This window comes from Bufo bufo, chromosome 3 (genome assembly GCF_905171765.1).
Source record: "Bufo bufo chromosome 3, aBufBuf1.1, whole genome shotgun sequence".
In the NCBI taxonomy this organism is placed as follows: Eukaryota; Metazoa; Chordata; class Amphibia; order Anura; family Bufonidae; genus Bufo; species Bufo bufo.
In genome coordinates this window covers 463,100,755-463,172,843 of record NC_053391.1, presented here as the reverse complement: position 1 = coordinate 463,172,843, position 72,089 = coordinate 463,100,755, and positions in this window count along the sequence as shown.

Here is a 72,089-nt window from a genome sequence, read left to right as displayed (position 1 = left end):
CTGCGCCGCCCGGCAAACTGGGACATGAAGCTTGGTATCGTGGATGAGTGTGTTTATTGAGCTCTGGCAGCAGGCACAGTTTCACCACGCCCAGGGCCACGGCCTCTGCGTGCACCATCAGCATCACAGCCACTGCCCCGTCCCTTACTGCTTGCCTTCTTCATATTATATGTTATATATGCTTAAAAGTCTGTCACACGTACAGTAGTGTAGGATTTTGAAGTGTATGCGCAAACAAATTTAAAAAGGTATTTGGGATATGGAACTTTACACAGGAGATATCCCGCACATAATGTCAATGCTGTCACGGCATGTCAGCGGCTAATAAAAAATTACAGGGAATGTCGCAGGTATTTGGGATGAGGAAACGTTATACAGGAGAGGTACCACTGGTAATGTCACTGTCCGCAGCGTCTACGAAAAAAGTACACTGTATGTCACAGATAAATTTTTTCAGCGCACACTTCACACTGCAGATGTGATGCAGCTAATGTCACTGTCAGAAGCGGAGACCATCTATTGAAAAAGTACACTGTATGTCACAGATTAATTTTTGGATGCGCAGACTTTACACTGCAGATGTGGCCCTGGTAAGGTCACTGTCAGAAGCAGACACCGTCTATGAAATAAGTACACTGTATGTCACAGATACATTTTTGAAGCACACACGTTACACTGCACATGTGGCACTGTTATGTCACTGTCAGAAGTGGACACCGTCTATTGAAAAAGTACACTGGATGTCACAGATATTTTTTGGATGCGCACACTTTACACAGGAGATGTGGCGCAGCTAATGTCGCTATTTTCAGCGGCCTAACTATTGCACACTATTTAGCGCAGGATGCGCTAAAAATAGATATTGCTGCCACACACAACAGTCCTTAACCCCTTCAGGACCGGGCTCATTTTCACCTTAAGGACCAGGCCATTTTTTGCAAATCTGACCAGTGTCACTTTAAGTGCTAATAACTTTAAAACGCTTTGACTTATCCAGGCCATTCTGAGATTGTTTTTTCGTCACATATTGTACTTCATGACACTGGTAAAATGAAGTCAAAAAAATTATTTTTTTTGCACAAAAAAATACCTAATTTACCAAAAATTTGGAAAAATTTGCAAATTTCAAAGTTTCAGTTTCTCTACTTCTGTAATACATAGTAATACCCCAAAAAATTGTGATGACTTTACATTCCCCATATGTCTACTTCATGCTTGAATTATTTTGGGAATGATATTTTATTTTTTGGGGATGTTATAAGGCTTAGAAGTTTAGAAGCAAATCTTGAAATTTTTCCGAAATTTACAAAAACTCAATTTTTAGGGACCAGTTCAGGTCTGAAGTCACTTTGCGAGGCTTACATAATAGAAACCACCCAAAAATGACCCCATCTAAGAAACTACACCCCTCAAGGTATTCAAAACTGATTTTGCATACATTGTTAACCCTTTAGGTGTTGCACAAGAGTTATTGGCAAATGGGGAGGAAATTTGAGAATTTCATTTTTTTGTCTAATTTTTCATTTAAACCCATTTTTTCCACTAACAAAGCAAGGGTTAACAGCCAAACAAGACTGTATCTTTATTGCCCTGACTCTTCCGTTTACAGAAACACCCAATATGTGGCCGTAAACTACTGTACGGCCACACAGCGGGGCGTAGAGTGAAAGGTGCGCCGTTTGGTTTTTGGAAGGCTGATTTTTATGGACTGGTTTATTTACACCATGTCCCATTTGAAGCCCCCTGATGCACCCCTAGAGTAGAAACTCCCTAAAAGTGACCCCATCTAAGAAACTACACCCCTCAAGGTATTCAAAACTGATTTTACATACGTCATTAACTCTTTAGGTGTTGCACAAGAGTTATTGGCAAATTGAGATGAAATTTGAGAATTTCATTTTTTTGCCTAATTTTCAATTTTAACCCATTTTTTCCACTAACAAAGCAAGGGTTAACAGCCAAACAAGACTGTATCTTTATTGCCCTGACTCTGCCGTTTACAGAAACACCCCATATGTGGCCGTAAACTACTGTATGGCCACACAGCGGGGCGTAGAGTGAAAGGTGCGCCGTTTGGTTTCTGGAGGGCTAATTTTGCTGGACTGTTTTTTTTACACCATGTCCCATTTGAAGCCCCCCTGATGCACCCCTAGAGTAGAAACTCCATAAAAGTGACGCCATCTAAGAAACTACACCCCTCAAGGTATTCAAAACTGATTTTACAAACGTTGTTTACCCTTTAGGTGTTCCACAAGAATAAATGGAAAATAGAGATTAAATTTCAAAATTTCACTTTTTTGGCAGATTTTCCATTTTTATATTTTTTTTCCAGTAACAAAGCAAGGGTTAACAGCCAAACAAAACTCTTTATTTATGGCCCTGATTCTGTAGTTTACAGAAACACCCCATATGTGGTCGTAAACTGCTGTACGGGCACACGGCAGGGCGCAGAAGGAAAGGAACACCATATAGTTTCTGGAAGGCAGATTTTGCTGGATTGTTTTTAGACACCATGTCCCATTTAAAGCCCCCTGATGCACCCCTAGGTTAGAAACTCCAAAAAAGTGGCCCCATTTTGGAAACTACGGGATAAGGTGGCAGTTTTGTTGGTACTATTTTAGGGTACATATGATTTTTGGTTGCTCTATATTACACTTTTTTGTTAGGCAAAGTAACAAAAAATAGAAATTCAGAAATTTCATCTCCATTTGCCATTAACTCTTGTGGAACACTTAAAGGGTTAACAAAGTTTGTAAAATCAGTTTTGAATACCTTGAGGGGTGTAGTTTCCAAAATGGGGTCATTTTTTGGAGTTTATACTCTAGGGGTGCATCGGGGGGGGGGGGGGGCTTCAAATGGGACATGGTGTCAAAAAACCAGTCCAGCAAAAACTGCCTTCCAAAAACAATATGGCGCTCCTTTCCTTCTGCGCCCTGCCGTGTGGCCATACAGCAGTTTACGACCACATATGGGGCATTTCTATAAACTAAGGAATCAGGGCAATAAATATTGAGTATTGTTTGGCTGTTAAACCTTGCTTTGTTATGGGAAAAAATGAATTAAAATGGAAAATTTGCCAAAAAATAGCTGTTTTTGCACAGTTTTTATTTTTTATTATTTACAACGTTCATCTGACAGGTTAGATCATGTGCTATTTTTATAGAGCAGGTTCTTACGGACGTGACGATACCTAATATGTATACTTTTTTATTTATTTAGGTTTTACACAATAATATCATTTTTGACACAAAAAAAAACATGTTTTAGTGTCTCCATAGTCTGAGAGCCATAGTTTTTTCAGTTTTTTGGCGATTGTCTCAGGTTGGGTATCATTTTTGCGGGATGAGATGACGGTTAGATTGGTACTATTTTGGGGTGCACATGACTTTTTGATCACTTGCTATTACACTTTTTGTGATGTAAGGTAACAAAAAAATAGCTTAATTTTTTTTACAGTGTTCACCTGAGGGGTTAGGTCATGTGGTATTTTTATAGATCAGTTTCTTACGGACATGGCAATACCTAATATGTCTACCTTTTTATAATTTATCAGGGTTTTACACAATAATATTTTTGAAACAAAAAAAAATCATGTTTTAGTATCTCCATAGTCTGAGACCCATAATTTTTTTATTTTTTGGGCCATTGTCTCATGTAAGGGCTCATTTTTTGCAGGATGAGGTGACAGTTTGATTGGTACTTTTTTGGCGTACATGCGACTTTTTTGATCACTTTTATTACCTTTTTTGGGAAGTAAGGTGGGCAAAATTTCAATTTCCTCATAGTTTTTATTTTTTTATTTTTATGGCGTTCACCGTGCGGGGAAAGTAACATGACCGTTTTATAGATCAGGTCGTTACGGACGCGGCGATACCTAATATGTGTAGTGTATTTTATTTATTTATTTTTTATTCAGTGATAAATGTGTTTTTTTGAAACTTTACTTTTTTCACTTTTTTTCACTTTTTTTTTGACCCAGACCCACTTGGTTCTTGAAGATCCAGTGGGTCTGATGTCTGTATAATACAGTACAGAACAATATATATTGTTCTGTACTGTATTTTACACTTGTCTGAACAGATCTATGCCTTTTAGCATAGATCTGTTCAGCACCATGGACAGCAGGACGCCTGAGAGGCGTCCTGTTGCCATGGGAACCTTCCCCGTCTGCTCAGTACTGGTCAGAACTGCGCAGACGGGGAAGGGTAAGTACAGGACTGAGGGGGGCTCTCTGGGGGCTCTCTCCCTCTCCCATCGGGGGCTGCAAAGGCACAGCAGCCCCCCGATGGGAGAGGGAGGGAGCTCCCTGCGCTGTTAACCTTTTCCATACAGCGGTCCGTACGGACCGCTGTATGGAAAGGGTTAAACGGCTGACATCGCATCGCAGATTTCAGCCGTTTATACCAGGGTGCCAGCAATGTGCTGGCACCCTGGTATACCCACTGTACACCAACGATCATTGAAGGGGAGGCGCACCTTACCGCACCTCCCCACTGCCTGCGACACCCCCCCTGCACCACCCGCCCACATAACATCATTCAGGGGTGCAGGGGGGGTGAAACATCTTTATTTTGGGCATACTAAAGTTTCTGATCTCCGCGGTCAGGGACCGCGGGGATCAGAAACTGCAGAAAGCGCTACAAACCGCAGGTCTGAATTGACCTGCGGTTTGCAGCGATCGCCGACATGGGGGGGTCACAGGACCCCCCTCGGCATTGACCCAAGGTGCCCGGCTGTGTGTGACAGCCGGGATCTCAGCGCTGTCACCATGTCTGCAGACATGGTGACAGTTTATGCCATGACGTGTATACTCATCATGGCGTGCTAAGTAGCAGTGCGCCATGACGAGTATACTCGTCATGGGTTGGGAAGATTTTCACACTTTCTCCTTCTCTGATCGCTTCCCTGACAGGAATTGGGGCGATCAGAGAAGGAGAAGCACATGGTCCCTCCCTAACCCCCCCTTACCTGCCCCGATGCGCTGCGATTGGTCCCTCTGCAGTAATGGACCAATCACAGCGATCGTGGGCGGGTCAGAGCTCCAATACAGCTCCTGCCGGCTTCTCTGGTTGCCTAGCAACCCCAGCACGCCGGCTTCACTGAAGCTTCAGCGCTTCGCTCCCTGCGCTGACAGTGAAACCCGATCACGTACATGCACGTGGGGATGCGGTGAGGCACCACATTCACCCACGTACATGTACGTGATGTTGCGTGAAGGGGTTAAAAGGACTTTTAGGTCTGTTAAGTGTTATTAATTTAGCGCAGGTTGCGCTAAAAATATATATTGCTTCTGCCACACACAACAATAGTCCTTTAAAGGACTTTTGGGTCTTTTTAAAAAAAAATTCCTATATCACTCCCTACACTGTCTGTCCCTTCCTCAGCACAGCTCTCCCTGACTAAGGGCTCATGCACACGACCGTTGTTGTTTTGCGGTCCATTTTTCACTGATCCTTTGTTCCATATCTGAGGTTTTTTTTTCTTTGATTTAAGTCCTCCTCCGTTCCGTTATTCCATGTATGGTTTCCGTATGCGATCCATTTTTTTGCAGATCGGAAACGGAAACAGTAACTTATTAATCATCAAACACATGAGCAATATGGGCTGGGCATAGCATTTCTACAGTATGGATCCACAAAATACGGATGAAATACGGATGTCATACGGATGTGTTCTGTATTTTTTGTGGACCCATTGACTTGAATGGTGCCTCGGACCGTGATTTGCAGAAAATAATAGGACATGCACTACTTTTTTGTGGAACGGAAATACGGAAGCAGAATGTACACGGAGTACCTTCCGTTGTTTTTGTGGACCCAGCTCTAGCATTGCGCCCGAGCACATGCAGTATTCGGCTGAATACCGCCATGTGCCGAGCATCGAGATGCTCAAGCCGAACTGGTGTTCGGCCGAGCATGCTCGATCAACACTAAAAGGTATGCTTATACTCAGCAGAGTTAGCCCTGCCAGGCACTATGCCTGTTTTAATAAGGTGGATTCCACTGTCAGATGCTTTTTCAAGTATACAAATTGTGTGACTAAGATTCAAGTTATTTCAAAAACTAAAGGTTGTTTTTCACTCTGTCTGATTTTCATCCTCTTTTCTGGGATAGGTTGTACTTTCTAATGGCACCATTTGTTGCACACGATGTAAAATCTGGAAAAAACTCCAAATAGGGTGAAATTGAATAAAATTAAATCCTGCCAGTTTTATGGGTTTTATTTTTACAGTGTTCCCTATGCAGTAAAACTGACCTGTTAGCTTCATTCTCGGGATCACTATAGTTACGATGCAAAATTTTTATAGTTTTTGCTGTTTCATAGCATAGTTTGACCTTAAAACTTTAAAAGCATTATTTTTTTCCTTTGTATCACCATATTCTGACCCCCATAACTTTTTTTAGATTTATGTCTACAGAGCTGTGGAGGGCTCATTTTTGATGGGGTGATCTGCAGTTCTTATTGATACCATTGGAATGTATATGATTTTTTGATCACTTTTTATAAATTGTTTTTGGGAGTTGAAGCAACAAAAAAACTGTGAATCAAGCTATTATTATTTTTTTTCCATTACACTGTTCACCGTATGAGATAAATATTTTATATTTATATTTTAATAATCCAGGTGACAGCAATGCTAAAGATCATATTTTTATTGTTTATTTTTATTTATTTATTTTGAATATGAGGAAAGGGAGTGATATGAATTTTGATTTTTTATATATTTTTAAAAACTTTTTCTACATGATAAATGCCACTTGCTTAGGTGAGACAACCCCTTTAAGGCCCCACACAGTAATACTCAGCTAAACTACCCACTTTAGACCCCACAAACATTGTGTTCTCCACAGATTAATAATGCCCCATTTTATACCACCCCAAATACAGAACGCCCTAAACAGGAAAGAATACCTCTATAAAGGCGCCATCTTTTGTTTAATAGACGTGCTTAATTTGAATTTTGCATTGTACCTATGGGTGTGTGGCTGCCTCCAAATTTGTCTTCACCCCTAGCGACCCATCTATCCAAAGCTGTTTATAATTAGAGCAGAATACAGATGGATTCTACTTTCTCTGGGTTCGTTTGGAGACCTACTGTAGGCCTAAAGGGAGGTGAGTCATTTTCGTGTAGGGTCCCATCTGTAAGTAGTCACCTTGTCATGGTAAGCTTATTTATTTGGCTAAGTATTTCATATGTCTTTCTGTAGTGAATGGAATACTATTACAATGTATAATCCATATATTCAGTGTTTGCAGAGTGCTGTTGCATTGTGTGTTTGTTTTTGTATTGCAGCCGTGGAGTATGCGCACCTTCACGTTTAATTTGTTTTATAGGATATTTTAACTTTGTTTTTGCATTCAAAGCTTCCTCTGTCTAATGTAACAAATAGATGACTAGGTTTTCACTGCAGGAAGACAGAGGCACTAGAAGTTATAGATATGACTTTTTTTATTGATAACAACTTTGATGTTAACATTCTATAATAAAGTCGTCCTATAGATAACACTTGAGTATGTGTTGTGTCTATCCCAGCTGTAATAGCAGTGTAGAATATGTGAATTGGGCTATGCTCATATCTTGTCTGTGATGTGCCCTTAGTGGATATCTCAGTGTGCAATGTATAGGCAGATGTGCTCACTGGCTTCCTTATCCAAACAAAAGGCAAAATTATGTCCTTTTGGCATACGTTTGATCAGTATAGCACAACTTTTTTAATTACTTCGAGAAGTATAGTTAATTGTTCAATGTAATGGGTTAAAAAAAAAAAAAAATTCCCTTCAATGATAGCAGTCATTGGCAGGTGTATGGAACTGTATGCAGTTAATTAAAGATTCAAATATGCACTTCAAAAGTAATTCCAGGACACAATGTGGACAAAGTAATACAGATAGTTTTATTAGTTACCGTGGAGGCATACCACACAACTGGTATGTGGCCCATGGGGACCCACCTTGAGATTCTTCTGTTTCTGACATAAATCCACAATATTTTCAAGCAGCAACCACTAGGGGGAGCTCAGTGCATAGATATTTTTAAAGCTTCTATTAAAGGGATTATCCCATGATTAATGTCAAAAATGAAAATCAGACATCATATATGTAACGCCCCAGAGTGGCATTACCACTTCTTCACCCCGCTACTGTCTCTAATGGGCTAATATAATGTCATCTTATGCATTTATTTCCGGGTCCTCCACAATGTGCATTCCTAATCTGTTTTGCAACTATGTTCAAATGCCTGGTTCACCAGCAGGTGGCAGCAAACATGGCAGAGCTATAGTTAGGTAGAATGGAGCTTTCCATTCCATTCTAACCCCCCTCTGTGGAGGAGTGGGCGAGTCCCACTTCCTGCAGGAAGGGTTGGGACCAGTGAGTGTTAGTCTAGCTTAGCCCCTGCGAGGGGAAGAAGGGTGTGCTGGGCACATTTTTGCTGGACGTTCGCAGGCCAAGCCAAGCCAGTCAGAGCACCTTCAGCTCTGCTAGAAGTAGAGGCCACAGCTTAAAGCCTCAGGAGCCAGGAGGAGAGTTCCCTGGCATAATTAAGACACAGACTACAAAAAGAGAAGTTGCAGCATAAAGAAGAAGCTAAGTTATACAGCAAGCCTGTCAGCACAGCAGTGCCAGAGAGCAACAGATGTAGCAGAGTTGAGTTTGCCTGCCAGAGTTTTAATGCTAAAGCTTGCTGGGACCAAGACAAAGTTTGAAGATTGTGTCTGCTGAAAGTTTATCAAAGTAAGGCTACATTCACACGTCAGTATTTTTCTATATCCCGATTTTCGGTCCGTTTTTTGCAGATCCGTTGTTCCTGAAAATGTTTCCGTATGTCATCCGTATGTCATCCGTTTTTTGCGGATCCGCAAAAAACGGAAACATGTATAAATTTCAATAAGCAAATAAAGTTGTTTGGATTTCTTTGAAAAAAAAAATAAAAAAAATAAAAAAATTAAAATGTAATTTCCAGGAACGGAATCCGCATAAAACGGATGACATACGTAATGACATCCGAATGTCTTTCGTTTTTTGCGGATCCATTGACTTTGTATTGTACCAGGATCCGAATTTTGCGGAAAAGAATAGGACATGTTTTATATTTAAACGGACATGCGGAACGGAACAACAGAAACGGACAGCACACATTGTGCTGTCCGTTTTTTTCCAGGACCCATTGAAAATGAATGGGTCCAGATCTGGTCCAGATCTGTTCCGCAAAAAACGGAACAGATCAGGAAAGAAAAAACGGAAGTGTGAATGGACCCTAAAGCTGCTATTCAACTTCATCACAAGGTCTGGACTCAATTATTTCTTCAAATACTTCAACTATTTTCCCCTATTTGCCTGCTTTAGAACCAACGCATGGGTTCCAACCGTATCCAGGAAGGAGCACCGTGACACTCACACTAGTAGGGACATTTTAGGCCACCCTATACAACTCGGCATTTCCTACACCTGGGTACCGCCACCATTACAAAAGGGGCTCTGGCCGTTGCCGCTGCTTGGCATATAGTATATGACAATGTCTTTCTAACAAAACTAGAACTTGCTCTGCTTCACACATGGGCCCAGAGATCTCCCCATTTATAACTCTGCTAAGATTTATGACAAGCTGACAGTTAAGGGGAGTGTCTTTTCTGCTTCAGCTAAGGGGGCGTGTCCATGCTCCCCCTATCAAAACTCAGGAGACAGTTGAAGGGAAACTCAGCATGTGCAGCCATCTCAGTGAGCAGGATAAAAAAACTGAAGAAAAAAAAACAGCAGGTGGCGCTATACAGAAACATTTTATTGAATGACTCAGTGGCTATGCTTAATTTTTAATTAAATGCAATTACAAAATAATTCAGATCCAGGTGCTAGTTTGAAAACCGTAGAATATTTTTTTTATTGGACAATCCCTTAATGTTCAATGTTAACTGTATAAATCCCTATGCACTCCCTCTAGAGGTGGCTGCAAGCAGTTTTATCATGCAGTGTGTATAGGGAAGTATGGATTTACAGCTGTATAGGGGAGATTTAGCAATGCATTTATACCATTTGCCTGGTGTACATTTAATGAGTAATATGGTGTTCACAAAGGGCACCATATTTAGAAGCACCTGTTCCAATTTTCCTGACATAGAGGTCAGGTAAAGTGGGTGAGGTGGAGAGTGACTTTTGTATTAGTTAAATATTTCTTCCACTTGAAGTACAAAAATTGTACTTGACATGAACCACATTCGAGGGGGGAATTAACATTTAAAATTGGGCCATATGACATCTGTATAAGTAGGGTGGTTCTGTGTATACATTATTGATTTGTATTTTTGGTAGAATAGCAGGTGTTTACTTATGCGGCATGCTGCATGACCTTTGTTTCAACGCTTTTGAAAGCAGACCTTCTTGTAGATGTTTGTGGTATATGAATTTTTTCATATTTTGAGCTTCTTGTGACTAAACCTCTGCTTGGATGTGATTTTTAGGCCTCTATGTAATATTAAGGCTCCTCATATTACGGGGCGGAGCCTGACTAAGCTAGATTGCAATATATATAATAATATTATATTACGATTGGGGTGGGAACCCTATACACAGCAGAAGCCCGGTGTGAACAAATTTGTTCTATATAAGCTAGATTGCAGACATGTGAGCCTTAGTCTCCCACACCTAGACGCCAAAAATTGCTTTGTAATAGCTGATTCAACACTATAGTCAAGATACAGCCTAAAGACAAGACCACAGACACAGCTGTGACTCCTAAAGTGGGTCACTCCCACTCTGAGATGTACAGATTCATTATAAAAGGTCAGCTCTCTCTGGCGCGTGCTGGCAAGCTGGCACACGCACATGGAGTTGAGGGCACCAGGTCGGAAGACTCCAGCTATGAGAGCGGTGCAGACCAGGCCGCCTGCTCTAAATCTCCCGCCACTTTCAGAGAGTTCCTGAAACGAGCTCTATCTCGCTCCTTGGCACTCATAGCATTGGAGCTCAGTGAGATCAAAGCTGATGTCTGACATAAAGGAGACTAGTCGAGTTCCTAGAACAAGGCCATAAAGATCTGCTTGCTTTCTCTCAGGATGGCAGTACAGTGCAATCTGTTAAACTAAGCCCATCTCCTCCTGGAAGACCAGGAGAATCGCATCAGACAGAAGAATGTGCACATCTGAGTCCTTCCCAAGGCCTCCAGCACTGAAGATATCCCCACCACTGTCCGAGAGACTCTTGCTGTACTTCTTGGCTCTCAAAGAGTGGAACAAATTGTTATTAGACATACCCAAAGGGCATTAAAGCCAAAGCCCCCTCCTGGGGAACCACCACGCAACATGTGTGACATAATCAGTTATGTAGACACTATGGTGATTTTGTTAGCTGCAAAAGAAAATCACGAGTTCACCTATGAAGGGGCCTGTTTGTCCACCAGATACACTGCAAAGGAGGAGAAAACTGTCACCCTTAACAAATGCCCTTCGGGCGAAGCATATTCCTTACCGCTATCTTTCTCATTTCCGGAGCAAGCAAGAAAATAGTCATCAGATCTCCTTGCAGCATGGAAACTCCAGTTAAAGTTAAGCATAAACATTATGCACATGGGTAGAAAGGTGGCAAGATCATGACCTCCTTTGTTTAGAAGGCTAGGCAGTGCACCTGTGTTCCAATCACCCTAAAGTCAGCTTTTGACCTCCATGGAAGATATAGTTTCCCAGTTCTCATAGTCTTATTCGCAACATGAAACCTCAACTGACCGGTCCATCTAAAAGCCTTTTTGGAGTCCTTACATTTCCCAAGTTTATCCAATGAGGAGGTGAAGATACTCACTGCCCCAGTCTTGGTAACTAAAATTCAGAGAATTTTGGCCCCTATCCCAACAGGGAACATCCAGGACCTGGCAGCTACCCTATACGTTCTTCCCAGTTCTGGCTACCCCACTTACCGCCTATTTTAATTGACACTTTACTGGAGCACTTTCAGCTCCTCAATCCCAGGAAGCTCATATTAAAACCCTACATAGGGAGCGAAAAGACCCATCTCACTTCTCAACACTGACATCAAGATGTGTGCCAAATTGCTTGCTAAAAGATTGACTGCTCTCTTACCAAAAAGAGTAACGCCTAAACAGTCTGGTTTTGTTTGGCGGCAGGGAGGGCAGAGATAACCCATTTAGGGTCATCCAGGCTATACACTACTCTCACCATGTCAAGGCCCGAATGGTCCTTTTCAGCACTGATGCCGAAAAGGCCTTTGATAGAGTTGATTGGTTATATATGAGACCAGCTCTAACAAAATTTGGTATCCCTTCTATATTCTTAGTGCTTATTTTTGCCTTATATTCTGCCCAGCAGCTAAAATTAGAGTTAATGGCCTCTTGTTGGCACCCTTTATCATTGGTAATGGCACCAGACAGGGAAGCCCACTATCACCCACCCAGCTCATTCTCACTCTGGAGCACCTTATTCAAGCAATACACCAAAACCCCCAGATTAAAGGTTTATCTGTACATAAAGTAGATCACCAAGTTGCTGCTTACGCAGCTTATATACTTCTATTTATCTCTAATCCCTCTCAGGCTTTCTCTACTGTTAAGATGCAGCCGAGCGAAACTTGATGGTTAACGCATTAAGTAAAGAATGGCAATCAGAGTCAATTTTAGCTCGGCTACATCTGTATCTCACTATTTGACAGGTTTGGATTCTTATCCAACTTTAAGATCAATATGTAGAAAGTTGCGGTCTTGGGTGTCCACATCGCACACGGCAGAGATTACAGATGACAGAGATTACAGATCCTATACTCCTGCATGGATTTATCACTGTATCACCTATTTAGGCATCAAACTCTTAGCCAATCCCTCTGAGATTTATAAACCTAATTACATCCTTTTACTTAAAAAGATCTCCTTCCAGTTACACTCTTTGGATATCCCTATGATGTCCTGGATTAGAAGGAAACGCCTATTACCGTATAAACCTTTATTCTTCCATATCTACTCTATGACATCCAGACAGCATCTATTAATGTCCTTTAGTCCTTTTTTCGTAAAATCTGACAGATTTTCTCCTTTTTTTATGGAAAGCGTCTAAGCCACAACTTGTCACTTTATGTGGTAATAGCTTTGGAACACTTTTACTTATCCAAGCCATTCTGAGATTGTTTTCTCGTGACACATTGTACTTCATGATAGTCATAAACTTGAGTCAATATATTACCTTTTTTTTGTTGAAAAAATCCCAAATGTACCAAAAATGTAGAAAAATTCCCAAATGTTCAAATTTCTATTTCTCTTACTTTTATAATAGATAGTGATACCTCATATAATAGTTATTAATTTACATTTCCCATATGTCTACTTCATGTTTGGATCATTTTGAAAAATACATTTTATTTTTTGGGGACGTTAGAAGGCTTAGAAGTTTGGAAGCAAATCTTGAAATTTTTCGGAAAATTTCCAAAACCCACTTTTTAAGGACCAGTTCAGGTCTGAAGTCACTTTGTGAGGCTTACATAATAGAAACCACCCAAAAATGACTCCATTTTAGAAACTACACCCCCGCAAGGGATACAAAACAGATTTTACCAACTTTGTTAACCCTTTAGGTGTTCCACAAGAATTAATGGCAATGGAGATAACATTTCAGAATTTCCCTTTTTTGGCCTTTATATTTTAATCATTTTTTTCCAGTAGCAAAGCAAGGGTTAACAGCCAAATAAAACTCAATATTTATTACCCTGATTCTGCGGTTTACAGAAGCGCCCCACATGTGATCGTAAACTGCTGTACAGGCACACGGCAGGGCGCAGTAGGAAATGAACGCCATATGGTTTTTGGAAGGCAGATTTAGCTGAACTGGTTCTTAGATGCCATGTCCCATTTGAAGCCCCCCTGTTGGACCCCTACAGTAGAAACGCAAAAAAGTGACAACATTTTGGAAACTACGGGATAAGGTGCCAGTTTTATTGGTACTATTTTGAGGTACATATGATTTTTAATTGCTCTTTTATTACGTTTTTTGTGAGGCAAGGTAACCAAAAAATCTATGTTTTGGCACGGTTTTTATTTTTTATTTTTAACAACATTCATCTGACAGGTTAGATCATGCGCTATTTTTATAGAGCAGGTTGTTATGGACGCAATGATATAAAATGTCTACTTTCTATGATGTTTGTTTCAGTTTTACATAATAAAGCATTTTTGAAAACAAAAATTAGGTTTTTGTATCTTCATTTTCTGAACGCCCTATTTTTATTTATTTTTTCTGCCGATCGTCTTGTGCAGGGGCTAGTTTTTTGCAGGAAGAGTTGAAGTTTTTATTGGTACCATTTTTGGGTACATATGATTTTTTGATCATTCATTATTACACTTTATGGGGCAAGGTGACCAAAAAGTTGGTTGTTTTGGCGCAGTTTTTATTTATTTATTTTTACAGCGTTTACTTGAGGGATTAGGTCATGTGTCTTTTTTATAGAGCAGATTGTTACAGACGTGGCAATACCTAATATGTCTACTTTTTCTTATTTATTCAAGTTTTACACAATAATAGCATTTTTGAAACCAAAATAATGATATTTTAGTGTATCCATAGTCTGAGAGCCATAGCTTTTTTATTTTTTGACCGATTCTCTTAGGTAGGGTCTAATTTTTTGCAGGATGAGGTGACAGTCTGATTGGTACTATTTTGGGTTGCATACGCCTTTTTGATCACTTGCTGTTGCAATTTTTGTGATGTAACGTGACAAAAAGAGCTTTTTTTTTTTACACAGTTTTTTTTTATGGTGTTCACCTGAGGGGTTAGGTCATGTGATATTCTTATAGAGCTGGTTGTTACGGATGTGGCTATACTTAATATGTATATATTTTTTTATGTAGTTCACTTTAGCACAATAATAGCAGTTTAGAACCAAAAAAATTATGTTTTAGTGTCTCCATGTTCTGAGAGCTATAGTTATTTATTTTTTTTGGGTGATTGTCTTAGGTAGGAGCTAATTTTTTGCGGGATGAGGTGACGGTTTTATTGATAGTATTTTTTGAGACATATGCCTTTTTGATCGCTTGGTGTTGCACTTTTTGTGATGTAAGGTGCCAAAAATTGCTTTTTTTACACCTTTTTTAATTTATTTTTATGGTGTTTATCGGACAGGGTGGATCATGTGATATATTTATAGAGCTGGTCAATACGGAAGCGGCGATGCCTAATATGTGTGTTTTTTTTCTGTTTTTTATTATAAAATAAGGGGTAAGGGGTGTTTTTTTTTCTTTTTTTCTTTATTAATTGTATTACTCTTATAACACATTTTTTTTTACTTTTTTTCTTTACTTTATTTCTGATGTTCACTTTTGGGGGTCTGATCCCCTCTGCAATGCATTACAATACATCTGTATTGTAATGCATTGCTTGTTCGTGTACTACAGTGAGTAGTACACGAACATGTTGCCTAGGAGACCCAGCCTGAGGCTGGATCTCCTCGGCACCCCCCGTAGAAGGCAGGTCCCGATGCCGTGCAAGGCATTGGGAAGCCTCTGCATGGCATTGTCACGCAACGGGTTCCCACCACAGCAGCACGGGGACTCGATGTGCTCACTCACCCGACACAAACCCCTTCTATGTCGCGGTCAGCGCGGACCGCGGCATAGAAGGGGTTAATCCGCCGGCATCGGCTTTTACAGCAATGCCAGCAGATATAGCAGGGGCCCAGCTACCAGGGACTACCGGGCCCCTGCAGTGATCGCGCGTGCACCGCTCCGGTGCCCGCTCGACCACCATGACGTACTATTACGCAGAGGTTTCCATGACGTAGTAGTACGTCATAGGTCAGGAAGGGGTTAAAATAAGACAGAAAGACAAATATACTACCTAATTAATAAAAACACCAGGAGCAAAGCAAAATGCTGATGTGACCTACATTTCATATTTCCCATAGAGCTAACACAGGATATACCACGAAAGTCTAATATATGCAGGTCCTACTTTTGGAGCCCTAGAATGGGGTCCTCCAATCCCATCTCTATTTTCCCAGTCCCGCTGGCAGGCTGATGGATAGGTTTATGGAAACAGCCGAGATAACTGTGCTATGCTATTGTGCAACTCCCATAGAAGTGAATGGGAGCTGTGAAAACAGCATAACACAGCGAGCTACCTTCTTTCCATAACTTGGAAGTAACTTGTATCCTACTCTCTTTCCATAACTGCATTCACTTCTATGTTGGTTATGGAAAAAAATAGTGCAGCACAGAGCTCAGCAGTTTCCATAAACTCAGCCATCTCTCACAGCCTGGATGTTGTGCACAGCAAGACAGGATGAGGAGGGATGGGGTCAGGTAGGACCCACATCTATCTGACATTTCATACCCTGTTAAAATGGTAGAAAGTTGCCTGTGTCTGTAACGAGCTGAGTGGCATTTTGACAATGTACCTGGTATCTACTTTCAGAAAATGTTTGGATGTTTGGGTATGGAGGTTTAGCTTGAATGTTCTATTTCATAATTTAGATTTTATTTTTAAAGGTCAAAAGCATGAAAACCGCCCCAGCTAACAGAGTTGCAAAACGCCTCAACACCCTGGCAGCAAAGGTTTTAAAAGACATTTCCTTTATTATTTTTTTTGTAAAACACATGCCAAACAATTCAATGAAATAATGCACATATGCATTCCATCTGACTGTCACTTACAGTAGATGTTGACCCACAGCATAATACACCTGTGGATATGAGCGCTTGAGCAGAAACTTGTGCTGAGAACTTGTGCAATTATTGAAAAAAAATTGTTTCCGAAGTATGAAAATGTGTTAGGTGAGAAACGTATTGGAATGTGTTGGGAATTGTTTTTTTCTATGGCTTGTCATTAAAGTATTTTTTTTTTTATTATGGTCAAGGTAATATAGGTGATAGCTGGGAAAGCATGCTATGTTTGTGGCAGAAATGTTTGCCATGCATATATTATGTAATAAACAGACTAGGCATCTATATTACATTAGGTTTCTGCTGTGATTTTCAAGTAAGCCACTGAAATGTTGTATTTACTATGTTGTTAATTACATTTGCTATGTTGCTGTATTGTTTAGTTACATCTATTTTATCTGCCTTTGCAATAGAAACAGAATTAAAGGGAACCTGTCACCATGAAATGCAGGAGCTGAGCACAGTGATTTATAGTTTTGTGGGGAATGATTCAGTAAATCGTGTACTTTATTATTTTAAACCTCTGGTCTTTTTATGCTTAGGAGTCATGTGTGCTGTTCTTAGAGATTGACAACCTTCCCTGTATTCTCAGTCATGCAGATTCGGCTGTCAATCACTGAGTGCCACCACCCACATGACTCCTAAGCATAAAAGAGCAGAGATCTAAATGTATAAACAACAAGTTTTACTGATTCTCTTCTTACAAACTATATATCAATCTGCTAAACTCTTCTTTCTGTATAACATGCTGCCTGCAGGTTGTACTGAATTCTTATGGTGACAGGTTCACTTAAGTCTACATGCACACGACTGTATGTGTTTCGCAGTCCGCAAATTGCAGATCCGCAAAAAAAAAACTGATGACATCCGTATGCCATCTGTTTTTTTTTTTGCGGATACATTGTAACAATGCCTAAGACAGACAAGAATAGGACATGTTATATTTTTTTGCGGGGCTACGGAACGGACATAGGGATGTGGATAGCACATGGTGTGCAGACCGCATTTGTGGATCCGTAATACACGGGCACTGTTCCGTGTGCATTCCGCATCACGAATGCGGACCCATTTACTTCAATGATATAAGAGACAAATATAACTGTTCATATGGTATTTAAAACATGGTAAAGAAGGATCATACACATTTCAGCAAAATTAGCCCAAATCACCATTGTCCAGTCTGTCATTATTTGTAGATGCTGATGGAATTGTTTACAGCAACCAGTGGAAAATGTAACAAAGATCTTAACATCTAAGTGGGAAAGTTGAACTCATATATAGGCACTGTTGTCATACTTCAAGGATCTACTACAGTACTTATTCTTTCAGGTCTCACTGCCCTGTAAGTCCATTAGTCCTGATTCAAGTGACCATCCAGTTCAAGAAAAAAAATCACAATAAAGTGGTTAACTAGGAATTTGATATTGATGGCCTATCCTCATTATCAGGTTATCATTATCAGAGGGTGCTAGGCCAGTGATGTCACAATACATTGGTCACCTGGCCTATTTGCAGGTTAGTCTCATTGAAGTGAAAAAGCATGGGCTGCAATACCAAATACAGCCACTGTAATATGTACGGCACTGTGCTCGGTAAGTTATGAAGAGACTGCGGTGCTTACTGGAACTCCTGTTAGTGCAGCAGCCTCTTCAAACAGCTGATCGGCAGGGTTACTGGGAGTCGCACCTCCGCCAATCTCATATTGATGACCTATCCTGAGGATAGGCCATCATTTTAAAATTCCTCGATAACCCCTTTAACCTGGTGAACTCTTTTGATCTTTTAGATGCAGATCACCTAATTCATGGGCTCCTCATCTGCCATCTACGATAGCCACAATACCTCTCAGAGTTAGATTGGGTATAGGTAGCCCAAGACACTTCCTAATTGTCGAGCCCCACTCTTGGATTGGACAGCACTGTTCACATTAGCAGATCTAGCCAATCCAAGGGCAGCAGGAAGTGTCTTGGGCTACCAACTGCACAGAGGGCATCAGGAAGCCTGAGAAGTGGTGCGATTATCTCGGATGGTAGAAGAGGAGGTGGGAATTCACATGTAAGTGTTCTGCTTGTTCCCCAATTACTATGAATTTATTTTGATGACCTGGAGGGTCAGTTTAAGGCTCCATTCACACGTCCGCAAAATGGGTCCGCATCCTTTCCGCAATTTTGCGGAATGGGTGCGGACCCATTCATTCTCTATGGGGACGGAATGGATGCGGACAGCACACAGTGTGCTGTCTGCAGCCGCAATTGCGGAGCGCGGCCCCGATTTTGGGTCCGCAGCTCCGCAAAAAGATAGAGCATGTCCTATTCTTGTCCGGACAAGAATAGGCATTTCTATGGGGGTGCCGGGCTGGTGTGTTGCGGACCCGCAAATTGCGGGTCCGCAACACACCACGGACGTGTGAATGCAGCCTAAGGCTACATGCACACGATCTGCAAAAAAAACGGATGATGCGGTCTGCAAAAAAAACAGATGATGCTCCGTATGGCATCCGTTTTTTTTGCGGATCCGTTTTTTTTGCGGATCCATTGTAATAATGCCTATCCTTGTCCGCAAACTAGAAAAAAATAGGACATGCACTATTTTTTTTGCGGAGCAACGGAACGGACATACTGATGCGGACAGTACACGGTGTGCTGTAAACGTTTTTTGCGGACCCATTGAAATGAATGGGTCCGTAACCTATCCGCAAAAAAAACGGATCGGACACGGAAACAAAGTACGGTTGTGTGCATGAGGCCTAAAACACATGAACAGATTTACAATCCTTTACTTTAGATGGTGTAAAATTAGGTTGTTAGGCCTGCACCAGATTTATCACAGAGGCTCAGGCTGGAGGATACATCTGGTGCAGTGACACATTTTGTCTCTCTGTACCAACTATTGGTTGGCCTACTTTGTGACAGAATTTTATGCCATAATGGTCATGCAACTTTTGGCAAAAATCCACACATTTTTATCTATGCCCCCTTTTAATGTGAAACAACCCCCTTTACAAGTTAGCCACAAACAATTTATGCCAAAATCTAAGTGCACTTATATTAGTTAATGTGGACCACAGTGATTAGCAGCATTTTCTGTGACATTTCTGCAGTGTTTTTTTTTTGCCAAATTGATATTATAGAGGACCTGTCACCATTCCTGATAAGTCTGTTTTAGTAACAACAGTGGTTCCTCAAGTTACAATAGCCTCAAGGTACATTTTTATCAATATGCAGTGGTATTTCATCATAACTTGAAAGCATACTTAAGGCTACTTACACACTGGCGTTTTGGCTTTCCGTTTGTGAGATCCGTTCAGGGCTCTCACAAGCGATCCAAAACGGATCAGTTTTGCCCTAATGCATTCTGAATGGAAAAGGATCCGCCCAGAATGCATCAGTTTGCATCAGTTCAGTCTCCATTCCGCTTTGGAGGGGGACACCAAAACGCTGCCTGCAGGGTTTTGGTGTCCGTCTGGCGAAACTGAGCCAAACAGATCCGTCCTGGCACACAATGTAAGTCAATAGGAACGGATGCATTTTCAGTGACACAATCTGGCACAATAAAAAACGGATCCGTCTCCCATTGACTTTCAATGGAGTTTATCGCTGACACGTCTTGGCTATGTTACAGATAATACAAACAGATCTGTTCATGACGGATGCATGCGGTTGTATTATTGTAACGGATCCGTTTTTGCAGATCCATGACGGATCCACAGAAAAACACGAGTGTGAAAGTAGCCTAACGTGCAACGTCACAGTCACTGCTGACCTGTGGCAAGTATGACTGGATGATCTAACCAATCAATGTGGCCATTTCACTGGTATTGTTCTACCTATGTTGGTGGTTTAGTAGTGCCTTTATACGGTACTGTGCAGAACTACATGTTCTGTTCTGCACTCTGTACTTCTCCTTTAGACACCAGGTGAAGATGGGTCCACATTATTTTCCTGGTACATACATACTGTACAGGATCCTTAAGAAGCTCCTATCTTCAGCATAGAAAGTGATTTGCAGCTAGGGATGGACGAACATCGGCCGGGACGATTTGCGAACGCAATCGCGCGAACGCGATCAAATGTTCATGAACCACAAGATTGCGGCGGGCCCTATTCACTTTAATGGCAGGCGAACCTGAAAAACCTTCAGGTCACATTTGCAGCCACCAAATACTTACTAGAAGTGCACAAAAATTAAAAACATGGCTAACGAAATCCCCCCTCTTGAATAAACCCCAAATGATAATAGGTGAAACTCGAAAACACGTGGTCGTCACAGGTGTTGAAATCCTCCGAGGCCCCAACAATTAGGCATTCACCATACAGAAAAGATCAAGTGATTATGTGGCTGGAGGTATATTAGACAGTCAATGGATATCAATTTTACTGCAGGCCAGTGGACTACAGGCCCCAAAAATTATTAATTCACTGTACAGAAAAGAACAAGTGATTATGTGGCTGGAGGTATATTAGAGGGTCAATAGATATCAATTTTACAGAAGGCCAGTGGACTACAGGCCCCAAAAATTATTCATTCACCCTACAGAAAAGAACAATTGATAATGTGGCTGGAGGTACATTAGGTAGTTTTACTGTTGGCCAGTTAGATTACAGGCCCCAAAAATTATGCATTCGAAAGTAGAGAAAAGAACAAGTGATTATGTGGCTGGAGGTACATTAGGCAGTCACCGTATAACAATTTTACTGATGGCCAGTTAGATTACAGGCCCCAAAAATTATGCATTCACCGTACAGAAAAGAACAAGTGATTATGTGGCTTGAGGTATATTAGACGGTCATTGGATATCAATTTTACTGCAGGCCAGTGGAGTACAGGCCCCAAACATTAGGCATTCATCGGACAGAAAACATCAAGTGACTATGTGGCTGGAGGTACATTAGGCGGTTACCGTATAATAATTTTACTGTTGGCCAGATACATTAAAGGCCCCTAAAATTATGCATTGAACGTATAGAAAAGATCAAGTCATTATGTTGCTGGAGGTACATTAGCCGGTAACCGTGTAACAATTTTACTGTTGGCCAGTTAGATTACAGGCCCTAAAAATTATGCATTCACCGTACAGAAAAGATCAAGTCATTATGTGGCTTGAGGTATATTAGACGGTCAATGGATATCAATTTTACTGCAGGCCAGTACAAACACATATGTTTAAAAGAACTAAAAATATAAAATTGGATTTCAAAACGTGGCTAATGAAATCCCCCCTCTTGAAAAAAACCTCAATGGTAATAGGTGAAATTGAATTAAATGTGGTCGTCACAGGTGTTAAATTCCTCCAAGATCCATACCTCATTAATTTTTAGAAATGTGAGGTAGTCCACACTGTTGTGAGCTAGGCGAGTGCGCTTATTGGTCACGATCCCCCCTGCTGCGCTGAACGTCCTTTCGGACAGGACACTCGACGAGAGGCAAGCCAAGAGATCCATGGCAAATTGTGCCAGGTCTGGCCACAGGTCAAGCCTGCACAACCAGTAGTCAAGGGGTTAACCCGATGTAGTCGGACACATGTCGGTCCCTGAGGCTGGATTTGGAGGGTGGATGTCGATGGGTTGGCTGCAAGAATGATCTCATATCCGAAGTAACCAACACATCTTTAAACCGACCTCTTCTTGCATGCGCGGTAGGATTGGTACACGCAACCGTTTCTCTGTGGGTGGAAATTCCTCTGCCAGCGCCCGCAACAGCAGAATGCAGCATCTCTTGAAGCAAGGAATGGAAATGCTGCTTTCTGACAGCCCTCTGTGATGCTGGTAACATGTCCGCCATTTTGTGCTTGTACGGGAGGTCTAAGTACGTTGCCACCCAGTACTGGTCCTTGCCCTTTATGCTTTTTATATGGGGGCCCCCCTTCAAACACTGGAGCATTTGCACTAAATTGGAAGTGGTGGAGCGGCCTAACTCCTGATCATCGCCCAGGAGAATGTCATACTTGGTCTCCTCCCCCATCCATGGACAACACCAGGGATCCCAGAAAAGTTTAAAGCTTGCTCTTCTTACTCCTCCTCTTCAGACTCCTGCTGACTTGTCTCAGATGGAGTAGTTCCTCTTGGGAATTCATTCAGCATTGCGACCCTCATCTTCCTGCTCTGGCTCCTTGATGGATTGATCAATGATAAGACGCAATGCATGCTCCAGAAGGAAGGCGTAAGGTACGATGTCACTGATGGCGCCCTGGCTGCGACTGACTAGTTTGGTGATCTCATCAAATGGCCGCAGAAGTCTGCATGCGTCGTGCATGAGCAGCCACTGGCGTGGTGAATAAAACCAAGCTCCCCAGAACCTGTCCTGCCGCAGAGTTCGTACAGGTAGTCTTTAACGGCACGTTTCTGCTGGAGCAGCCTATCAAGCATATACAATGTGGAGTTCCAGCGCGTCGGGCAGTCACAAATCAGACGTCTGACGGGCAAGTGTTGTTTCCGCTGAACGTCAGCAAGGCGAGCCATGGCTGTGTAAGATCTTCTAAAATGGCCAGAGATTTTCCTGTACCCCTGGACCCTGGGGTATTTGGCAACGAATCACTGCACGACTAAGGAAGTGTGCCATGCACTGCTCGTGTGTCATTTTGCCCTATTTCAGTGCGCTCAGAAGATTGGCACCGTTTTAGCACACCACTTTACCAACTGTCAAATTGAGCGGGGTTAGCCACTGATCGAACTGTGACCACAGAGCTGAAAGGAATGCAGGACCGGTGTGGCTCTTGGCTTACAGGCACAACAGCCGCAGCACAGCATGGCAACGTTTCACCTAGCACGTCAAATAGGTTCTGGGGAGCTGGGGGGGTGCAGCAGAAGAGGCGGTAGCAGTGGAAAAGGAGGAGTCAGCCGAGGAGAAGACGGAGGATGGAGTAGGAGTAGGAGAAGAAGAGCCAGGCCTGCATGCAATCCGTGGCGGTAACATCAAATCCACACGGGTACCACGGGTTGCATTCTCGACAGCCGTCAGAAGGTTCACCCAGTGGGCAGTAAAAGTTATGTACCTTCCCTGCCCGTGTTTGCTAGACCACGTGTCTGTGGTCAGATGTATCTTGGCACCGACACTGTGTGCCAGAGATACATTCACTTGCCGCTGAACATGGCCACATAGCTCTGGAATGCCCTTCTGGGAGAAATATTTCCTTCCGGGGACCTTCCATTGCGGTGTGCCAATGGCCACAAATTTTCTAAAGGCCTCCGAGTCCACCAGTTTATATGGCAGTAGTTGGCTAGCTAGCAGTTCTGACAAGTCGGCGGTCAGCCGTTGGGAAAGAGGACTATCCGGCGTCATCAACTTTTTACGTTTCGAACATTTGGGCCACGGAAGCTTGCCTTTTACCAGATGAACACGACGACAGCACGGTGGAAGGTGGAGTGGAGGACAAATGGGAGGAGAAGGAGAAGAGGCAAGACGTGGAGCGTCGGGAGTGTGGCTTTGTGGGTTCTGACTGTGTTGCTCCTATTAGGCTGCATATGGCAGCACTATTTTTAGCAGCGGACACGTTAAAAAAGCCCACACTGCGAAGGAGCCGGCATCCTGGGAGCACCAGATGTGATCGTGCATGGTGGATGTCTCGCTCCAGATACATTTGCAGTCTGTTTTTTGCCTCTGTGCAATGCAAGTTCTGCCTGCTTCTCTGTCACGGTAGGTAAGATAAGGGAAGGAAACAGAACACGACAAGGCAAACAAAACAACTGACTAGGCCCCAAATGCTAGGGAACAAAGGGGTAACCTCATAGTAATCCCTAAAACACTCTCCCTAAGCTGCTATGCCCATGTGCATATCTCGATGGTAGATATGCACATACCCATGTACCTAAGATTATAACACACTGAACCAAACCCTCAGCTGTAGTGAAGAGGGAAAAAGACACCAGCTCCTTCAATAACCGAAGGAGCTAGCGTCACCATAGAGGCCTAGTAAAAACAGAGACAGAAGGAAAAAGGGAAAAGGACTTATCTAGAGATGTGTTGGAGCAGACCATCCACCAAACTTCCAGAGCTCACACAAGGCAGAACTTTAACCCGCAAAGGCTATAGGGAGAGGCAGGAATATCTAGCCTCACCAATTACCTAAAGAACAACACTTGGGAGGAGGTGGGATTCAGTTCTAACCCACAACAAAACAAACTGTCAGATCGAGTCACGTGCAGATCTGACATATCTCCTCAGAACACCCACAGGGCAGGGCGTGACAGTACCCCCCCCCCCCCCCCACGGGTGATCTCCGGACATCCAGGTCCAACTTTATCCGGGTGTGCCCTGTGAAAGGCATTGACAAGGTGGCTAGCATTAACATCGATAGCCAGAACCCACATTCTTTCCTCGGGACCATATCCCCTCCAATGCACCAGGTACTGAAGGGAACCCCGAAGAACACGTGAGTTGAGAATTCTAGAGATCTGAAATGACAGATTACCATCAACCAAAACAGGAGGAGGAGGCAAAGGAGATGGTTCCACAGGTTCCACATATTTCTTTAACCAGGACCTGTGAAACACATTATGGATCTTCCAGGCCTGCGGAGGTTCCAGACGAAATGCCACCGGATTGACAATGGCCGAGATTTTGTAAGGGCCAATAAATCTTGGACCCAATTTCCAATAGGGTACCTTCAGCTTAATGTTTTTAGTGGACAACCACACCAAATCACCCACACACAGGTCCGGACCAGTCATACGTCTCTTGTCAGCCATCCGTTTATATCTTTCACCCATTTTTTAAAAATTTACTTGGATCTTCCGCCAGATAGATGACAAATAGGAAGAGAATCTCTCCTCTTCCGGTATCCCAGAAGATTCGGTCCCAGAAAAAGTACGAAACAGGGTGAAAACCATATGGACCAAAAAATGGTGACTTATCAGTTGACTCCTGCCTACGGTTATTCAAGGCAAACTCAGCTAAAGACAAGAACGAGGACCACTCATCCTGATTATCAGTGACAAAACACCTCAAATAGGTCTCCAGGTTTTGGTTAGCGCGCTCAGTTTGACCATTCGACTGAGGATGAAAAGCCGAAGAGAAAGACAACAGAATACCCAGACGAGAACAAAACGCCCTCCAAAACCTGGAAACAAACTGAGTCCCCCTATCAGACACCACATCAGAGGGAATGCCATGTAATTTCACAATGTTATCAATAAAAACCTGAGCGAGAGTTTTTGCATTGGGCAAACCTGATAATGGTACAAAGTGAGCCATCTTGCTGTAGTGGTCCACTACCACCAAAATCACAGTTTTCCCAGAGGAACTCGGCAAATCAGTAATGAAGTCCATGGACAAATGCGTCCAAGGACGAGATGGGATGGACAAAGGAAGAAGAGATCCTGATGGCCGAGTGTGAGCCACTTTCGTGCACAGGTCTCACAAGCTGCTACATAACCCTCAACACTTTTACGCAACCCTGGCCACCAGAATCTCCGGGAAATAAGATCTACAGTGGATCTACTTCCAGGATGTCCCACAAGTACAGTATTGTGATGTTCCTTGAACACCCTGTATCGCAGTTCAGAAGGATCAAGCAACTTGCCTGGAGGACAAGAATCAGGTACCTCCTCTTGAGCCCCCAACATTTCCGTCTCCAACTCGGGTAAAGAGCGGAAACCACCACCCCATCAGCCAAAATCGGAGCGGGATCCTCAGAATGCCCCCCCCCCCCGGAAAGCTACGTGACAACGCATCTGCTTTGACTGTTTTAATCCCAGGGCGATGACCATCTAGCCTGCCTAGGATTTAAACGCTTTGCAGATTGCAGGTAAGCCAGATACTTATGGTCAGTAAATACCGTAATCGGATGGGTAGCCCCTTCTAGCCAATGACGCCACTCTTCAAAGGCCAATTTGATGACCAACAACTCTCTATTCCCAACATCATAATTTATTTCGGCGGCTGAGAGTTTCTTGGAGAAAAAAGCACACGGGCGCCATTTGCTAGGAGAGGTACCCTGCGACAAGACTGCTCCGACTCCCACTTCTGACGCATCAACCTCCACAATGAAGGATTGAGACACATCAGGTTGCATCAGAATGGGAGCAGAAGCAAAACATTTCTTAATAGCAGAAAAAGCCTGAAATGCCTAATCCGACCAGACAAAGAAGCGCCCTTCCTAGTCATATCTCTCAAAGGTTTGACAATGGTGGAATAATTCAGGATGAATTTTCTGTAGTAATTAGTATATCACACCAGTTGCAATTAGTTGTTCCAATAGCGTTTGTCCCTCTGTATAGCTGCGGTATCGCAGCAGAACTGCACACAATTGCTGCACAATACAAATGCACTATATTGAAAGTATATTATAGGTATATCACACCCCTGCCTCAATTAGTTTTGTTTGGGGGCAACTGGAATATCACACCAGTTGCAATTAGTTGTTCCAATAGCATTTGTCCCTCTGTATAGCTGCAGTATCGCAGAAGAACTGCACACAACTGCTGCACAATACAAATGCACTATATAGAAAGTATATTATAGGTATATCACACCCCTGCCTCAATCAGTTTTTTTGGGGGGCAACTGATATATCACACCAGTTGCAATTAGTTGTTCCAATAGCGTTTGTCCCTCTGTATAGCTGCGGTATCGTAGCAGAACTGCACACAATTGCTGCACAATACAAATGCACTATATAGAAAGTATATTATTCGTATATCACACCCCTGCCTCAATTCGTTTTTTTGGGGGGCAACTAGTATATCACACCTGGAATATCACACCAGTTGCAATTAGTTGTTCCAATAGCGTTTGTCCCTCTGTATAGCTGCGGTATCTCAGCAGAACCGCACACAACTGCTGCACAATAGAAATGCACTATATAGAATGTATATTATAGGTATATCACACCCCTTCCTCAATCAGTTTTTGGGCAACTGGTATAGCACACCAGTTGCAATTAGTTGATCCAATAGCGTTTGTCCCTCTGTATAGCTGCAGTATCTCAGCAGAACCGTATCATGGGTCAAAGTTCTGCACAATGCAAAAGAATATGGCGCTGGCGGACATAGCCATATGTTCGCCTGCTCGGCGAACCACGAATGAGCAAAATTTGCCGCGAAACGACCGCCGGGTGAACCGCAAGACCATCTCTATTTGCAGCTATGCCTGACTGTTGTATGTAAGCACTTGCTTTATCTGTAGTAGTGACCTGTTTAATTCTCTTTACTCTTCATTTTCTGTTATGTCTGTATTGTGCCATTTTTTTATTTTTCCTTCTAGAACTTTATGAATGAATCGCCAGGAGTCTGCAAGGTCCTTCTGGGCGTGTCCCTGAAGAGGCTGACACTTGTGGCACTGATTAGATAGTGTCAGGAGAGGTGACATATCTTCTTTAAAATACTAAAAGGAATCAATAAAGGCCATGCAAAAATTTCACACCAATAGCTTTTTCGTGTCTTTTAAAACGCAGCACAATAATGTGTAAATGCGTCCTTAAAACTTTGCAATTTCATCTGAAACACAGCACACATTGCAAAAGAAGATTGTATTGAAGAATGCAGTTGTTTCCCTGGCACATGTGCATCAGAGCTGCAACTGGACAGATGCACAGCATTAAAACCCCACAAACTGGGAAGGGAACCCCATCTAAGATTTTGAAAGAATCACATAAGGGTACTTTCACACTTGCGGCAGAGGATTCCAGCAGGCAGTTCTGTCGCCGAAACTGCCTGCCGGATCCGGCAATCCGGACGCAAACTGACGCAATATGTCAGACGGATTCGGATGCGGATCTGTCTGACAAATGCTTTGCAATACCGGATCCGTCTCTCCGGTGTCATCCGGAAAAACTGATCCAGTATTCATTTACTTTTTGCATTTTTAAAGGTCTGAGCATGCGATAAGCCGGATCCGTTTTGCCCCAACACTTAATGCCGGATCCGGCACTAATATACTTCAATGTAAATTAATGCCGGATCCTGCATTTCAGCAAGTGTTCAGTATTTTTTATTTTTTTTTTAACAAATCTTTATTTAATATTTTCATCATATGAAAGACATTAATAAAGTGCATGTCCGATAATAAATGATAACATAACAAAATGGTATAAAATGGTACATCCTTGGTCTGATACAGATTTTACAAGATACACATTTGATATCAAAAGAGTAGGTTCTTGATAAACGCGTAATAGTTTCAATGGCATGAAAATTACATTCACAAGAAATAGAATACATCTATATGATCCGATCCACGTTTTAATAAAGAAGTGGATGAGAACATACAAGGATACATATAACCTGTTTTACCCAATAATTATTGGCTGAATAGCGTCTTTACAAATATTAACACCACCTCAATGTATTATCTCTCCCCCCAAAACGTAGCATATGTCTATATATGAAGTTGGCATCAGTTAATTTCAGTTAATTTCCATTGTTAGGAGTAGGTGCTAGCTGAGATGTTAAGAAATTTGAACAACTAGCTCGCCACTTCAGCCATGGATCCCACACACGCAAATGTTTGTCATGGGACAAAGATTCCCAACTGGACATCTCTTCCAACAGGCGAATCTCCTGAACTTTATGTATCCAATCTGTTATCCCCGGTATTTTATTGGTGAGCCAAAACATTGGAATCAGCAGTTTTGCCGCAGCTATTAGAGAAGACAACAGGGAATGCTTGGTAAGTATACATTTTTCACTGGACAAGTTTAGCAGTACCACTAAGGGGGGTCAGTGGTGGTGAGGAGGGAACCATGTCTAGGACACATTTAGAAATCATATCCCAGAATGGGGATATCAGGGGACAGGTCCACCAGATATGGATTAGAGTTCCCCTACATCTCCAGCACCGATCCGAATGTGAGGGGTCCATGGTACGAAGTTTCGCAGGTGTATTGTACCACCTGGTCACCAATTTATAAGCGTTCTCTTGGACCCTAATACATCTGGAGTATCCATGAGAGTGACATAAAATCTTATCTACTGTACTATCATCGAAGGTGATATTCAAATCCTTTTCCCAATTGGATATAAAGCAGGGTCTGTTAGGGCCTACGTCATCTAGTAATTTGTTATATATCTTGGAAATGCATCCTTTTTTGCCCACTTGGTGTACTAACAGCGAGTCGTACCAAGTGGGATCAAGCTAATTAGGGGTGCAAGCTAGGTATTGAGTGCAAACTCTCAAAAGCTGTGAATAGTGTATGGTTGACCATGGAATGTGAGGGAAATTTGATTTCATGCTTTGAATGGAAGGGACTGTCCTATTTTTCAAAATATCTCCTATTGCCACAGAACCTAACTGTCATGGTCTTACCTGCTTGCTGCTCTCCTTCGTTTGACATGTGCTGGCGGCCATCTTGGGTCCTGGGTTTCTTGTAGCCTTCCACCCTGCGGCTCCTCCTTCCCCTGGGAGGAGCTGGATGCCTAGCTCATATATATAGGAGGTCTGTGGCTTCAGTTCCTTGCTTGGTCCTCTTGTGTTCACATGCTTCTAAGACTGCTGCTGCTTCTGGTTCCTGATCCTGGCTTCGTCTGACTACCCTTCTGGTTCCTGACCTCTGGCTTCGCAAAGACTCTGCTCGGTTTCACCATCCGTTTGGACTTTTGCTTTACAGCTTTATTTTCAATAAAGCCTTCTATTTTCACTTATCTCTTGTTGTACGTCTGGTTCATGGTTCCGTGACATTAGGACCAAGCCATGAATTCTGACGGTACAGGGCCATCCTCGCTACCCACGCTGGTTGCCAGACTTGATCAGCAGGATCACCTGTTGGGTCGGTTCGCTGTGGCGTTGCAAACCCTGCTTGAACGCACGGCTCATTTCGCTCCCGTTGCCGATGGGTCGGTTGTCGCTCCTGGGCTCGCTCCTACTGCCGCTCCGGTTGTTGCGCCAGAGTCTACCCCGACACCTGTTGTTGCGCCTGCGGTGTTTCGGGGTATGACCGGTTCTGCCCCTCTTCCACAGCGCTTTGGGGGAGAGCCAACTCAGTGCCGAGGTTTCCTTAACCAGGTGGGCATTTATTTCGAGTTGCTGCCACATGCCTTTCCTACTGAGAGATCAAAGGTGGGCTTCTTGATCTCGCTGCTCTCGGACAAGGCCTTGGCCTGGGCCAGCCCTTTATGGGAGAACAACAATCCGGTGGTTGCCGAGTTTTCCGGTTTTGTTGCTTCTCTTCGGAAGGTATTCGATGTGCCGGCTCGTGCTGCCTCTGCTGCGAAGCTCCTTATGTCCATCAGACAGGGTTCACGATCCGTAGCTGAATACGCCATTGAGTTTCGTACCCTGGCAGCAGAGGTGGGCTGGAATAATGAGGCTCTGGTCGCTGCTTTCTCTCATGGTCTCTCGGATGCCTTGAAGGATGAGGTTGCAGCTAAGGACCTACCAGTTGAGCTCGAGTCTCTTATTTCTTTCCTGATTTTGATTGACACCAGACTCAGGGAGAGACCTTCCTTTAAGGAGAACCTGCGGAGGTCTTCTAACAGATTGGTGCCTACGTTTGCTGTCCCACCCGTGCCTCCCTCTCCTCCCACGCCTCCTGGGGATGACTTGTCTGGGGGTGAACCCATGCAGCTGGGGTTTGCTCGCCTGTCCGAGGGGGAGAGGGCACTCCGGAGACGCGAGGGCCGATGCATGTACTGTGGTCTCGGTGGGCATTTTCGGTTGGCATGTCCGAACCGTCCGGGAAACGCTCGTACCCTGAGATCCTGTCGGGGGCAGATCTTGGGTGGAGTCTCCTCGTCCCCGGTTTCCCGTGTTGACAAACCACTGATCACTGTTGTCCTCTCCTGGGTCGGGGGCTCGGTGACGACCCAGGCGTTGGTGGACTCTGGTGCTGGTGGTTTGTTCATTGATAGTGTGTTCGCTGCCGCCAATTCCATTCCTCTGCAGGCTCGAGGTTCCCCACTGGCTCTTGAGGCGATAGACGGCAGACCCCTTCTGCCGCCACACGTGACTCATGAGACCCTTCCAGTGGGGATAGCCATTGGTGCCGTTCACAGAGAGTCGGTCTGCCTCCAGGTTATTTCGTCTCCACACTACTCGGTGGTCTTGGGGTACCCCTGGCTCCAGAAGCATAATCCGACTTTCGATTGGAGATCGGTCGAGATCCTCTCGTGGTCACCGCAGTGTGGGGCTAGTTGCATCCATGGGTCTGTCAAGTTGCTGTGTACTTCCTCGGACTCTCTGTTGCCTCCTGAATACGAGGAGTACCGGGATGTATTCGATAAGGTGCGCGCGGTTGCCCTACCTCCGCACCGCCCATACGATTGTGCCATAGAGTTACAATCTGGTGCCGTTCCTCCTCGTGGCAAAGTCTATCCACTGTCGGTAGCGGAGAATGAGGCCATGGAGGAGTACGTGAGGGAGGCGCTTTCACGCGGACACATTCGCAAATCTTCGTCCCCGGCAGGGGCTGGATTTTTCTTTGTGAAAAAGAAGGGCGGTGAGTTGAGGCCTTGCATCGATTACAGGGGTCTCAATCGCATCACGATCAAGAACGCTTACCCGATACCCTTGATTTCCGAGCTGTTCGATCGCCTTAAAGGGGCCACGGTCTTTACCAAACTCGACCTGAGGGCGGCATATAACCTGGTAAGGATCAAGGCGGGCGATGAGTGGAAGACCGCGTTTAACACCAGGACCGGTCATTACGAATCCTTGGTTATGCCCTTTGGGTTGTGCAATGCGCCCGCAGTCTTTCAGGAATTCATCAACGATGTTTTCCGTGACCTGTTGCAGCAGTGTGTGGTGGTCTATTTGGATGACATCTTGGTATATTCTGAATCCATGGAGGCCCACATTCTGGATGTCAGACGAGTGTTGCAACGGTTACGAGAGAACAAGCTGTTCGGTAAGCTTGAGAAATGCGAATTTCACCGATCCCAGGTAACCTTCTTAGGTTACATCATTTCCGCTGAGGGGTTCTCCATGGATCCTGAGAAGGTTTCGGCTGTCTTACAGTGGCCCCAGCCCAGTGGTCTTCGTTCCCTGCAGCGCTTTTTGGGCTTCGCCAATTATTATCGGAAGTTCATCAGGGACTTTTCCATGCTGGCCAAGCCTCTCACGGATCTGACCAGGAAGGGCAGTAATTCCCAGGTCTGGCCGCTCGAGGCCATCCGAGCTTTTGAGGCCCTAAAGTCCGCCTTTGTGTCGGCTCCGATTCTGTCGCATCCCAACCCTGGGTTGCCCTTTGTCCTCGAGGTGGACGCGTCTGAGACGGGAGTAGGCGCCCTTCTGTCTCAGCGTAGAACACCAGAGGGTCCTCTGCTTCCTTGTGGGTTTTACTCCCGGAAACTGTCTTCCGCGGAGTGCAACTATCAGATTGGTGACAGGGAGTTATTGGCCATCGTGCAGGCCCTTAAAGAATGGAGGCACTTGCTCGAGGGTTCGGTGGTTCCGGTTCTCATCCTGACGGACCACAAGAATCTGACCTACCTTTCTGAGGCCAAGAGATTGACACCCCGTCAGGCCAGATGGGCTCTGTTCTTGTCACGTTTTAATTACGTGGTCTCCTACCTACCCGGTTCCAAGAACATCAGGGCGGATGCCTTATCACGGCAGTACTCCGAGCTGTCCAGGGAGGAGTCGATTCCGACTTCGGTCATACCTCCGAATCAGATCCTGGCCGCCATTCGCACCAGCCTGATCTCTCCCCTGGGTGAGCAGATTTTGGCGGCTCAATCTGGTGCTCCCTCTGGGAGACCCAACGGCAGATGTTTTGTGCCTGAGGAGTTGCGCACTCGGTTGTTGCGAACCTACCATAACTCCAAGACCGCGGGGCATCCTGGAAAGAATCAGCTGTCCTGGGCTGTTTCACGTCTGTTCTGGTGGCCTTCCCTACGTTCCGACATCGCCGCATATGTAGCGGCATGCTCCGTTTGTGCCCAGAGTAAGTCCCCTCGGCACCTTCCGTTGGGCCTTCTGCAACCCATAGCCACCGGGGAGCGCCCATGGTCACACCTGGGGATGGATTTCATTGTGGACCTCCCTGCATCCCGAGGCCATACGGTCATTCTCATGATTGTGGATCGGTTTTCCAAAATGTGCCACTGTGTTCCTCTCAAGAAGTTACCCTCTGCACAAGAGTTGGCCACGATTTTTGCCAGGGAGGTCTTCCGGTTGCACGGTTTGCCTAAGGAGATTGTGTCGGATCGGGGGAGTCAGTTTGTGTCCAGGTTCTGGCGCGCCTTTTGCTCCCAGTTGGGGATTCATCTCTCCTTCTCCTCGGCCTACCACCCTCAGTCCAATGGGGCCGCAGAACGATCCAATCAGGCCTTGGAGCAATTCCTTCGTTGCTATGTCTCCGATCACCAAGACAATTGGGTTGACCTCCTGCCTTGGGCTGAGTTTGCCAGGAACACGGCGGTGAACTCTTCCTCTGGGACGTCTCCCTTCATGGCCAATTATGGGTTCCAACCTGCCGTGTTACCGGAGGTATTCTCTCCCCAGGATATTCCGGCTGTGGAGGATCACCTTTCCGTCCTACGTGCTTCTTGGGTACAGATCCAGAAGTCCCTTGAGGTCTCTGCGCAGCGCCAGAGATTCCAGGCTGATCGCAGACGAGCGCCTGCTCCTTCCTACCAGGTCGGAGACCGTGTATGGTTGTCCACCCGCAACCTCAACCTTCGAGTGCCCACTCCCAAGCTGGCGCCTCGCTTTGTTGGTCCCTTCCGAGTGCTTCGCAGGGTAAACCCGGTAGCCTATGCCCTTGCGCTTCCTCCTGGCATGCGGATCTCCAACGTGTTTCATGTCTCCCTGTTGAAGCCACTGGTGTGTAATCGTTTCACTTCCTCGGTTCCTCGGCCTCGTCCGGTCCAAGTGGGCAATCGTGAGGAATATGAGGTGAGCAATATCCTGGACTCACGCCTGGTCCGCGGTCGGTTGCAGTTTTTGGTCCATTGGCGTGGTTATGGTCCAGAGGAGCGTTCCTGGGTTCCCTCCGCAGATGTCCATGCTCCTGCCTTGCTCCGAGCCTTCCACGCACGCTTCCCTCAGAAACCGTTTTGTGCTCCGCGGAGGAGGGGCCCTTGAGGGGGAGGTACTGTCATGGTCTTACCTGCTTGCTGCTCTCCTTCGTTTGACATGTGCTGGCGGCCATCTTGGGTCCTGGGTTTCTTGTAGCCTTCCACCCTGCGGCTCCTCCTTCCCCTGGGAGGAGCTGGATGCCTAGCTCATATATATAGGAGGTCTGTGGCTTCAGTTCCTTGCTTGGTCCTCTTGTGTTCACATGCTTCTAAGACTGCTGCTGCTTCTGGTTCCTGATCCTGGCTTCGTCTGACTACCCTTCTGGTTCCTGACCTCTGGCTTCGCAAAGACTCTGCTCGGTTTCACCATCCGTTTGGACTTTTGCTTTACAGCTTTATTTTCAATAAAGCCTTCTATTTTCACTTATCTCTTGTTGTACGTCTGGTTCATGGTTCCGTGACACTAACGCCCTCCATAGACCCAAATCATCTTGGAAACACTGAGCTACCAGGTATGGGACATAGCAAGTGGGAGTGAACGGAGAAAGGCAAGGGGAAGAGCGCAAGAGTGGTGATACTTTAGACCATGTGTTCATAACTCCCCTCAGGGGATCTAGACCTTTTTTACCCATGTTGTTATTCATTGCTAGTTTAGGATCCCATAAGGTTGCTACTCCCCCAGGGCCTAATAAACTTCTAGCTAATCTGCAACCTAGTTCGGTGTTCATAGGGTTGCTAATTTCAGAGTGTAATCTGAGTTGAATAGCTCTGTAATATGCAGCCACATCCGGAAGTCCGAAACCTCCTTTAAATATAGGTTTAGTGAGAACCTTATACGCCAACCTGGGTCTGCAGCCACCCCACACAAATGAGGAAAAAAGACTACGTACCCTTGCCAAAAATGACTGGGGTAGGGGTATAGGCAAGGTCTGTAGAGTATACAGCAACTTAGGCAGAATGTATGTCTTTAATAAGTTTTTCTCCCTAGCCATGACAGAAAGGGGATCTTTATTTCAGCTAATTGTTGTTTAATACTGGCAAGAAGTGGCGAGTAATTTTGGTGGAACAATTGGCTAGGATCTTTTGTTACGTTAATACCCAGATATTTAATATGTGATTTGTTCCATTTAAACGGGAATTCCTTCTCAAACTTTTCCACGGATGATTGGGAGATGTTTATACCCAATGCCGTGCATTTGGAAAGATTAATTTTAAAATTGGACAAGGAGCCATAGTTATCCAATTGTTTTAAGAGAGCCGGTAATGCCTCTTCAGGTTTTGTTAGAAAGATAAGCATATCATCTGCGAACGCGGCAACAGTATGCACGTCCCTACCTACTCTAAGCCCTTTAATTGTAGGATCCTGTCTCAGAGACTGTATGAATGTCTCTAAACACATAATAAATAGCGTGGGCGAAAGTGGACAACCTTGACGTGTCCCGTTTGTTATCTTAAAGGGAGGTGACAAAATACCGTTCACCTGCACTTTTGCGGAGGGGTTAGAGTACAAAGACAGCACCGCCCCTACAAATTGAGGGGGTAGGCCAAATTTCAGCAATGAGGCTTTCATGTAATCCCAGTCCACTCTATCGAACGCCTTTTCGGCATCAGTGCTGAGAAATATAAGCTTTTTCCCTTGTTTCAAAGCGAGTTGTTGGGCCTGTAGTACTCTAAAGGTGCTGTCTCTGCACTCCCTGCCCCCCACAAAGCCCGATTGTTCATGGGATATAATCCCTGGAAGTAAAGGGGAGAGCCTAGTGGCCAGAATTTTTGCCCATAATTTCACGTCTGCATTTAGCAGAGAGATCGGTCTAAAGCTAGATGGGACTACGATGTCTTTACCTGGTTTCGGTAGTACAACTATGTGCGCCTCTAGAGCCTGGTTGGTTAGGGGGGTTCCATTTAGCAGGGCGTTAAAGAAATTCACCAGTTGTGGGCCTAGGACAGAAAAAAACTTTTTATAATAAGCCACGGTAAGTCCGTCAGGACCCGGGCTCTTGCCCGATGGAGTCGTATTTAGTACCTTTTTCACCTCAGCCAGAGTAACAGGGGCTGTCAGTGATACTTTAGAGGAGTCATTAATGACCGGTAAATTCAATGTCTTTAAGAAATTTTCTATTTCCTCTCTGCGTGCTATCTTTGTGCCATCCTGTTCCTCCCGTCTAAGATTATATAGTTCGTGGTAATAATCCCTAAAGATTTTTGATATTTTTTGAGTATCTGTTATAATAGTCCCTTCCTGTGACTTCATGCATTTAATAATAACTTGGTCATCCCGTTTCTTAATAAGCACAGACATTATCTTACCACCCCTATTTCCGTGGACATAATGTTTATGCTTTACTTTCAAGTAGGCCTTGGGCGCTTTAGTATTTAATAGTTTCTGTAGTTCTCGTCTCCTGACTCTTAATTCTTCAAAGTCTTTAAGAGCACACGAGCGTTTATGTGACGATTCCAGACTAGCAATACTAGATAAGAGGTCTGACAATTTTCTCATTCTCATTTTTTTAATATGTGACCTCAGCGCGATAAATTCCCCCCTAATTACCGCCTTATGCGCCTCCCACAATATTGTGTGGGACATATTGGGCGTTGCATTGGTAGTGAAGTACGTCTGTAATTTTTGCGATATAGAATCGACCTGGGTTTGTGAATCTATAAGGGTATGGTTTAGCCTCCAAGTCCACTCCCTACCACATAATTCCGGGAAGCAAATGACAGTGGAGACCGGCGCATGGTCAGAGACCGTGATATTATGGAGTGTGGAGGATTTTACTGCTGGCAAATACTTGTCCTGCAGAAAGAGGTAGTCCAACCTCTGGTATGATTTGTGGGGGTTGGAATAAAACGTGTAATCACGTCTGTCACCATGCGCCGACCTCCTGACATCGCTAAGGTGCAAAGATCTAAGGTGTGTCTGGGCCGATTTGAGAGCGCGGAATGAGACGGCTGATCTTTGGGTAGAGGAGTCAAGCAAGGGGTTCAGGGTGAGGTTGAGGTCCCCTCCTACCAATAACATGCCTGCAGTAAATGCATCAATCTTGCCCAGCACGTCTTTTAGCCAACTAACCGGTTTCACGTTGGGCGCATATAGATTACAGATTGTAACCGCGAGGTGACCCAATTCCCCTTTCAGTAATAGGTATCTCCCTTCTGGATCCCTCACTTCAGAGTGTAGTGTAAAGGGGGTGCCTCGTTTGAAACCAACACTGACTCCTCTAGCCGCAGAACTGCTGGAAGTGGCGTGATACCAATCATTAAAAGGGGAGTTGCTGAGATTGGGAATATGCGAATGGGAGAAATGGGTCTCCTGAAGGAGTATTATGTCTGCCCCTATTTTTTTGAGAATTTGAAATATTCTACTGCGCTTTTTAGGATCATTACAGCCGTGTACATTAAGGGTGGATAAACATAAAGTTAATGGAGCCATCTTAAATAAATGACATTCTGCAAGTTAAATTTGCGTATCTGACCAGACATCCAAGTTGTACATAACAAGTCACTTAACAGTGTAGAACAAAAAACATAACTTGAGGATGATTCCAGGTATGTATGGAATTTTGAGCTGGGGGGAGAAAGAAGGATTTCACATGTTAATACCATGTGTATCCCAACCAGCCCAGAACCCCAATTCCTAGCCTCAGTGATAGTAAGCAAGATATATGAAAAGAAGAACTATCCTGACAAACATTCTTGCTGGGCAAGAAGAGGTGTAGAGAAGAGTAAGAAGAAGTAAAAGGGAAAAGGGAAAAAAAAGGTCCATAGCTATAGGCGTGATTTGTCGCTAAGCTTATTAGAAACATGTAGCTTACACAAGGGATTAAAAGAAAAGTGACATTAAGACAGCCAGACGTCATTAATACTGGAGAGAAAAAAAAAAAAATGACAGAAGACTGTCCATATATATCCTTGTAGCTACCGCTAATATAAAGAAGAAAACAGGCATTAGGTATTAGCAGCAGCAAACCCTCAGTCTGGATCTCCTTGTGGCCTTGCCCTCTTATTCTTCTCGAATCTCTGTGTTTTCGGCTTCATCCATCTTGACACAGAAGGGAGTGGTGGTAAGTCCTCCATGTGCGGGATGGGCAGCCAGGAAGACATTTTGAGTGGTGGTTGCTGCAGCGCCTCCCAAACCGGCTGTAGATCCTCAGGCGTTCGGACGGTGATTCGGCGGTTCCCCGCAGTGATTAAAATCCCAAAAGGAAAGAGCCATCTATATGGGAATTTGGCTGACCGTAGAAGATCTGTAAGCGGCTTCATTAATCTCCTTTTTTGTAAGGTAGATGCTGCCAAGTCCTGATAGATCTGGACACTGACTCCCTGAAGCTTCACTTCTCCCTTTTTTCTTGCTGCTTGTAAAATTAACTCGGTGTCTCTGTAACTCAGGATACCGCAAATTATATCCCTTGGGTTGTCACGAGATGCTGGTTTCGGCTTTAGGGCTCTGTGTACCCTTTCAACGGTAACATGTCCTGCTTGCTCTGGGCCAAGCAGCATGTGGAAGAGGGAATCCATGACTTAGAACAGGTCCTCTTTCTCTTCAGCCTCTGGTAGACCCCTGAGTCTGATATTTCTCCTCCTGTTTCTATTCTCCTGGTCTTCCATCTGGAGCAGGAGTGTGTTCATTGCCCTAGTATGTGAGAGCAGGGAGTCTTTCACTGCCAAATTAAATGTGAGCATGGCGTCTTGGGATTGCTCCAGCGTCTCAACCCGGTCACCGATATGGTGGACGTCTGCTTTAATGGACACCAGGTCCGCAGCAAGTGGGGCAAGAGCCCTTTGTAGGACTCCCTCTAGGTACTCTCTAGTAAGGTCAGACCTCTCTTCGCTATATGGTGAGGTGTTATCACCCAATGACTCAGCCCCCGCAGTACCTTAGACGCCTGAGTAGGAGCGGAATCTCCTGTGGCCGCGCCGTGATGTTTTGGCGCCATCTTGGAAGGCCGCGCCGGCGGCTGTGAGGTCGATTTACTTAAGTATTTTTCCATATCGGAGGTCGGGCTCAGGTCTTCTTTGTGCCCTGTTGCGGTCTGCATGCAATCCTTCGACTGGATCTTCATGCCGATGTCAGGAAAGTGCTGTAATAGAGGCTAAGATGGGTTCTGGTGGCGAGAGCTCTGCTAACAAGCAGCCGCCATCGAGCTCGGTCAGGCCACGCCCCCAAGTGTTCAGTATTTTTGACTGGAGATAAAACTGCAGCATGCTGCGATATTTTCTCCATCCAAAAAACGTAAAAGGGACTGAACTGATGCCTCCTGATGCATCCTGAACGGAATGCTCTCCATTCAGAATGCATTAGGATAAAACTGATCAGTTTTTTTCCAGTATTGAGCTCCTGTGACGGAACTCAATACCGGAAAACAAAAACGCTAGTGTGAAAGTACCCTAAAACATGTACCAACAGAACTGTCCCCTAAATGTTCGAAATGACTAATGCATCTTTCCTGCATAAAAGCGGAAATATCTGCAAAATTCTGAACCTACAGGATTTCTCATTATAAGTACAGTAGTTGCATATATTAAAAAATATCTTGAAAACATTTTACAGACAAAAGGTCCTTTGGAAGTCTTTTCAGGTTATCTGCTCAGCAAAGAAGTAGTTTTTGACCCTAGACAGAAGCATTTTGTCTCTGTAGTTATTATTAGTCTGTTCCACCAAATAGCACAGTGGGAAAATATTGATAAATCTGAGAAATAGTTTGATGGTGAGAAGACATACTTATATGTTCATAACAATCACTGAAAGTTTTTCATGAAATTCTCCTGGCCTGGCAGTAATTGATTGTGCAGGTTTTGTATCATTGGTATTTATTCGCACAACGACTGAACAGAACATTTCAGGCACATTTTCTTTACAAGTTTATTTATTTTAGATATTTGTCACATTGAGAAATATTTCCTTTTATTAATTGTGAACTAAAGAGTAAATGTCAAAGTATCGCAACATTTTTCAAATAAGTAAATGGTAGAACATTTATTTATGTGATTAATATTGTTAATGGTTGTGCAGCAAGTCTATGATTAATTCCAGACAATTTAAAAAAAAAATATGTATTTGAGTCCTAATATATGTAGAGCACATTGTGATTTAGCGCTTTTATGGCTATTTAATATTTTAAGTATTTTAGTATTATTTTACATAGAAATACTAGAGCTTTATTGATGTTAGAATTAGAGATGTACAGTAAAAACACTCTAGTTCAATGTGAATGGCAACTGGGTGGGTCAATTCTACCATCTCTTGCCAGAAGTTTGTGTTTTATCTTTTTGGACTTTAAGTTACTTGTAGGACAAAGCCATTGTAAATAATAACTTTCATATTTGAACTGATCTTTCATGCCAATGATTCCTAAAGATTTCAAAAGATGAACTTTTACAACATGTTCAGGGATCGGATGAGCTGAGTCTAGACCCCATTCACATGTGTATGGGGGAGCTACCCATTCTACCGAGACAGATGATCTAGGCAGGGATAAGGATTGAGCTAATTCTTTTCTTCTCCTAAGAGATAAGCTGCTGCCAGAGGTGTATGGCAGATGCTTTCTCCTCTCTCCCCCTTGACAAAATTCATGCTCAGCCAAATTGAATGTGTACGTGCATGGGGCAGTTGAGAGAGATAGCTTTTGGCTAAATGACTGGAATGTGTTTGGCCACCTTTAGTGACTGTTTCAATATGTGACCAAATGTGATGCTTTTACAGTTGTTACGCATTGGCTGCGAAAGACTATGTTCACAAGTGATGGGTTTGCTGTGGATTACAGGTAGATGATGCTTTACAAAATTTCACCCACAGAGGAAATTGACCTGTGGCACATATTTCCACTGCAGATTTCACCTTTTGTAATGCATAAGGTGAAATCCATGACAAATCCACCACAAATCTACATGTAACGCTTTGGATTTTGCCATGGATTTATTGCTTTTCATAGCTGAATTGTGGCAAAATTCACAATGGAAATTTCACATTGGAAAATCTGCTCTCTGTGGTCATACCCATAGTGTACAACCACATGTCGTGGTCGTACAATGCAGTAAAATTAGCATGAAAATCTGCATGGAAACTGTGCATAAAATGCACTGCCCTCTGCAGTTACCCTTACTCAGTTATCCTTATCCAGTCAGCCTTATACTGGGTGATCAAATTGGGAGTATCTAAAAATCCAATGCTTGTACTCAATGGCCCAGTTCTTTGAGGTGCGGATAGTGTCATCCAGTAATTTCCTACTAAGGCTACTTTCACACTAGCGTTTTAGTTTTCCCGTATTGAGATCCGTCATAGGGGCTCAATACCGGAAAAAAACACTTCAGTTTTGTCCCAATTCATTGTCAATGGGGACAAAACTGAACTGAACAGAACAGAGTGCACCAGAATGCATTCCGTTCTGTTTAGTTGCATTCCCAGACCGGAGAGCAAACCGCAACATGTTGTAGTTTGCTTTCCGTCCTGTGATGCAGAGCAAGACGGATCCTGCATGACCCCCAATTCAAATCAATGGGTACGATAGAAAACGGATCCATCCTCCATTGACTTTCAATGCAGTTCATGACGGATCCGTCTTGGCAATGTTAAGGATAATACAACTGGATCCGTTCATAACGGATGCAGATGGTTGTATTATCCGTTATGGAAGCGTTATTGCTGAACCCTGCCGGATCCAGTAAAAACGCAAGTGTGAAAGTAGCCTAAGATGAAGATGTCAAGTCAGATTTTGTAGTCTACTTTTTCCAGGCTTTTTTGAGCTCATACACATTTCCCTTTTCTGCTATTTAGGTGGAAAGTGACCTAACTAACCTTTTCTTCTCGATCTACCAGTAGTAATTTACCATCTCAATATTCACATTGTGAATCAGAGAGTTGCAAACACTATTTGATTAGACACTATCTTTGGCATGCTTCAAGTCCAAGCTGCTTCTTATAGATTTTGAGAATGTTATCACACTGAAATCTTAATCTGAGTTCATTTGGAGTTCATAATAACGTTTTAGGATAAAACACACAAAGAATGAATAAGGACTGTTACAGCAAAACAATGTCTATCAGATGCTAATCAACTCATATCAATGTGAGCTGCTGGCAAAGGCAGCAAAGACTTTAATAGACATTGAGGATGCCATGTTTGGTATCTGTAATTGAATTATTCTGATTCACAAAAAGAATATTTAAGCTATTGAAAATGGGCAAATTTTGTTTTATCATCCACCACTACTTTGCCAGAGAAAATCATTTTTCTGTATTTGATCTTAACCAACAGGCTGAAATTTACTTTTTTGGCACCCAAAGAAACATTTCTCTAACTCTCTATTAAATTTAGAGTTTACTACTTGTGTTAATATATGACAAAAAGTATATAATGACCAACTTTTATATAACATTACCGATTTAATACACAAATGTAAGAAGAGTAAAGTGGGCTATAGCTATGGGATGTAAAGTGGTTGTCAGACACAGGACCAGTTAAAAATGATACTTTTGGATGCCAGTATTATAAATATAAGCAGCCAAGCACAGACAAATACCACTGGGTTTATAAGATTTTATATCCTACTATTTGCCCAATTGTACTATAAAATTGAGGTGACAGCTGACTGCCACAAACTTAGCACAGACGTTCAAACACAGGACAAATCTACTAATTAAATTGAACTAAAATTCAGGTATACATGCTATGTGATGCATTTATTACGTTTACGTTTTTTTAAGCATGTTTTGCACCTTGCTAAACTAGGGGACATGGCTTAGCAGAAAAGGGGGATGATGTAAAATTTGCCAAATTGCACCAAAATTTAGGTGCAAAATGGGTCTAAAGTAAGCCATTCAAGGCGTGGCACAATATCAGACAAAACTGAAATCTAAAGATGTGTCAAATTTATCATATAACCATGAGCCACTGCCATAAAGTCTAGTTCTAAGCTGTCAAAATTTAAAGGGGTTGTTCATCTCCTAATTGAAAATGAAATAATGGCCAGAACATGTAGAATAAAACAGAACTGAAATGGAGCAGCTTGCAAGTAGCTTTCTTTTTAATTCTACACATATTCTGGCCTATTTAATCTTGAGTTAAAGGGGTTGTCTGGGTTCAGAGCTGAACCCGGACATACCCTTATTTTCACCCAGGCAGCTCCCCTGAGGCTAGCATCGGAGCATCTCATGCTCCGATGCGCTCCCTTGCCCTGCTCTAAATCGCGAAGTGCATGGGCTCTTTTGTTTATCATAACACACTGCCGGGCGGAAGCTTCCGATGCTCCGATGCTCAAGTCAGGGGGGCTGCCTGGGTGAAAATGGAGGGATGTCCGGGTTCAGCTCTGAACCCGGACAACCACTTTAAGGGTCAGGCAAGCAACCCTTTAAAACAGTATGAATAAATCTGTACCTTTATTTGTTGGTCATCAGTTATTTGCAGAATGACTGACAAGTGAGAAAAACAGAATTGTATATTTTTACTGACAATATTGACAGTGGCAACTTTAAATGGGTTGTCTGAGATTTCATATTGATGGCCTATCCTCAGGATAGGTTATCAATATCAGGTCAGTGGGGGTCTAACTCCTGGTACACCTGTAAGCCTCTTTCTAGGCCAGTGACATCATGTTAATCGGTCACATGGCCTAGGCACAGCTCAGTCTCATTTAAATGTAATAGTAAATAGTCACGTGCCAAAAGTTTTAAGGAGTTATTTGAAATTTTAACTAGGGTTGAGCAAATCAAAGTATCTGAAGTGGACTTAGATCTGAATTTCAGCGAAAATTTGATTCACCGCAAAGCCGAATTTCCTCATGGTTCATGGTAACGAATCAATTTTGCCTGAGATGTCGCTAAAAAAATCATACTCACCTCATCCATTTAAACACAAAGAGGCAGCCACAGTCATCTTGATTGAAGATCCTGTGTGAAATCTCTTTATGAAATTGTAGGAATATATATGGGGTGCACCATCCCCCAGGGGAGGCATGGTGTAAAGGCTGAAGAGGATGGGAGTGGTGGCTGAGGCAAATAAGGGCAGATATAGTCCTCATGGTGTCTAATCCCAATCCTAACTCTCCCTAGTCTGCGGTGGCAGTGGATAGAGTAGAACAACCATTGCTTTCCCTCTGGGCATACCCCTGGCTTGGGGCTCCGTCCTGGTGGTGTCTGGGGTGTCCTTGATGGTGGATTTTTGTCAGGGTGCAAGGCCATGGTGGATGGTGGAGGCAGTGACCAGACTCACTTGGCTAACACAAAAAAAAGTCTCATTACTAAATATATGATGAGAGATGCAGTCCAAATATAAGCAGTAGCACTGATTCAAGTAGTTCACAAGGGCAAGACAATAGTTTTCCAGAAGGCTCTGTATAAGGGGTCAGCAGCACAATGCTCCATTCCCTCTCTCTCGATATTTAATGCAATATTCCCAAATGACCACAGGTGTGCAATTACTCTCAAAATGCTTTCTTCAGTTCTCAGCTGCAGGGTGTAGTCCTTCAACAGATGGACAGTCCGTCTCAGAAGTGTGGTGGGCGCTAGAGGCAATTAAAGGGATTCTGTCACCAGTATTATGCCTATAGATATGGTTATACGTTCTGATAGTTCTCCCAGAGCATATCTACATGAATGATTTTGTTGATTCAGATTTTTTTTTAAATATATATATATGCAGATTAGCTCCAAAAAGAGCACAAGGGGCTTTCCTATACGTCTTTGGAGCCCAGACATACCTATTCCGATGCAGCCCAGAACCCCCCCCTTCATCTCAAATTGCCCTCCTTTCTGCACCAACGTCACTGAGAAGAAGCGCCATAATCTTGTGCATGCGCACAAATGCCGCACATAAGCGCCCGCTCGGTCTCGGGAATAGACTGCGCATGTGCCAGCAGTTTGCGGACTCCTCTTACTCCTCTACATACCCTTAAAAATAATTTTGACTGAAATGAGGCAGATTTATGTATTTTTTGTATCAGTTTTCATCCCAGGGTCTGTAAATAGTATAAAGACAAACATTAGTGTTGAGGTTGACAAGGTGACTAAAAAGAGAAAATCATGTGTTTTCATTTTTTTCTGTTACGGCAATCAGCAAACAGGAAATGTAAAAAAATATTTTAATAGTTGAGACATTTTTAGATGCGCTGATACCCAATTTGTTTATTTTTTTATTGTTTATATATTTTTATATGTAAAATTGGGAAAGGAGGTTGATTTAAACTTTTAATATTTGAATGTTTTTTTAAAGTTTTTTAAAAATGTTTTCAATTTTATAATAATTTTTAACCCCCTTAGAGGTTTAGAACCTAAGATCTGTCCTATTCACTCTAATAGACATTATATTAGGGTGAATGGAATTTCGACATGCTCCCTGCTGGTCTGTTCCTCGTGCACAGGTAAGGGTGGATTCGCATTAGCGTTACGGAATTCTGTTATAGGTTCCCTTATAACAGTGTTATAACGGAATATAGCGGGATTTTAGGACAGAATGCAAAATGGAAGCCTTTAAGAGGCATTCCGTTTTGCTCTGTCCTAATACATGTCTATGAGGACACATAACGGTACAGTTTGGTTCTGTTATAGATGATGGAAAGAAATAGTCCTGTCGACGTTATGTGTCCTCATAGACACGTATTAGCATGGAGCAAAACGGAATGCCTCTTAAAGACTTCCGTTTTGCATTCTGTCCTAAAAATCGGTTATATTCTGTTATAAGGCCGTGAACGGTGCGTGGTATCCCGGCCTGGATTGCTGCTGACAGCAGGAGCGCACAGCGTCATTGGTTGCTATGACGCCGTGCGCTTCATGCCGCCGCTGCACTACAGTAATACACTTGTATGATATATACGACTGTATTACTGTAGTGCAGCAGCGGCATGAAGCGCACGGCGTCATAGCAACCAATGACTCCGTGCGCTCCTGCTGTCAGCAGGAATCCAGGCCGGGATACCACGGACAGTTCACGGCCGTGGAACACGTCAGTGTGCATTCAGTCTAACTCTGTTATAATGGAATCTATAATGGAATTCCATAATGCCAATGTGAACCCACCCTTAGCAGGGAGAAGGGGCAGGCCTGGGAAGCTTCAGAAACATCCAGGCTGTCATGGTGACTGATCGGATCCCTGCAATTTCACTGCAGGGGCTCCGTTTGAAAGGCAGATGGAGCCGCATCCCTTGGTGTTGATCGTGGCATCTGATGGGTTAAATGACAGGGTTTGGCTGAATAAACATTCCTCCTCATTGCGGCCGGGGGTCTGCTGTAGGATACAGCTGGCATCCACTGCATATGGAGCGGGCTTACTGATGCAGCCCGCTCAATACATTACCTCAGCCAGGTGGTTGAATGGGGTTAACCCCTTTAGGTAGTCACCACATACTAAATGGGCATTTTATGCAGACGTTTGGCTAGAGCATAACGCCTGTTTCACAACATGTTGTTTTTGGATAAGAGGGTCCTGGCGGATTGACCGAATTAATGTTTCTGCCACCATGACAAAGAGAGAAGGGGACAGGGGGCAACCCTGCCTCGTCCCATTTGAGATCTCAAAGGAGGGAGACATTGTCCCATTTATTCGCAATTTGGCATATGGCTGTCTGTACAAATATATCTGAGATATTGAATTTATAGAGCGCTAGTCTAATGAAAGACTAATTTACTCTGTCGAATGCCTTTTCGGCGTCGATACTCAGCAGGACCAATGGAGTTTTCCTATTTTGAGCTACATGTATGGAATGGAAAATGTGATGTGCATTGTCTCTTCCCTCCCTTCCCTTCACAAAACCATATTGTTCACAGCCTATGAGAGACGGTAGCACAGAACTCAATCTGAAGGCCAAGATTTTGACCAAATTTTTAGTCGATGTTTAATAATGAGATCGGTCTGTAGCTACCGCAGCTCAACGGGTCCTTATCTTCCTTGGGTATGAGAATGACGCATGACTCTAGTGACTGTCTAGAGAATGGTTCGCCTCTCATTAACCTGTTACATACCTCTGTGAAATGGGGAAGTAAGCTTTCCTGAAACTTTTTGTAGTAAAGTAACGGGAAGCTATCTGGGCCCAGGCTCTTTCCTGGTGCAAAGCTGAGTATTACAGCTTGCACTTCCTCTTGTGTGATTGGTCTAATTAGATGAGCACCCATTTCTGCTGAGAGTGAGGGTAGATTTTAAGAGCTTAAAAACTGTGATGTGAGTTTAGACCTATTTAGTACCTCGTCTTGTCTGCTTTCTTTGTTTAGATTATATAGCTCAGAGTAAAACTCTTGAAAGGTCTTAGCTATTGATGGGGTGTCTATCTGGGGGGTACTGTCTTTTCCTGTAATTTTAACGATATGAAATGTTTGTTTAGCTTTTTCAGTAGGGAGGTCATAATTTTATTGCCCTTATTCCCATGGGCATATATTTTATGTTGGAAGTAGAGTAGATGTTTTGCTACGTTCAGTGACAATAACTTTTTCAACTCCAGTCTAAGGGTTGTTAAATCTGCCTGTACTTTGATAGAAGTGGATTTTTTTGTGAATTCTTTCCATTGTTGCTAATTGTGCCAACAGTGAGTCTATAGCTTTTTGTTTTTCTTTCTTAACTTTAGTGCCGAGTGCGATGAAGTTCCCTCTCACAACCGCCTTCTGCGTTTCCCAAACAATTGTATACTTACAGTCAGGCGAAAGATAGGTGGAGAAAAAAGTAGCTAGAGTATCTTTGATTTGCTCACAGTGTCTGGGGTCGTGAAGTATTGTTTAGTTTAATCTCCAATTCCGGTTTATTTGGGGCAAGGAGGTGAGGGCGAGGGTCACCATACAGGGAGCATGATCCCAGATCGTGATAGAACCTATTCTAGCACTGCTGCAAGACTGCAAGAGAGAAGTAGAAATAAAACATAATCCAATCTCTGGAAGGATGCATGTGAGTTAGAATAGAAGGAGTAATCTTTAATAGCGGGATTGAGGTGTCTCCATACATCATTGAGACACAGCTTTTGTAATTTCTTGTGGAGCCTACTCAGGTGTTTTTTTTAAATATGGGTTTTGCCAGATGAAGAGTCCGTGAGCTGGTTAAGAACTAAATTAAAGTCTGTACCCAGCACCACCGGACCCTCTGCAAATGCCCTCAGGGTGTCCAGGGCCTTCAGAAGCCAGGTCACCGTGGAGGTGTTAGGGGGATACACATAAGCCAAAGTAATTTTTTGGGAAGCTTTTTCTCCTTTAAGTAGAAGGAGTCTCCCCTCCGCATCTGATAATTGTTGGTGGAGATTAAAGGGTACTGTGTGATGGAATCCTATAGATACACCTTTGGACGCAGATGAAGGGTGTCAGCTATGGAACCATTGCTTGAAAGGATAAAGGGGAAACTTCGGAATCCTCCCTTGTTTAAAGTGGGTTTATTGAAGGAATATTATTTGGGATTTAAGTTTACGTAGCATGAGGGCCAGTTGCCCCCTCTTGTTAGGGGAGTTCATGCCCTTTACATTGAAAGTAGTGATCAGTATGTCAGTGTAATGACCAGCGTCACGCACAGGGAGGGAAAAGGGAAAGCCCTGCCCAAGGGAGAGGGAAAGGTGGTGACCCCTAACTCACCTTGCGGCTGGCACCTGACTGCCCTGACGTCCCTAGACGGGTTCCTCACCCATGCGGCGATCACGTGCCTAAACCCTGGCTTTCCCTAAAATGAGCCCTAGATAGTGAACGGGCCGGTGGGATCGCTAGTCCGCACCACTGTCACTAAGAGGGAAACACCAGGGAGAGGACAGACAAAACAGACAAACACATACACCCAGGTGGGCGACCACAATAGACCACAAAGGTCCAACAGGGATCCGGAGGGTAGCGTTCTGGACCAACTACCAGAGAACACAGCAACACAGCTCCAGAGGGTCAGAATAGATGTCCAGGCAGGAAGCTCTATATCTGGCAACCAGAGAAGTGTGAGAGGGGAATATAAGGAGGTTTGGGAGTGCTGGACAAGGAACAGCTGAAGAGAAGGAGCTATGGATCCCTGAGTGAGCCAAAAGGGTTTGCAAAGCAAACCCAGAAAGCTACCATAAGGAAACAGCCCTATCTTACATAGAGCGCGCAGCCAACCGCTGCGACTTCCTGACCCCGGGTATAACGGAGTCAGGCGTGGTTCTTGACACCCTCGTGACAGTCAGCCATTTATATCTTGCAAAGGGAAATCTCTTGAAGTGTAGCTCACAATCACTAACATATATACCAATGCAATTGCAGAATTTAAAAGCTACTCAGAGTGACCTAAAAATCTGAGTTCCTGCGGGAGATAGGAAGGGGGAAGGAGGAGGGTTGGGGAAGATGCAGGGTAAAGGTAAGAACTAGGGCTGGGTGTTAACAGATAAGACTCTAAGGTGGTTTATTTGAATAATTGGAGCTCCTATGGTCGACTGGGGACAGCCAGTAAACGTGCCTTTGCCTAGTCTCTAGGTGTCCCACAAAGGCATTAGGCCCAGAGAATAGAAAAACCTTAAATGATCAACTTTAAAACTCCACTCAACTAATCCGTGCAAGTGGGGAAGGGGGGGGGAGTTGTGATCACGGGTAATGGAATTTAACAACAACCTAGCTCAAGGCCCCGACACTCCCACCCGCTTCATAAAAGAACCAAAATCGGTGGGGTATTCAACGAACCGGGAAAAACTAATTAGCTCATAGTAGTTTGGACAAAAAGAGCTCCTCTCGGGGTATCTGGAATCAGCCGTCTTATACTGCCTTTGATTGCAGACCCCATAAACTGCTGAAAAGACCTAATTTCCTCAGAGCTCTAGTATATAGAAACATTTTAGTATGGAAATAAGAGAGATGACAGTACAGCCAGAATAAAATGAGAGACAGGGTGAAAAATAGAAACAAATAAAACATTCATCTTATCTGAATTATAGATAAATGGTGTCGCAGAGATTGTCTCCATAAGATATCGCTCTGGAGAAACGGGGGGAGTTTTGGGGAGGGAAATACCCGATCTCCCCCGGTCCATTCTACTCCTCCTTGGCATTTTTTTTCTTGCCATACTCCCTTAGGACCCATATCCCCCCTCACATCCCAATACGAAACGGGACTCTCGGTCTTCTCTCCTTCTCAGGGGGTTGTCTCCACTTCTACCGGGAACAAATTCAGTTCATCTGCAGGTTCAGGTGAGTTGTGGCGCCATTTTCTCCTGTGGCCTAAAATTCTTTGAGAGTTTGTGCTTGATGACTCTGGTCCACTGTTCCAGATGAAGAAGAGTCAGCAGGTGGGTGTTAAGTGGCACTGGTAGCCATGATGGTATCTCCACCGGTGGTAGGTCGAGGGCCTGCCATGCTTTTTCCAGGTCATCTGGTGTATAGATAATGATGCGTCTGACCCCTTTAAGAATGGAGAGGCCAAAGGGGTAGAGCCAAGAGTACGGTAACTTGGCATCTCGGAGGATTTCTAGTAGAGGTTTAAGTAACCGTCTCTTAGCCAGCGTGGACGGAGCTATGTCTTGATAGAATGCCAGGTCGGCTCCCTCGTATGTAATTCTATTCCGTTCCCTTGCTGCAGACAAAATGCGCGCCATGTCTACATAAGAGAGCAGGCCACAAACCACATCGCGTGGTCTCTCTGAGGGCTTTGGTGCCGGTTTCAGTGTCCTGTGAATGCGTTCAAATACAATTACTCTTTTTTGCCTCACTAGGTCAGCAAATAGGGCTATCGCCACCTTATGAAGCGCTTCTGTGGCCCATGTTTCCAGGAGCCACTTGATTCGGATGTTTCGAGGGCTGCTCCGGTTCTCCTGGTCTTTTATCATTGTTAAGGCTCTGTTAATTTCCTCCATGTATGTAGCCTCTTGGCTAGTTATTGCGGTAGAGTGCACCACTATGTCTGTGGTCGTGTTCTCCAGTCCTCCACCCTGTTGCCTATTTGTGAGAGCTCCGACTTTCTGTCCTATAGTTCTGTCAACACCGGTTTGAGAGCTTGCTCTAATGCCTTGCCTTTGTGAGAAAATCTTTGGAGATATTGGTGTTATCCCTTTCCTTTCCCTCTATCTCTGGCAAGCTTTCAGGCTCGGAGTCTTCAGCCGCGTGTGACGCATTAGTTGAGCATGCAGACATCTTGGAACCCGCTCCTTGTACCTGCTTGTCTCCTTTTTTTAAAGAATCTTTGCAAATCCTGCTGGTTCTTGCGATAATTAAGGGTATTCACCGGGTCTGGACCCCTCTCTCTCCCGTATTTCACAATTGTAGGTCTGGTCATTAGCTGTAAAACGGGTTTCCCCAAAAAAATGTGTTAGGGAAAAAATGCAACCATACATAACCCGGTAAATGCCCTTTGATCATATACTCCAAATAAAGCAACAACCGGAAATAAAGCAAATACATATATTATTATTGACACATAATTCATAAAATTGGTGGTCCAAAAACACACAGGATATATCACACCCAGGCAGGGGATACAGGCTATTGGCTTTACAAAACAGTATAACTGGTTGCTACAAAGTAAATGAGATTAGGGCATAGGTGAAAGTACGCAATAATGTAGAAAGTAACAGGTAAAGTGCAAAGTGCTTACAGATATATCAAACATATCAAACCTACAACAGCCCAAATTACATCAAATAACATCAAAACATGTTACCATACAAAAAAAAAAAAAGTCTCTCCTGCGCCCCGGCACGCGTTTCGCTTAATGCTTCATCAGGGGGCAAGTGCTAATTGTTTAAGCACGGAACGCATGCATTCACTAAATGTGACAAAGAGCAAACTAAAGATAAACCCATTTCTAAATATATTCGAGAAAGCAGCATTATTTCTATTGTAGGCATTTATACCATCATTCAATATTATCATTTTATAGTCTTCTTATGTTTACACATTGCCGATATTTACTGCGCATGGATTTTACATCAATAACTCCTCCTCTTGCCTGGCTCCAATGCGACGTGCTCCACGGCGGCACATGCGCCCACTGGCGCACGCCGCAGTGAAACGCATCACAATCACAGCCGGGTTATGACCTCATTTCAGGAATCATTTAATTGGTTATACGGCCAAGGCATTCCCTATTTGATATATATAATCGGCTAATTCATATTTATTGCCCCATAATCGCTGTACATATCCTAAGCAGCAGACATATACCTGATTGCATGTAAACAAAAAAATAAATAAAAAATTATTTAAAATATATATGCACATATAATTTATAAAATGACAACCCAATAAAACAAGGTGACCGAAAAATGTGACTACCTGTGAAACATGCAATACAAACAAGGACCAAAAATTGTAAGGTGTAGAGAACAAATATAAATAAATACAAAGAACAAATAAAATATATTTCATATAAGCATATCCCCAATTCAAATGCAATTATTCGTGACATTAATTGAGTCAATTCATGTGTGCACCAATAGCCTACAAAAATGTGAGAAAACTTGCATAATTCATCCCTCTTTTTTTAACTTTTTTTACTATATTTAATTTATTCTTGCTTTCCCTTTTAAAATTCCATCAACCAATACATAGATGATAAATATAAAAGTTTATGAAGTTCATGGACAGAAACAGCCCCGTCTGCATAAATCCTAGGAGCACTCCACACATCATCGGACGCTTCCAGGTACCCATGCCAATCGGACACTAAAATCCATTCCTGTATCTGCAAAAGAAGAGGAGAGAGAAAAACGAGGAGTAGAATGGTCAAAAAAAACAAAAACTCGGTTATTCTCAATTCAAACACAATATAAAACCAATTAAAATCAGAAGATCAGGGACAAACCATGTCCCATGTGTATACTCTACATAACCCAAAGCAGAAATACCAAATCGCTATAGAATCTACAAGAATAGTGTAAAGCTCGATCTCTCATTTAGTCCCTCCGGAGTCATGGTGTTAAGTTAGAAAATCCAACGCATCTCTTTTTGCGCAAGCAGGCGCTCCAAATTTCCACCCCTAATGTTGAGAAATACCCTATCAATGCCTCTCACCTGCAATAGTGATCCATCACAATTGTGTTACTGTTTGAAGTGCCGAGGGATTGTCTTCAGAGTAGAGATATCCTGTTCATCTTTTGCTGCCTGTATTCCAAGAACATGTTCCCGCACTCTTCTCGTCATTTAAAGTAATGAAATATATTTTTATTGATACATAATTATTAAAATCACATAGTTAAAAACTATTGGTGGTCCAGAAACACACAGGAGGTATCACGCCCAGGCAGGGGATACAGGCTATTGGCTTTGCAAAACAGTATAACTGGTTGCTACAAAGTAAATAAGATTAGGGCATAGGTGAAACCACGCAATAATGTATAACATACCAGGTAAAGTGCAAAGTGCTTACAGATATATCGAACATATCAAACCTACAACAGCCCAAATTATATCAAATAACATCAATACATGTTACCATACCAAAAAAAAACTCTCCTGCGCCCCGACGCGCATTTCGCTTAATTCTTCATCGGGGGTAAGTGCTAATTGTCTCCGTGTCCCGACTCTATATATACCATTCCAAATTAAACGCATATCACACACCTAAAAACCCCTCATTCCTCTGTTGCACCATGCGCCACGCTAAACAACCGGATATACAGACCGGAAGAGGCCGGCTTGCGTTTCAACTTGGAACGCATGCATTCACCAAATGTGGCAAACAGCAAACTAAAGATAAACCCATTTCTAAATATATTCGAGAAAGCATCATTATTTCTATTGTAGGCATTTATACCATCCTTTAATATTATCATTTTATAGTCTTCTTATGTTTACACATTGCCGATATGTATTGCGCATGGATTTTACATCTATGACTCCTCCTCTTGCCCTGCTCTGGGTTTGTAGTGCTCGTGTGCAGAGGAGCTAAAGCTTCAAGCTATCATCTGTTTCAGTGGCCAGGCTCCGCCCCCATCCATTGTGCTTTAACAGGAAAGGACATGGTTGACAATTGGCTATCATTAAGGCTAGCTTCACACTAGCGCTATGTATCCAGTAGGCTGATGGATCTCTCTGCATTCCAGCATTGCCGGACACTTCAACGTGTCCATCTGGCCCCATTAACTATAATATGGACAGGCGGAGATCCGGGGTGCAACCTGGCAAATATACCAAGAATTGTTTGGAAGAAAAGCACTGCACACTCAGAAACAGCCTGCTGACTATGTAGTGCTAGTATGAAGCTAGCCTAAGCAAGGGTAAAGCTGCATGTACATGCAGCAATCATCCCCTTTGTATGGGAAAAAGCAATTGCTACTTGGGACACCTGACCCATACAGAGTTACTATTTGCAGGCAGCAAATGATAAATAATTGTGTCACAGTAAAGATACAATCAGACCATCGGAAGATCTGTGGCACCTTTACACAAGGCATTTGTAAGTGGCAAGAGTTCCTAGGAATGATAGTTCCTGATAATTGCCCCGATCACAAGCCCATATAAAAGGGCCTTAAAGGGCATCTCTCAGCAGATTTGTACTTATAAAACTGGCTGACCTGTTGCATGTGCGCTTGGCAGCTGGAGGGATCTGTGTTGGTCCCATGTTGATATATGCCTGCACTGCGAGAAAAATTATGTTTTGATATATGCAAATGAGCCTCTAGGAGCAATGGGGGCGTTGCCATTACACTTACAGGTGCCACTCTCTCTGCAACTGCAGCGCACTTTCCACTTTGATTCACAGTGCCAGGTGTGATGCCTTTAGCTGCCAAGTGCATATGCAACAGGTCAGCCAGTTTCATAGGTACAAATCTGCTGACAGATGTCCTTTAAGTCAAAGGGAACATATCACACTGAACATGGTGCCTGAGCTGCAGATTGATATACAGTTTTGTTGGAAAAGATTCAGGTAAACTTGTAATGTATTCATTTATATTGCTGTTCTTTATGGGCTTTAAAGTCAAGAGGGCGGTCCTATCAGTGATTGACAGCTATCTCTGTATGCACAGTCATAGAGGGCAGGCTGATAGGACTACCTCCTTTACTGCAAAGCCCAGAATGTGCAGGAATTTAAATCTAATAAATTACACGCCTCTCCATAACTTCAGCGATCCAGCACCAGCGCAGGGGCTTATTAAGAACGGCGTCTTAAACGCCAGTCTTAATAAATGACCCCCTATATATCTGCTCAGCTCCTTCTGCTCTATAACATGCTGCTTGTAGCTTACACTGCATTTTCATGGTGACAGGTTCCCTTTAACAGCATGTATATGATTAGTACTTCTGTCCTATTGCCTTTTAAGTAAATATTGTCAGCTCAGTGTTCTGAAAATATTCCAAAATTACAGGTACAGCACATGGAGCAGGGCAACTCTGCCTTCTTGGCTCCTGACTATGAATTTTAAATTTTGCGCCCAGAGTTTTATTTTTTCCAGAACTGTCTTTGTTTGGATTTGAAAAACACACAGTTCAGAAGGAAACATTACTATGGCAGATGTATCTGTACTTCACTCTACCTTGTCTGTTAGGCCTCAGGACTATATTTTTGGTCCACGTCTGATCCGCATTTTTTCCAGTTTGAACGTGGACCCATTAATATCTGTGGGGCTGCAAAAAATGCAGACAGCCCACGAATGTCATCTGTGTACTGTCCACATTCATACGGCTGTTTCTCAAATTATAGAACATGTCCTATTCTTGTCCATTTTGCCGTAGGGACCAAAGAAGCTATGAGATGCACAAGGCCAGTATCCATATTTTGCAGATCCGCAGCTTGTGGACAGTCGTGTGGATGAGACCTCAGTGTGTATTGTTAGACAGGCCTATTTAATATTTTTACAGAAGATTTGATTTAAATCTAATAATAAATGACATAATTAACAAATTTCACTTTAACAACTCAAATGGATCTGAACATATGTGTCTCTATTGTCGTATTTTTAATTTGGAGTTATTTTTGCTGGTTACCAATGTCATCTGATTGCCCCTGCTGACAGAAGTTGCTTTCACCTTGGGGCTGATCCTTCGACTTACATCTGATTATCTGAGCAATTTAAAAGAAATTGCCTATTACCACAATTATTTGTATCTTATCAACCGGCTCTATATTACAAGGACTTTTATTGAACCAGCACAAAAGCAGGGCAAGCCGTGGCATATTGCCAAATAAAAGAGTGATGTTCTGGTGAATTTAGCCTAAATAAATTTGCAGCAGAATAACAGTCGGGAAGTGGGAGGTAAACCCCTTTGACCAATAAATCTCTTCTGCATGTGAAACCCTTATCTTGTCCCCTCCAATATATCCCACACTAGGAAGCCATCATCATTGGCTCTGGTTTGTTATTTGTAAACCTTGATCTTCTGCACTTGGTGTCCTAAATATGGATAATTAGCATCGGTTTATCACGTCTCTGCATATTTTCTCTGCTCTCCAAACATGCAATGCTTCTATTGGCTGCCATTCTGTCACAGAAGATTATGGAGACAGATTGCACAGAATGAATGTGCTAAACGAGATTAGAAAGGAGTAGAAATAGCAACTTGGCCAATAAATACCTCGTGAGAGCCTTATCATACAATTACACGTTGACTTGTTTCACACTCTCCCAGCCTTTTAATCCAGCACCCCACCACGTATGAAAATTCACTAATTTCTGAATTGCTGCATATCCGTGCGACTTGTCACTGAGAATATTTGGGAAAGGTAATATTGACACAAATGGAAAATACACAATCTAGATTGCCATCCTGCTATGGCTTTTGTGTATTTTAGGTCAACATACAGGAAAACATTTGCATTTATATAACTTGTTACAGAGAATCACCGGTAAACAATGCGTCTCTTCGCAAACTACTCAGTTCTTTGCTACAATTAAACGATGCTAAATAAATAGCAGAATTAAATGGATCAGTGGTAATAAGTCCTTGAGGGGAAATACTGATACTAGTGAACGCTAAATCTAGGATTTACAGTCTTAGCAATAAATGACTATAAATTATACAGAAGAAAAGGACCTTAAATGAAGGTAAATTGCATCTGACAAGTCTTATGAAATCGTCGAATTCTTACTGATCTTATTAGATGGATTTATTCACTGTATATCACGCACACTGAATTACGTCTCATTTCTGAAGACATTATGAAGTTACAATGGGACGGCAGTAACCCATTTTTTCCCAGATCAGTATGTGCATAGGCACTTAATTATGTCTGATCCTAACACTGAGTTAACCGCTCTGGTGTTTGCTTCAGCAATGCCGGTTGACCATTAATATGGGAACCAACTGCTAACCTCAGGGATTGGTATTTTAGCTTTTCTTTTCTAACTTTTCTTAGTGTGGGGAAGCAGTGCAGCTTGTGTGGAGTGATTGTAAGGGTCTCTGCTGGAATTTGGCAGGCCATAGGCTTGGAGAGCAGCCCCATGCTGACTCCTATTCACAGGGCCGGTTCTGTGTGAGCTTTGCAAGTTTCACTCAGCCGTGCACTCAATAGCTTCACAAAGCTGATTACAAGCTTCAGCGAATTCCTGAAGGAGCCAAAAGCGACGCAGGTGCAAACGAGCCGAGGGAGCCCGTGATCCCAGTGACAGAATGAGACAAGCTGGGAAAGGCTTGGACCACACAAATCCAAGCTTCTGCTTACCAGGCAGCAGCAAACCTTGGGAACTTGGGGTCATTATCCATTCCATTCACAGAAGATCAGACTGTAAGTATCCAGATCTCACAGGGAGCTCCATCCGTTACCTCAACCAAGTGCATCTTGTATTCTGGGAGGAGGGGAACCTGTCTACTTTGTACCCCCTGCACTACAGTCAGCTATGGCAGTCATTGTCTCTAAGCTCATCTGTATAACTTAATTACCTTGTTCAATCTGGTTGAGTCAAGCAACCACAATAGCCATAACTTTCCATGCTCTTAAGAGTCTTCTGTTTGCCATAGATGTAACATTTTTCCAAAAAAAAAAACAACGAGGGAGATTTACTAAGCAAAATGTTCAAGAATTCTGAATAGTGGAGTACATGGGCTGCACCAAATTTACTATGAGTTTTAGACAGTTTGTTCAATCCAATAGACAGTTTTGGAAAGTTTCTAAAAAGGCTAAGGCTAAGAGGAGCTGTAAAATGCGCCAGACTTATTAACATCTTAACATTCATTTAGTTAACATTTTATAGAGCAACATACCAGTGTAAAGTAAGCCATCCAATAAGTGACACAGGTCATGACTACAAGGACTCTTGAGCACATGTATTACATTGAGTGGACTTCAGCGCTTGGGTCCCTCTGGCTCTGCTCAAGGATGCTGAAAAAGTACAGCATAAAAAATTGGCAGGGTCTCAGTCAGCTGTTCATGATGCCCACAGATAGGGTATCAGATTCTCATTATGTCATGATGGCACAGTTATCATTAATGATCCATCAAGTTGTTGAATCATGACTGTAAAAGTTTTCTTATTATTTGAAATATTGTTCCTGATATGTTGCCCTATTGGAACTAGATACATGTAGGACTTTAATAGATACATATTAAAAATAATAAAAGTATTAAGAATTTAATAATGGACTTTATTTTCATTCTATGGTTGAACTGTATTCATCACCATAAGGAGCACAGAAAAACAACTCGCCATAAACTCTATCTAAACAGTAAAGACCTGCAGAATCTATCATTTATATTATTTTAAATCATTTTTTAACACTTTGTTGCTGTGTCCTATTATCATATCCGGACACACTTGTATAATTCAGCTCTGTCATTAACTGGTAATGTGCATTGTACGGCTGTCTGTCCATTGTTCCTCCTTGCAATCCTTGCCTTCTCCTTGGTGATGAATGATGGAGTAAGGAGGGGTTGGTTTTACCATTATCTACCCCCTTCCTCCTCATTCGTTTCACACTTAGTATTGTACATTACAGAACACTAATTCCTTATGCAATATTCTGTTTCTCTACAGCTCTACTGATGTTCATAGCATATTATAGACATGGTAGGAACACAGAGCTACGTGCACTTTATGGCAGAGATGGGCACAGTTGAGTCAATAGGAATAAACTTGTTGTCAAGGAAAAGTTGCTTGCTGCGTGTTAGTTCAATCTACCACTACCTCAGGCGCATACATCAATACAAAAAAATTAATAAAAAAACATACAGGTATATAATGCAATGTCCATAGAGTGCCCATTTGGTATATGTGTGACAGATTTGTATTCTTCCTTTTTTATATTTTTATAATGAAAGTAAATGGCAGATAACTGTTAGGGCTCATGCACATGACTGTGTGCTGGCCGGGCCCGTGCTGCGGACCGAAATGCACAGGCACCGACCGTGGGACAGCCGCATGCGGATCGCGGACCCATTCACTTGAATAGGGTCTGCGATCTGCATCCAATGGTCCACACCGCAAAAAAGTATTGCATGCACTAATTTTTAGCAGTGCGGAGGCACAGCCAGAAACGCCACGGACGCACTCCGTAGTGCTTCCGTGGGGTTCCGATCCATGCTTCCGCACTTCATCTGCGGGGTGCACACGGCCGGTGCCCCGTGTATTGCGGACTCGTTGTATGCGGCCACGGCGGGACAACGTCCGTGTGCATGAGCCCATATTGTGTAATGTTTTTGTGGGCCATTTGCGTTTTGCTTTGCAACTGTTTATGAATTGACACCAATTTGGATACATTTTCTAAGAGAAACAAATGGCACACATGAAAATATCTTTTTTTGTGATCAGTTTTAACATTGTTTTGAAGCATATTTTGCAAAAGCAAAAAATACATATGGCAATATACTGTAGTATGCCTCTGTGAACATGTATGGTGGCACAGTCTTTGGGAACAGGTGTGTCACACAGTATATCTCTAAGGGAGCTCACACGACCGTGTTGGTTTTGCGGTCCGCAAATCACGGATCCGTGTGTTCCGTATGTCTTCAGTTATCTTTCCGTTTCCGTTCCATAAGTCCGTATAATACGGACGTGGTGCTTCCGTGTGTCATCCGTTTTTCACGGTCCGCAAAAAACTGAAATGGGACTGAAATGGGGTTTCCTAAAATGTTTTCAGTCCAGGACTCTGCAAAAAACGGATGACATACGGATGCATTTCCGTGTGCTATCCGTTTTTTACGGACCCAATGACTTTCTATGGGGCCACGGGCCGCAATTTGCGGCCAAGTATAGGACATGTTCTAAAATAAAAGCAACGGACACACGGAACGGATACACGGAACGGACTGCACACGGATGACAAAGAAAGGCATTCTGCAATTTTTGCGGACCCATAGAAATGAATGGGTCCGTGCATTGTCCGCAAAAATTGCGGAACGGACGCGGAAGAAAAACACGGTCGTGTGAATGCTCCCTAAAGCTGATCAATTGTTAGACCAGTGCACTCATTTTAAAGGGGTTCTCTGGGCTTTTAATATTGATGACCTATCCTCAGGATAGGTCATCAATATTAGATCGGCGGGGGTCCAACAACCGGCACCCCGCTGATCAGCTGTATGAAGGAAAGGCTTGCGCAGTGCGAACGTGCAGTCTCCCTTCTCTCTTCCTGCTTGCTACTGCCATGTCTATGGCGAGCAGGAAGAGAGAAGGGGGACGGCACGCGAACATCTTCCCTTCATACAGCTGATCGGCGTTCTGGGTATCGGACCCTCGCCAATCTGATATTAATGACCTATCCAGAGGATAGGTCTTCAATAGTAAAAGCCTGGAGAACCCCTTTAACTTTCATATTGAGCTGGGGGAGGCAGGGATTTATAGTTTTCTAAGGCGCTCTTCAATTTCTACACTTTTACCTGTAACCTGAAAATCAGAACAAAGTCAAACCTATCTACTATCTATCTATCTATCTATCTATCTATCTATCTATCTATCTACTATCTATCTATCTATCTATCTATCTATCTACTATCTATTCATCTATCTATCTATCTATCTATCTTTCTATCTATCTATTATCTAATACCTATTTATCTATATTATATCTATCTTCTATGTCTGTCTATCTCATATCCATCTAATAATTTATCTCATTTATCTTATCTATTTATATCACCTATTTATCTTATATCTATCTTTCTATTATCTATCTATTTAATCTATCATCTCTCTACTATCTATCTAATCTATCATATATCTACTATCTAATACTTATTTATCTATCGTCTATCTATCTATCGTATATATCTATCTATCTTTATGTCTGTCTATCTTATATCTATCTAATAATTTATCTCATGTCTATCTAACCATACCTCAGTTCGTAAATACCATACACGTGCCTGTTCTGCATAGTAATGACACTCAGGCTCTTAATAGAATGCAAATGATATGCAATGTTAATAGTTTTAGCAGATTGTGAGATCCTCCCAGATCTGCTGCTAAAATGAGCATAATTAATAGAGCATCTCAAGAAGACAATCCATTGCCTCTGTGTTTACCTTGGGAGATGACACACTGTGAGCTGCTTACAGCTTTAATCAGTCATACTCATGCAAAAAACAAACATTATTCTGTTTAATAGCTTCTTAAAATGCCTTCATTATATCAGTGCAATGTTTTATTCTATTATGCTTAAAATAGATGCACACAACAATGCTTCTCTAGAAAGTCTTAAGTCATCCATGGTAAATAAATTTGAGTATCCTGGAAAAACATAGTGAGGTTAAAGTACTAAAAAGTGCAGTCTTAGGGATTACAATTTATGCCTGTTTACTCCAGTACAGAATGTAGTGTCCCCCGATGGGTTAACCCTACAAGGACAAGCCTGGAAACCTTTCTGTGATTTCATGTGGTGGTTTAACAGTTGTAACATCTTTATTTGCTGGACTACCAAAATCATTTTTGCAACATTTTTTCCATGACACATTATGTTTTTTAGCCTTTTTGGTTATTTTTTTATTAGGAAAAACTATGCAAACATTTTTTTTAAAGTATTCTTTTTCATAACATTGCTCTTTATTCTTAATAGAGCAGCTAAACTTTTAGTCAACTTTATTTAAAATGTTCCAAATGCCCTAAAAATAAATGTAGGCACCTGAAATTCAGACGTCTACCGCATTTTAGAATCAGTACATTTGTACAACGCTCAGACACTGCTTAATGAGCAATATACACCTAGAAATGAAAAAGGCAGAAGAGGTAATAAACCACTGCTATCTTCTCCTCGTGTTCTCTGCTGTCACTGACAGCCAGGGAACAGACCTGCTCATACTAGGCTACAGGAGCTTTACTCTGGCACCATGCATGTATGGCACCCCATATTAAAGCCCAACACTAAATACGGTGCTTGGTCATAAGTAGTGATGAGCGGCAGGGGCAATATTCGAATTCACAATATTTTGCAAATATTTTGCAGAATATTCGTCATATATTTGCGAATTCGAGATTATATTCTTGATTGCGAAAATCGCCAATGTATTATTCGCGTAATGCGCGACAAATACCGGCGTGGGTCACTTATGCTACATTTTTCAAACTGGTAGAAGTTACCTGAGACTAGAGAAAATGGTTGACATGGCAGAACATTACAATAGCTTTATATGCAGATAGAGTGCTCCAATATATTTGCGCTTGCGAATTTTCGGCAATTAATGATGCGCATATTTTTTTGCAATACGTGCAACTTGTGACATCACAGCACTATGTCTGTAGCATGTATGTATGGACAGCAGAACCTATTACACTGCCTAACACCCTGCACTGGAACCTATCAGCTACACTATAGATCAATCAGACCTACACTGACTATCTCCCTCTAACTATCTGAATTATATATATATAAACTATCTAATGTAATAACACAAAGCACAGAGCACAGCAATGACACTGCCGTCTCTTTCATAACTTCAATAAACTTTAGAAAATAGCTGCTGGGGAGGTTCTTATATAGTGAAGGGGTAGGCAACTTTTCTATTGGTTGCTAGGGATGTTGCTAAGCTGTGACAAAACCTTCTCATTGGCCCACAAGCTAGAAGAAGGGAGGGATGATCACCTGATGTGTACTGTGTTAAAAAAATAAAAATAAAAACGAATATTCGTCATTACGAATATATAGCACTATATTCTAAATATTCACGAATTCTCGAAGTGCTGATATTCGCTATAAAAATTCGTAATACGAATATTTGCATTCAACACTAGTCATAAGGAAGCTAAATTTTATGTATTTAGACATGCCAAATAATTCAAAAAGAAAACGCATAATTGCTATTTGTAAAGGTGTATACATGCTGATGTACTGTTCATTTATCTTTCCATCTATTTATCGATCCAATGTGCAAACATCTATCTCATATCTTGTTTTTTATCTTTTCATCTAAATATCTATCTATTAGGCATATGTTTGAATGCAATGCTAGTTGCAGATAGTAGCTTAGAATGTGCAGGTGTACGGCGACAATAACACTGAGGCAGGTGGAGCAATTTAACAGTTCTTTACTAAAGATAATGGTATGATTCAACAAACAGCTTGACAGATACAACCAGCAGGCAACTTAAATGTGTTTTAAACTTCTGATTGTAAACAGTCTCTACAAATACTATTCCGTTGTAGCGGGCAACCACAGCAATGCAAATCAGCATATATTCTCTTTCGGATACAGTTGAACTGTTCTTATACCAGGTGCCCTTTATACTTGATGACTCGGAGCTGTAGTCCAGTGCATGTGTTGAAGTTATGCTGCTCCCCTTTTGCAGTCCACTTCCCTGGTTCTGGGGCTGGCCTATAGCTTATGCTCTGCTCGGTCCTGGGTCTTCATCTTGCAGCCTCTTACGAAGCTCTGAATTCAGCAGCTCATACTTGGGGGCCAGCTTTTCCCACCTAGGTCTGCAGACACCTCTGTTTCTACTATTTCTCAGACCAGACCACACTACATCCTCTCTTCTGTACAAAAAAAGTTTTACTGTTGCCTATAGCACACATTCAGATTGCAGTTTGCCTTTTTTTTTTTTGCCAGGTCTCATTTAAAAATTATATCATTCATTTAACTGGTTGCTATTAGCAACAGTGACTTTTCCTTAAAAAAATAAGTTTCATGCATGAGTCAGTACCCTTTTCGGTATGGAATGTGAGCACGAATACAAGAAGATATGTCAGCTGGGGAGGAGGCACCAGAAAGTACAGAAGCGGGATCTGAGGGGTACAGCAGCAGAGGGCAATGCATTTTATTGTTATTAAGTGACAGATGAGAGGTTTTACAAGTGGAGTTAGGTTTTAATAAAGTTATATGGAGTGTCTGTAAGTCCGTACTGTACTAGTTGCTGTCTTGGCACCAAGGTGCAGCTTTCTGATGTTCTTTTGTCTGATAACTAATTCAAGTTAATGCGATCTTTATGTAAAGCTAACAGCGGATAATTGTCTATTTTCTCGCCAACAATCTCCATCACAATCACTTATCTGGAAACCTGCGGCTGCATTAATCGTTATATTCCCGGAGAGAAGCGTCTCTTGAATTTATCAGTAAACACACACGAGAGGCAAGGGATGGAGGAAGCACATGATGTTCCCCCTGTGTCCCAATACTATGCCAGTGCAGGGAGCTAGGGAGGGGATCTGGCAGATATCCCATTTCTTGCTCAATCACATTGCCAGTTATGGGCTGCATGTCACTGTCCCCTAAGCATTCCTTATGTAATAATATGTATATACTATATATTGTATTATATTGTATGGTGTGAACTACATTTATATATATATATATATATATATATATATATAAAAATAAATATATACATAGATGTGCATGCATGTATTTGAAGAATTGCTTCTTAAATATTTTCCAAAGTAGCCCCACAAACTGTGGCAGAAGTCTCATTTTAAAGTGTTTAATTACTGTCATTGAACGTAATGTTGTGACGTACCTATGCTAACATCTTCATTCGTTTCTGGTCGGCATTTCTACATCATGGGGATATGCTCATCACAGGGGTTTCGAATATTTATACATTCTGCAGTAAGGGGTACATTATACCTAATAACAATTACCTAGTAACCATAAGGCCGCATGCACACGACCATGGTGTGTTTTGCGGTCCGCAAATCGCGTATCCGCAAAACAGGGATGGCGTCCGTGCGCGTTCCGCAATTTGCGGAACGGCGCGGTCAGCATTCAATATAAATGCCTATTCTTGTCCGCAAAGCGCGGACAAGAATAGGACATGTTATATTTTTTTAGCGGGGCCACGGAACAGAGCAACGGATGCGGGCAGCACACGGAGTGCTGTCCGCATCTTTTGCGGCCCCATTGAAGTGAATGGGTCCGCATCCGACCGGCTCGGATGCGGACCCTCGGATGCGGCCTAAATCTATCGTCTTGGAGAGAGTTTACCGAAAACTGCCTTTCCAATCCGAATAGTCTTGTTTCATTAATCATACTGATGTGCGCTTACAGCATACATGTGCTGCCACCTGTAAGTCTAGCACAATGTACCATTGATTCCATCAGTGTATCCGATATGTTTGTACCAAACAGTTTATGTAAATCCCACAGGACATTCAGCATTTACCTCTTAAAATCACAGCTCCGACACTCTCACTTTTGATGTTATTAGGTGTAAAATATTCCAAATTGTGTGGAGACATCTCTAGGGAAGGCAATGTAAAAACTGAACAATTTTGTCTTTTTGAAGTAGAGTCAAAACATCAGTATTAAAAAAGAACAGAATTTAAAGCCTGTTTTTGCTTGGATGTCAATTGAGCAAGAAATTTGACTTTAGTATTTCCCATAAAGACTTTTAAGCATAGCTTTCAATGGGTGTTAATAAAGCGGTATTAATATAGTACTCCCATGCAGCTACCAACCAGGCTTCCACCTGCTGCAAACCACCCAAAATTAAAGTAATTGTTCTGGAATGAACTAGGTGCAGCTTTTCCAAGTATATGTGGAGAAAGAAGCATGATCATTGAGCCCCCCCACCCCATTAACATTTAGAACAGTACACAAAAACATTTTATACAACTCTTCCTGTGAAGCAAAAATATAAGACTGATGCTGTGATGTTTTTATACTTTTAGTTAATATTCCCATTTTTTTTTAAAGGAGAAACATTGTTCATTGCGGCCATTTACACACTTCAATAATGCATGCGATTCAGTGCTTATAAAGGAACACAGAATCAGAAAATGACCTACTATTTGAATTGATTTTTTATATTAAACACATTTTTTTAAGATTTCGTGGTGATGGTATATGTTATTTTCCATGTCACTATCTGTATGTAAAAAAAATTCTAAACTGCAGTTTTCACACTGGTAACTAACTTATAATAGGTGCCACTTCTTGGTCTGTTTAGATCTTTTTTCAGCAGTCAACTCATCATTATCACAGGCAGGATGTGTGTGTATAATATATACAGTATATATATATATATATATATATATAGTCTTACAAAAGTGAGTTTTTGTAAATATTGTGTTATATCTTTTCATGGGACAACACTGAAGATCTGACATTTTGATACAATGTAAAGTAGTCAGTGTACAGCTTGTATAACTGTGGAAATTTGGTGTGCCCTCAAAATAACTCAAACCACTGGCAACAATATTGAGTACACCCCTAAGTGAAAATGGCCAAATTGTGCCATATTAGCCATTTTCCCTCCCCAATGTCATGTGACTAGTTAGTGTTACAAGGTCTCGGGTGTGAATGGGGAGTAGGTGTGGTAAATTCAGTGTTATCACTCTCACACCCTCTCATACCGGTCACTGGAAGTTCAACATAGCACCTTATGGCAAAGAACTGAAAGAAACAATTGTACGGTCTACATAAAGATGGCCTAGGCTATAAGAAGATTGCCAACACCCTGAAACTGAGATGCAGCAGGGTGGCCAAGACCATACAGAGGTTTAACAAGACAGGTTCCGCTCAGAACAGGCCTCACCATGGTCCACCAAAGAAGTTGAGTGCACGTGCTCAGCGTCATATCCAGAGGTTATCTTTTCAAAATAGACGTATGAGTGCTGCCAACATTGCTGCAGAGGTTAAAGGGTGCAGGGTCAGTCTGTCGGTGCTCAGACCATATGCCACACACTGCATTAGATTGGTCTGCATGTCTGTCATCCCAGAAGAAAGCCTCTTCTAAAGATGATGCACAAGAAAGCCCGCAAAAAGTTTGCTGAAGACAAGCAGACTAAGGACATGGATTACTGGAACCATGTCCTGTGGTCTTATGAGATCAAGACAAGCTTATTTGGTTAAGATGGTGTCATGCGTGTGTGGCGGCAACCAGGTGAGGAGTAAAAAGACAAGTGTGTCTTTACTACAGTCAAACATGGTGGTGAGAGTGTCATAGTTTGGGGCTGCATGAGTGCTGCCGGCTGTGGAGACCTACAGTTCATTGATGGGACCATGAATGCAAACATGTACAACATGTGACATACTGAAGCAGAGCATGATCCCCTCCCTTTGGACACTTGACCGCAGGGCAGTATTCCAACATGATAACAACCCCAAACACATCTCCAAGACGACAGCTGCATTGCTAAAGAAACTGAGGGTAAAGGTGCTGGACTGGCCAAGCATGTCTCCAGACCTAAACCCTATTGAGCATCTGTGGGGTATCCTCAAAGAGAATATGGAGGAGCGCAAGTTCTCTAACATCCAACAGCTCCGGGATGTCGTCATGGAGGATTGGAAGAGGATTCCAGTGTCAACCTGTGAAGCTCTAGTGAACTCCATGCCCAAGAGAGTTAAGGCTGTGCTGGAAAATAATGGTGGCCACACAAAACATTGACACTTTGGGCACAATTTAGCCATTTTCACTGGTGGGTGTACTTACTTTTGTTGCCTGAGGTTTAGACATTAATGGCTGTGTGTTGAGTTATTTTCAAAGCACACCAAATTTACACTGTTATACAAGCTGTACACTGACTACTTTACATTGTATTAAAGTCATATCTTCAGTGTTGTCTCATGAAAAGATCATAATTATTATAAATATATAAATATATATATGTATGTACAGTCGTGGCCAAAAGTTTTGAGAATGACAAAAATATTAGTTTTCACAAAGTTTGCTGCTAAACTGCTTTTAGATCTTTGTTTCAGTTGTTTCTGTGATGTAGTGAAATATAATTACACGCACTTCATACGTTTCAAAGGCTTTTATCGACAATTACATGACATTTATGCAAAGAGTCAGTATTTGCAGTGTTGGCCCTTCTTTTTCAGGACCTCTGCAAATCGACTGGGCATGCTCTCAATCAACTTCTGGGCCAATTCCTGACTGATAGCAACCCATTTTTTCATAATCACTTCTTGGAGTTTGTCAGAATTAGTGGGTTTTTGTTTGTCCACCCGCCTCTTGAGGATTGACCACAAGTTCTCAATGGGATTAAGATCTGGGGAGTTTCCAGGCCATGGACCCAAAATGTCAACGTTTTGGTCCCCGAGCCACTTAGTTATCACTTTTGCCTTATGGCACGGTGCTCCATCGTGCTGGAAAATGCATTGTTCTTCACAAAACTGTTGTTGGATTGTTGGAAGAAGTTGCTGTTGGAGGGTGTTTTGGTACCATTCTTTATTCATAGCTGTGTTTTTGGGAAAAATTGTGAGTGAGCCCACTCCCTTGGATGAGAAGCAACCCCACACATGAATGGTCTCAGGATGCTTTACTGTTGGCATGACACAGGACTAATGGTAGCGCTCACCTTTTCTTCTCCGGACAAGCCTTTTTCCAGATGCCCCAAACAATCGGAAAGAGGCTTCATCGGAGAATATAACTTTGCCCCAGTCCTCAGCAGTCCATTCACCATACTTTCTGCAGAAGATCAATCTGTCCCTGATGTTTTTTTTTTTAGAGAAGTGGCTTCTTTGCTGGCCTTTTTGACACCAGGCCATCTTCCAAAAGTCTTACCCTCACTGTGCGTGCAGATGCGCTCACACCTGCCTGCTGCCATTCCTGAGCAAGCTCTGCACTGGTGGCACTCCGATCCCACAGCTGAATCCTCTTTAGGAGACGATCCTGGCGCTTGCTGGACTTTCTTGGATGCCCTGAAGCCTTCTTAACAAGAATTGAATCTCTTTCCTTGAAGTTCTTGATGATCCTATAAATTGTTGATTGAGGTGCAATCTTAGTAGTCACAATATTCTTGCCTTTGAAGCCATTTTTATGCAACGCAATGATGGCTGCACGCGTTTCTTTGCAGGTCACCATGGTTAACAATGGAAGAACAATGCTTTCAAGCATCACCCTCCTTTTAACATGTCAAGTCTGCCATTTTAACCCAATCAGCATGACATAATGATCTCCAGCTTTGTGCTCGTCAACATTCTCACCTGAGTTAACAAGACGATTACTGAAATGATCTCAGCAGGTCCTTTAATGACAGCAATGAAATGCAGTGGAAAGTTTTTTTTGGGGATTAAGTTAATTTTCATGGCAAAGAAGGACTATGCAATTCATCTGATCACTCTTCATAACATTCTGGAGTATATGCAAATTGCTATTATAAAAACGTAAGCAGAAACTTTTCCAATTTCCAATATTTATGTAATTCTCAAAACTTTTGGCCACGACTATATATATATATATATAAATATATAAATATATATAGAGATAATAATAATACAATATTTACAAAAATGTGAGGGGTGTACTCACTTTTGTGAGATACTGTTGGAGAACACCTGGGAAATAGTGACCATAAAGTAATAACCTTCCAATTATCATTCAAAAGAGCGTTGTTACAGGGAGGAACAAAAATACCAAACTTCAAAAAAGCTAAATTTAGCCAACTAAGAAAGGCCATAGGCCTAACTAACTGGGACAAAGTCCTCAAAAATAAAAATACAGCCACAAAATGGGATATCTTTAAAAGCATCCTAAAATCTAATTGTGAGAGGTACATACCGTATGGGAATAAAAGGTTAAGGAACAAAAAGAAACCAATGTGGATAAACAGAACTGTAAAGAAAGCAATAAATGACAAAAAGAAAGAATATAAAACACTAAAACAGGAGGGTAGCACAGAAGCACTGAAAAACTATAAGGAAAAAATAGAACATGTAAAAAACAAATCAAAGTGGCCAAACTAGAGACCGAGAGATTGATTGCCACAGAGAGTAAAACTAACCCTAAAATGTTCTTCAATTACATAAATGTTAAAAAGTATAAATCTGAAGGTGTCGGCCCTTTAAAAAGAAATGAGGAGGGAGTCGCAGAGAGCGACGAGGAGAAAGCAAAGCTGTTAAATATTTTTTTCTCCAATGTATTCACTGAGGAAAATAAACTGTCAGATGAAATGCTGAATGTAAAAATAAATTCCCCATTAAAAGTGTCCTGTCTGACCCAGGAAGAAGTACAACAGCGACTTAAAAATATTAAAATAGACAAATCGGCAGGACCAGATGGCATACACCCCCGTTTCCTAAGGGAATTAAGTAATGTCATAGCCAGACCCTTATTTCTGATATTTGCAGACTCTATACTGACAGGGAATGTCCCACATGATTGGCGCATAGTAAATGTGGTGCCAATATTCAAAAAGGGTCCAAAAACAGAGCCTGGAAACTATAGGCCGGTAAGTTTAACATCTGTTGTGGGTAAACTGTTTGAAGGTTTTCTGAGAGATGTAATGTTAGAGTATCTCAATGGAAATAAGCAAATAACGCCATATCAGCATGGCTTCATGAGGGATCGGTCATGCCAAACTAATTTAATCAGTTTCTATGAGGAGGTAAGTTCTAGACTTGACAGCGGCGAATCAATGGATGTCGTATATCTGGACTTCTCCAAAGCATTTGACACTGTACCACATAAAAGGTTAGTATATAAAATGAGAATGCTCGGACTGGGAGAAAACGTCTGTATGTGGGTAAGTAACTGGCTCAATGATAGAAAACAGAGGGTGGTTATTAACGGTACACACTCAGATTGGGTCACTGTCACTAGTGGGGTACCTCAGGGGTCAGTATTGGGCCCTATTCTCTTCAATATATTTATTAATTATCTTGTAGAAGGCTTGCATAGTAAAATATACATTTTCGCAGATGACACTAAACTGTGTAAAGTAATTAACACTGAAGAGGACAGTATACTACTACAGAGCGATCTGGATAGATTGGAGGCTTGGGCAGATACGTGGCAGATGAGGTTTAACACTGACAAATGTAAAGTTATGCACATGGCAAGGAATAATGCAAGTCACCCGTACATAATAAATGGTAAAACACTGGGTAACACTGACATGGAAAAGGATCTAGGAATTTTAATAAACAGCACACTAAGCTGCAAAAACCAGTGTCAGGCAGCTGCTGCCAAGGCCAATAAGATAATGGGTTGCATCAAAAGGGGCATAGATGCCCGTGATGAGAACATATTCCTACTACTTTACAAATCATTAGTCAGACCACACATGGAGTACTGTGTACAGTTCTGGGCTCCTGTGAACAAGGCAGACATAGCAGAGCTGGAGAGGGTCCAGAGGAGGGCAACTAAAGTAATAACTGGAATGGGGCAACTATAGTACCCTGAAAGATTATCAAAATTAGGGTTATTCACTTTAGAAAAAAAGACGACTGAGGGGAGATCTAATTACTATGTATAAATATATCAGGGGTCAGTACAGAGATCTATCCCATCATCTATTTATCCCCAGGACTGTAACTGTGACGAGGGGACATCCTCTGCATCTGGAGGAATGAAGGTTTGTACACAAACATAGAAGAGGATTCTTTACGGTAAGAGCAGTGAGACTATGGAACTCTC